This window comes from Calypte anna, chromosome 6, assembly GCF_003957555.1.
Source record: "Calypte anna isolate BGI_N300 chromosome 6, bCalAnn1_v1.p, whole genome shotgun sequence".
Lineage (NCBI taxonomy): Eukaryota > Metazoa > Chordata > Aves > Apodiformes > Trochilidae > Calypte > Calypte anna.
The window spans coordinates 19,432,739-19,494,080 of NC_044252.1; the positions used below are offsets into that span (position 1 = coordinate 19,432,739).

General features: G+C 41.5%; 2 protein-coding genes across 3 annotated transcripts; both read right to left on the minus strand.

Moving 5' to 3' along the window:
- Positions 1-16,774: 16,774 nt before the first annotated feature.
- Positions 16,775-22,197, minus strand: HHEX (hematopoietically expressed homeobox). The gene is made up of 4 exons (XM_030453455.1): positions 21,796-22,197; positions 19,956-20,134; positions 19,660-19,710; positions 16,775-18,019 (listed from the first exon to the last, which is right to left on the minus strand). The coding sequence occupies exons 1-4, from the start codon at positions 22,178-22,180 to the stop codon at positions 17,786-17,788; spliced, it is 849 nt and encodes a 282-aa protein (XP_030309315.1). The 5' UTR covers positions 22,181-22,197; the 3' UTR covers positions 16,775-17,785.
- A 19,966-nt stretch (positions 22,198-42,163) lies between these two features.
- Positions 42,164-59,497, minus strand: KIF11 (kinesin family member 11). Of its 2 annotated transcripts, XM_008502001.2 has the most exons (22): positions 59,295-59,497; positions 56,127-56,259; positions 55,897-55,994; positions 55,722-55,800; positions 55,196-55,381; positions 54,985-55,109; positions 53,525-53,615; positions 53,078-53,320; positions 52,873-52,968; positions 52,099-52,187; positions 51,508-51,595; positions 50,554-50,742; positions 49,206-49,413; positions 48,740-48,912; positions 48,327-48,449; positions 47,269-47,427; positions 46,738-46,877; positions 45,871-46,150; positions 44,682-44,904; positions 44,279-44,433; positions 43,856-43,972; positions 42,164-43,113 (listed from the first exon to the last, which is right to left on the minus strand). In XM_008502001.2, the coding sequence occupies exons 1-22, from the start codon at positions 59,372-59,374 to the stop codon at positions 42,994-42,996; spliced, it is 3,195 nt and encodes a 1,064-aa protein (XP_008500223.2). In that variant the 5' UTR covers positions 59,375-59,497; the 3' UTR covers positions 42,164-42,993. The 2 variants fall into 2 exon arrangements, with proteins under 2 accessions (XP_008500223.2, XP_030309141.1); XM_030453281.1 differs by lacking the exon at positions 55,196-55,381.
- Between the last annotated feature and the right edge of the window lie 1,845 nt (positions 59,498-61,342).

Consider the following 61,342-nt stretch of genomic DNA (forward strand, 5'->3'; position numbering starts at 1 on the left):
GCAGCAGAACAATAGTGATGGCAGTGGCAGAGGATAGAGATGCTGCTGCCAGGCAGACCCATGGGCTCTGGTGAAGCTTTGCTTCAGAGTCTCTGTGTTCAGCTCATGCAGAAGGGCTCACGGTGGACACACATCTCTGTGGTCATTCTTGTTCTACATCAGCAGAGGCCCTGGGGTGAGAGCAGTGATAACAGTGGGAACAGGAGTTTTTTGGAAGAAAAGGGTAACCTGTGCCCTGGGCAGACAGTTCAGTTCTTCACTGTTTCTCATACTCCATGGGAAAATCAGTCTAGAGATCCTAATCAAGGAAGCATCTGGATGCTTGACCTTAATGCCAGACAGTCTTTCCCAACCAGATGCCATGCCAAACGCTTCCTCCTCTCAGTTCCTACACCAGCACATGCATGAAACTGACCCTTGATATTTAGACAAAATAAGACCATAAAAGGGAGCAGAGTGATGTTAAAACCATTCACTGGGCATGGATTTCCATTGGAAGTGACGTTTGTTACAAGAGCTTTTCCAAGACAGGAACAGGAGCTGGAAATGTAGGCTCCAACATCACATCACTGCCACAGGGTGTAGCCACTGCTTTCTTTCCCTAAGCTTCCCTCTGTACATACCCCAGGCTCTAGCAAACATCATATGAGAAGTCACAATAATTAAAAGAATCTGTATTAATCATGGAAATAAAATATAAATACAGTAAGAGTAATAATCTCCTACGTGCTTTTATGATCTGAACTTTCCTGTGTTGGTTGAACTGGAATTTTTATAGGAATTTGCTACAGCATAATTTCAGATGCATTAGCACAAATTCAGGATAACTATCCTAGAAACAATGGAGGAGCTTCAAGCTTCCACTACCACAGCCAAGAGCAGAACATAACATAACCCATTGAAGAAAATCCTGAAGAAAAACTAAGCGTATCTAAGATACAACATAACCAAACTGTTTCAAGCAGGAGTGTCTCCTCCATACCATAAACAATATATTAAAGGCAACTTCCTTAAATCTTTTCTTGAAAGCAATTCATGTCATAGCGACAGGCATTTCCCTCAGCATTTTCATCTTTGTTTTTTCAATCTTTTATAGTGCGGGAAGGAAGTCAGACAACTTGTGGATAATGCTGCTACCCTTCAAGTCTACTGATAATAGTTGTGGAAACATACACATAAGAATAACTTCCTGAATGAAACAATATTTAGCACGTATTACTTTTATAGTAATATTTAGCTTTTGTTCTTGTTGCCTGGAAGATACATAGTTTTGCACACTTTTAAATGACCATAAAGAATACCATTAGGATGTATGAATGCTCTCTTTGAAATAAAAAAACCCAGTCAAATTAGGGGGCTGGAGGTTTTTTCCAGATAGAAAGGGCAAACAGATGTGAGCAAGCTCCACTTTTCTTAAGCTAGTTGTACCATAACAGGAAGCATTACTCATTCTAAATTTGATGTTGAATTATCTTACAAAAAAAACTATGATGAGCTGTGGACAGAACTTTCCCCTTTCTATTTCATAACCTCGAGCAGATTTTTCAGGAGAAAAAGCCAATGTGTAATCAGCTGAAACACATTCACCACAGGACAGAAGACACAGTGATATTTCTGCCCCCAAAATTATAGAAAATCTCTATATTTTTTTTTTAACTCAAGCATAAAAAGAAGACAAAATCTCAAGGTATATATCTGTCTCAGCAGGATGATAAAAAATAGAAAATAATTAAATTTCCGCAAGTGATCAAACTTAATACTTTTGTAAAACAGTAGCAACTTGGGAATGTAAAAATGGCCAGGTTGGGCCAGACTAGAAGACTATACGTGAGTTTCCTCCAGCATCTCCCTACTGTGCTGGATAATTAAGGAAAAGAGCAAGAACAAAATGAATGAAAACAGAGCAAGCTGAAAAAACCTCTTACAACTGTATGAACTTACCTATTTCTTTCATCAGAAATGCTAAGGGACAAGATGGACTGAACCACTGGTCCTCCCAGGTCTCCAGAAGGAAGGCAAGGGTTAGAGGGAGTAAATTAAGTGAAAACAAAGACATAACAGGTGTTTCTTATTTTGTTCATGGTAGGTGAGTAGTAGGCTTGTCCTTTTCTGAGGAAGAATTCAGACCATGTTTTCTAAGAAATCCTACTGTTTGTAACTTTATTAAACTTTTTTTTTTTTTCTATGCTGGCACACGAAAAGATTATTTGATGCTCATGCTTCATCTTCATGGTATATTTTATTTTGTAGGGTACATGCTTGTGACCTTGCCCACGTTACTTCAAAGTGCTGTCATTCTGCCTCTCTAATTTTAAATGAATAAAAAATGAGCACTTCTGATGTTACATAATGGGGTAAAAATCACAGCATTTTCCCCTTCCAATCCACCTTTTTAACATAGTTACCCAATGCATCTGAACAAGGTGCCACTTGGTGCCTCACAGTGAATGGAAACAACATGTTCATTGCTATCACTTTAATAGATACACGTAGTGTTTAATATTCAGCCTACTTTATTCACTTCAGTAGAATAGTTATTTCTGCTCTGTCTGGGAAGGCCAAGGGAAGTCTTAGGAATCTTCTACTGGACAAGAAAAATTTCAAGCACAAAGATTGCAATTCCCACCACTCTGTTCACCTTGAATAGTTATTCACCCTTACTCTAGATTTGAATTAGTAGCATATGAGACTTAAAAAAATTACATACAGCAGAAATTAGACCTCCAGATTTCAACCTACAGTGTTTTGAGGTACTTTATGCCATATTAGAGGACTACACTAACTAGATCTCACCATGGAACAAAACCAATGTGTATGGTTTATTTCATTTATTTTAGACTAACATGACAAGAACATAACCATATCTCTTCCTCACACCTTTCAGGTGTCTGTAAGCATCTGTTAGTGTGTATGTAGGGGTTTGATGTCTGGTACTGCACTTCCCCCATCTAAATGACAGTTACACTGGACAGCCAACATGCTGGCCCATCAGCTAAGAAGCGTGCCACCAGTAGCAAGGGTTGTGTGGGAAATGAAAGGGGACAAGGAGAGGGGCCACCCTGACATGTGAAAACTGCTGAGACAGTGGGATCACAGAGACCTTTGCTTTGCTGTCATCATCCTGGAAAAAGAGAAGTACTGAATCAAAGGCATCAGGTCTTTCATGTGAATAAAGTGCTGATCCCACACTCTCAGAGGCCTTTGCTGACTAACTGCTGAGCACAGAAGAGTTGCCTTCATGCCAGGTCAGCAAACAAAGGTGCTGTTCCAGTGGTCCCAGAAGCTGATGCCACCTCTGCAGGTTTCCATGAGAATGTTGATCTCTCCAGAAGCACAAGTGCTAACCTAAACCCACCATGCAAGCCACGTTGTCTTGATAATGACCCACAACTCGGGTTACATTAGAGAACTGGTACCTCCAATTGGTAGACCTGAGGCACAGGAACAAGGCAACTACCTAGACTTGACAAACATATCACATGAGTTGTGTAGGTAGGAGAGAAGCTTTTTTTATCACTTTTAGGTGCACAGAAAACTCCTTTATCTGCAGAAGCACTGCAGGACTGTTCCCTTGACCCCATCATCTTTTCCCCTCCTCCCAGGTCCTGCAGGGAGAAAGAGTTCTCTGCCACTCCCCCAGCCCCACTGCTGCCACCACATCCAGCCAGGTCAGACCCTCTGTACCCCTGGGGACAGCATGGAGGATGGAAGGGTGGGCCCAGGGAAGGAAGGAGTGGGTGGACTGCAAGTAGGCACAAATATGTATGACTCTCCTCCCACTTTCTAGTGGGTCTTACTGGGCAAATTGTTTTATTTTCCCATCTTCTACTTTCCCCAAAGGAGACAGAGACACTGTCTCTGGGTCACTGAGATTGCCACTGGCTGCAGCAAAAGATTATTGTATACTTGGACTGCTGATAACTGAACAAGGGCAGGCACAGAAACAATCATAGAATCATAGAATGGCTAGGGTTGGAAGGGACCTTAAATATCATCTAGTTCCAAGCCTCCTGCATAGGCAGGGACACCTACCACTGGACCAGGTTGCTCAAGGCCCCACCTAATCTTCCTTCCAGGGAGGGGGCAGCTACAAGTTCCTTGGGTAACCTGTTCCAGTGTCTCACCATCCTTGAATTAAAGAATTTTTTCCTAATGTCTAACCTAAACCTCCCCTCTTCAAGTTTCAAACCATTTCCCCTTGTCCTCTCACTACATACCCATGTAAAAAGCTCTACCCCACTTTCTTGTAGGCTCCCTTCAGATACTGGAAGGTTGCTATAAGGTCACCTTGGAGCCTCCTCTTCTCTAGGCTGAACAATCCCAATTTCCTCAGCCTGTCTTCATAGGTGAGGTGTGCCAGCCCTATGATCATCTCAGTGGCTCTCTTCTGGACACACCCAAGGAGCTCCATGTCCTTCTTATGTTGGGGACGCCAGAACTGGACACAGTACTCCAGGTGGGGTCTTGCAAGAACAGAGCAGAGGGGAAGAATCACACACACACCCTGCCCCGACCAGCTGTCTGTGCTTCTTTTGATGCAGCCCAGGACATGGTTGGCTTTATGGGCTGCAAGCACACATTGATGGCTCACCACCACCCCCAAGTCCTCCTCAGGCCTGTCCTCAATCCTTTCTCCTTCCAACCTGTGTTCATGCATGGGATTGCCTTCACCCAAGTACAGAACATTGCACTTGGACTTGTTGAACTTCACACAGTTTGCACAAGACCACTTCTCAAGCCTGTCAGGGTCCCTCTGGATGGTCCCATGAAATCTATATTGTTCCAGTTTAGAGATCAGAATATCACACAGGACAGTGTCAAATGCTTTGCACAGTAGATGACATCTGTTGCTCTGCCTTTGTCCACCAAGTCTGTGACCCCATCATTAAAGGTCACCAAATTAGTCAGGCAGGACTTGCCCTCAGTGAAGCCATGTTGGTGGTCAACAATCACCCCTTTGTTATCCACATGCCTTATCAGAGCCTTCAGGAGGATCTGCTCCATGATTTCACCAGGCACAGAGCTGAGACTGATTGGCCTATAGTTCCCTGGGCCGCCTTCTTTGCCATTTTTGAAAATGGGGGTTATGTTTTCCCTTTTCCAGCCAGTGGGAACTTCTCCAGATTGCCATGACTTTTCATAGCTGATGGGCAGTGGCTTTGCAACTTCATCTGCCAGTTCTTTCAGGAGGTGAATCCTGTGTGAATCCCATCAGGTCCTATGGACTTGTTCACCTTCAGGTTCTTCAGGTGGTCTCAAACCTGCTCTTTATCTGCAGTGGTGGTACCATCCTTTTGCCAGTCTCTGCCTTTGGCATCTGCAACATGGAGGGGTGACCAGAGTCTTTGATGGTGAAGACAGAGGCCAAGCAGTCAATGAGTACCTCGTCCTTCTCTACATCTTGGGTGACCAGCTCTCCTGTTACCTTCTGGAGTGGGCCCACATTTTCCCTAGTCTTCCCCTTAACACTGACATACCTGTAGGAATTATTCTTGTTGCCCTGAAATAAGAGCCAACTGAAGTTTTCAAAAGAGACTGCGTCCTCAGGTTTTAGACATCTCCATGAAGTATAAACTGCCGGTGCTGGAACTATTTTTCCTTCTGGTTTGTCTGGGGAAAAAAATTAATTTATGCCTGTAAAATAAAAAGCATAGTTGTCATAGTTTTCAATCTCCTGAGCACCTGATTTCCCCCATATAGTCCCTACCAAAAGTCAGTCACCAAAGGTAAATGCTCGTGTTACTGATGCAGATGCTGATATTGGCTTCAATGGCATCAGCCAAATAAAAAGGAAAGAGAATGGGTTTTGTCCTTGCATTTCTGGAGACAGGGCAATGTTCAGGTTTGACTTGAAATTCTGCAATTCATTTTATTTAGATAACAGTAAAAATGCTCCAGATGCCCTAAATAGACACACATTCATTATTTCTAATGGAGGTGCTACACTGAACATGGTAACTGTTGTGCTACTTGCTCCCTAATGACCCAGCAGATCTTCAACCAGCCCTGCAGGAAACCACTCAGGGACCAAACACCACACGTGAGGGCACTTCCTGCTGGGACTGCATTTATCTTTTTATTACTATTTTACCAGGTTTGGTAAAGCTAGTAAAGCTCTCAGGCTGCAAGCAGAGCCTGATGAAGTGAAATGTGTCACAGGAGAAACAGAAACCCCCAGCTTTTTTTCCTCCTCAGGTCATCACAGCTAAACCAGCATCACTGCAGCCCCATCAGTAGATCCCTGATACACTATCCACTACTAAAGCCAAGAAGAAAGGAGAGAGGGAGTTAGAAAATAATGCTAAGCCTTTTTTCTTAATTTGTATATAATGTGGACTTCACTAGAGGAATGTAGTGCAGCAGTTGTAAAGCTTGAGAATCTGCCCTGAGCCAGATCGATCTGAGCCATTTCGTACCTGGGCTTTACGCTGTGTCAGACAAAGTAGGTGTCTATTATCAGCTGAACACATCTATAGCTGGGCCTCTGAGTTTATCACCCTGTCCCAGTGGAAATGGCCAGTTATACAGTAGGAGTAAATGAAGCCAGTAGGACTGATTATACTCCCAGTGCAGATTTTCTGGGGCCAGGATTCTTGGCACTGGCATATCCACATTGTAAGAGCTGGAGTACAGGGTAACAAGTTGCTCATTCCCACAACCCCATCTGGGTAATAGCACATGCCTGGAGAGGGTTTTAGAGCTGCTGGATTGTCTTATTAGTAGAGACCCTAAAGTTCAGTCCAGTTCAGCTTTGCCATTTTGTGTGGAAAACTTTTTTTTTTTTTTTTGCTGCTTGTTCACACGCAACAAAATATGCCCAAGCCACAGAAAATTAAATATATCTATGCAGACAATAAACCAAACATAAGGGAAGAAATGGAAGTTCAGCAGTAATTTTAACTCCACCTTCAGCTACTTGGACAGCAAGTGTGCAGTATCTAGATAACTTTTGGCCACTCAGGCAATTTAAGCTATTTTTGTACCATCAAAACCTGATTTATAGTCTGAAACTTATCTACTGTAACACAGCCAGATGAACTTTAAAGACCAACCCGTTATAAAATGACCAAAACCAAAGGTTTTAAGGAAATTACAACTGACTCCTCTCCATAGCAGCACAGTGCTTCAGGAGGCAGCTGTAACAGCAAAACTGGCCAAAGCATTTATCAGTTTTCTGACAGGGACTGACAAAATCATGTCAAATGAGGCATTAAAGTCCTAGTTTTGAAAACTGTGATAAATACCAGGTAATCTACTGACATAATATATACTGAGTCAAATATTTAGTTTTGCATTAAATCTAGATCCAACATTAGAGCATTTCCTCTTGATTTAAAAGGATAAAATGTAGACGTTGTTTTATGCTCCAGTTCCCCCATCTAATTAATGCCCAACATTCAAAGCCATTTCTGACATTACAAATGTATTAGCAAACATGCCAAGGAAAGGGGGGGAGGCAGAAAGGAAACAAGTGCAAATTCTATATGCTTAATTCGTATTTCTCCGTTTGCAGTGGCTAATATGTTATTGCAGAGACTATTTACAGACACTTGCCCTGCCAGTGAACAGCTAACTTCCCTGATTGCTTATATAAACAGTCTTCTAGATGTGGAAAGAGATGTTGTAAGAGAACACACAGATAATTTAATTTTAGTATCATTAAAAATTGAAAGCAGGACACCAATAGATGCACAGCAAATGTTGGCTAGGTAATATAAGCATTGAACTGTATTACTATTAAAAGCCATACTACTGAGGTTGATCATATGAAAAGTTTTGTCAGAAGGTTTATTATATTGGGAATAAGATGTACCTAATAGAGAAAAGATTAGTACTGAGATAAAATGAAACACTTCCATGGTTTTGTATCATATGTTACTGATTTTAATGGGCATGAGGAAATTCTGCTTTCAAATGTGGATATGTGTATAGGTTGGCTAATTACCTGTGCATATCCAGAATAAAACACAAAATAAATTATCACCTACCACCTTCATTTTAGGAAATGCATTGATTTACTGATTAGAAAAAAGGTCTCTTTAGGCTGCCATATAAGTCAATACTAAGTGCAACCTGCAGGCTTTGGTATAGTTCATGGCACCAGAGACAGTTCTTCTTTACTCTAGGAATAAAATTAAAATCTCTGAAAGGAAACACAGAAGGAGAAAAAAACAAAAATAAACAAACAAAAACAACAACAAAAAAAACCAAAACCCAAAAACCACACCACAACACACACACACAAAAACTCAAAACAAACAAAAAAATCAAGCCAATTCAAAACTAAGAAGAGCCTAAAAAAAACCCAGAATTCAGAACTAAATACTTATTATATGCCAGAAAATTACACCCAGATTTTTCCCCACCACTCTGTTCTATGAAGAATTCCTGTAAATGTATAGCCACGTACAGCCTGTGTCCTTAAGGCTACAGATTTGGAGCTTTTTGGTTTTTAAGAAGTTGTATGAATTTTAAGGCCAGTGAAATACCTTAGAAGTTGTTTACCAAGAGCAGCGAGGCAGCCTCCTCCAGTGCATGGGTCAGTGAGGGGGAGGAGATTGCACATAGAAATGATTCTCTGATCCAGCTCTCTCTTTTGGTGGGGAGTTGCTTTTGTTCAGGTTCCTCATTTTCTTGCCTCAAAACTCCAAAGACCTTAAGAAGAATGATAGTGTCAAACAGTTCTGCAAATACTTGGTCCTGGGCACTTTTCTGAGCTGCCTATTCCCTGAGCTTCTCTATGTGTGACTTCCTATCATCCAGGGCTCTGCTCAGAGGAGAGATCTCTGGCTTTGATTTCCACTGGGATGGCTCTCCTGGACCACGTACCAAGTAGGAAGTCACCCTATTGTTGATAGCAGCTATCACCAAGAAATAACCTTTGAATTAGCATTAGTTTAATTCTTCCTGTAAACAAATCAGAGCCAAATTAGCTATAATTCCAGAAAGTACAGAGCTAAACCAAGTTATACTGGCTCTACTCTTTCCAAAAATAGGTTTGTGCTATTTAAACCTGAGAAAGGTTACAGTACCATTTTGGAGAGACAAGTTGATCACAATAATATCTGGCTCTACACAGCTCGCAATCTTTCTGCCCAATTCCATAGTCAATAGAGAGCAGAGCAGCAGGACAGAGCCATCCCTGTCCCCACACTCTATAAAGGCAATAGTCAGACTTAAAAAAAAAAAAAAAGCCCTTTCCAGACCTCAAATAGTTTTGCAGTCTGAAAGACTGAATCTATGTTGTCTTAATGAAAGTGAGGTTTGCCTTTCTCATGCCATTATTTGTGTTACAACACAAAATACCTTCTGGCACCTACAGTAATATTAAGGGATACTCCCTGTGAATGCTAAAATTTGGGGTTGGTCTCTTAATTTATACCAGTGCCCTGTGCAGAATCCAGCTGCCAGTTTACATAACCTCAAACTGCAACACTAGTGGTTTCATTTGCCTTGCTTACACTTCAATTCTGGTACTTAAAATCCTAAGTAACAAGCATGCAGGTAGTTTGGGATCTACTGATTTATGGCAACTTAAAGTTATATTTAGCTAACTACTGGTAGATAAAAATTACATTTCCTGAGGAGTTTGGAGGTATGTGCTCTATGGCAGGGGGACTGGCACCTTTCCTCATCAGTTCTATGTGCTTTTCTTCCTTCTTCCCATTTTGACAGTCATGTTTGACTCCAAAGAGGCTGTAAGTGGTATGTGAACTGGCACAGACCCAGAAACAGCCATCAGTGGGAATAACCTCAAAATCTGGAATTTGGTCTATATTATTTCTCAGCTTCTGGTATCTACCATCACCTCTTTGTGAAAAACAAAACAAAACAATTCTCCCTTTACCTCTCATTCTGGAACTTGCTTCATAACCTCTTGTTACATCTTTACACGCAGAGAAAGACACATCTAGATCCTTTTGAGAGTTCTGTGACTGAAGTAATATTGCTTGCAGGAATAAAGAAATTCATCCCAGACTCCTTCTTCTGCAAGGAAACCAGCTGTCTTTCTATGAATTGGTCTAAAACCAAACCAACCAAACAGTCAAAAGTACTCAAGGAAGCAGAATTCTTGACACATGGGTTTTGGAAAGGGCTTCTTATGTTACTATATAACAGTGCACTGCTCACCTCCCTTTTCTGGGACAGTCATCCTGCAAAATGAAATTTGTTAAGCTATATAAACATGTTTGTGTAATGCTTAGAAATATACAAATTGCCCCACATTACTAGCAGTGCTTATGTCCATACCACACACACTGTTGCATTAGCATCTGGGAGGTGTTGTGTAAAACCTTTTATCAGCAACTTCCAAAGTAAGGAGACCAGGCACAGGACAAGTCATCCTTACTGCTTGGGAGTCTCCAGGGCACCATTACCTTGTGCTGTCATGGTGCCATCAATAATCTTCACAGCACAGGGCTTCTTTCTCCACAGGGTTGACAAATGCTGTTTTAGCTTACATTTGTCCTTATAACTACCTCTGTTTTGCATCCAGCACTGGACAACTTCTTACATTTACATTTGAAACAGCATTAATGTCAAGAAATCTTTTTTTTCCTTCCATCTTCCACTCTATTGATAAAGTTTGAATATTTAGACAAAACCGTAAAATAATTAGAAGTTTACAGCTCACTTTAGCAAAAGTAAAAACATGTTTCATATCCTTTTGTGTCTTACACACCTGGTAGATAGTAGTCATTCAAGACCCCTCACAGGGAAAAAGCTTATTCAGATGGTAAAAATATCACATGTTTACACTTTTAAATCACCATTAGCAAATGATTTTCCTAATGCTTTAGACAATAAAGTAGCAAAGTGCAGCTGCTTCAGCCAGAGTGGTATTATAGTGATTTTTAAGAACTTAATGAGATCAGGTAATTGACTAGTGAGGCTAAAAATTTTACCTTCAATTAAACAATCCACAGCTCTGTACATCAACATAATCATCTTCACCCCTCCACCTCTCTCTTATCAAATCAATATGTGGGTAGCAGTTGTCTAAGAAACCACTTCCTCTGTGCTTCTAAACCAGTGTTCTAAACCATTTAAAGCATTTATTCAATCAGTCTGGTGTAATTTGCAAATAATGGAAAGTATGTAGTAATGCAGATTCCATAAGCAGCTAAGGAAAAATAAAGCCTTAATTAATTGTTGTTAAATGGCATTATTTATCCTACATTTGTTCTGGTGCAACCAACAAATAACTTAATGCCCTACTTTTTATAATAACGTGTGCTTCAGTTGGCAGTGCTGTTAGATGTATTGATTGCATATAGAAGAAATTAGACTGGTCATGTTAATGAATCATGCAATTGATAGTTCAGGAGAGAGTTGTGAGGCACAAGTATCATATGTTAAAAAAAAAATCCAAAATAAAATAAAATAATGTTGTCAGAAAACCTCTTCCAAGGGCCATATTACAACACAGCAATCTCATTTTGGATTCACTGGTAATGAATCAATATCAGCTGCCCTTCCCAACCACGACTATGAGTATAAGGTATTTATTTTTTGAAGAACAGGGAACTTTTGCTGTCTTGCAAAAGATTCTGAAATCAAGCAATTGTATCCCACAGTCAGTCACATTCAGAGGAGTTGTGGTGTTGTGTCACCTCCAGGCATCTGTAGCATAATTCTTTAGCAAAATCATCTGTTTCCATCTTCAGGTAGCACGTGTTTTGTTACTGCAAAAATATCAGGCAATGTTTAAAAAGGGAGAAAAAATGCAGCACAATGTGGAGATCTTAACAGGTAAATTAGTGACTCTCCAATGTAAGTGGTGTTTTGTTTCTAATTAAAGCATAAAAATATACTAAAATATGCTGATATTCACTTCCTACAAGTACAGCCTGACCTCCCAGACACTCCCAAAGGTTGTGAGGGGAGAGGATGTAGCAGGTGGAACAAACCAGTGCCAAGCATGACCTCTATTCATTATGAGAGCAGCACTGGCAGAAAATGCCAGTAAGACATGGAGATACAAGTACATGGTAGTGGACAGTCCTGAGTGGTTTTAAACAGCTGAACCCTCCTATGGATGTGTCCCAGTACAAGTACTCTCTTTCAGTATGTCTAGACTAGGACAAAAGTTGTGTTTTAAAGATATTAGCTAACACAGCTTGACTAACACATTTTGAAACCTTGCATAGATAGGACAAGTCAGATGCTAAAAGGTGTTAAAATGTGTTTGCTAAGTCATTCTAAAACTACAACTTTTATACCCGTCTAGACAATGACAGAATACTTTTTAAAACAAAACAACATGCGCATGGGAAGTCTCACAGCAAAAGTTTAGGAGAATTATAGCATAGGAAATTATTAATAACAAGTTTCTCCACATAGGTCTTTGAAGCAATGGCACAGACTAACGTGGCAACATGAGAAAAAGATCCTTCTTTTCCCAGTAGATTTAGTTCAGTCAGGCTGTCTTTTTTCAAAAGCAAAACCTACTAAGTCTACTAAGATACATTTCTGCTCAGTTTTAGCAAGTAATAGTCTGGGCTTCTGGCTGACTGTAACTTACCCTTCTACGACTATACTAAAGGTATTGAAGTCAATGTGTTTTATCAGATGGGATTTTTAGACCATAAATAAGCTTGATCTAATTAGGTCCCCTGGGAATGGCCCTTTCCCTAAGGCTGATGAGATAACCATTTATTTTCTATGTTCATTCAATCTTTTAATGCAACTCATTTGCCTAAATTGTATACCAACAAACACAAATTTTAAATTGTCTTTAGCATTTGTATTTGTAACTCACTCTGAGCACTGCCTCTTTTTCTACAAGACCACCAGAAAGCAACTGGTTTTGGCTTTGACTTAATTTTTGCTGAAATGTTTCAGCAGAAAAAACCTTGATCTAATCTAAACAGCTACTTGAAAATGTGTAGCCCACATGCATGCTCAACTACACTTTGCAGTAATTATTGTCTTCTACAAAATCAGCACATAAATTCTTAGTCATTGATAGATATTCTTACACCATTTTGCTTCTAGCAAGCTAACCTGAGAGTGAACAAGTTAGATTTTTTTCTCAGATTATAGAAGCATCTTTGCTTCTTCCATGACATGGGAAAAAAAAAAAAAAAGTCACTATCACAGTTGAAAAACAAGTATGAGCCCAGCCTCTCTGATCATTTAATGTCAGGCCCTTTTTTATAGAATAATAAAAAAATACTATTAGCTTTATGTTATTAAGGCCTAATGACATGGGTGTGTACCAGTCTTATAGGAAAACATCTACATCTCAATTAGTCCCATTAGAGATGATGTCTTTATGACATGAGTGGATATCTCACATTCCAGGGAAAATTCACAAGTCATCAAGTAAATTGAAAGAGTTTGCCAGATAATCTGCTGGTATAACTCTCAAGTGACCAAAATAGCACAGTCTAAGCTTGGTTGAGATTCCCTGGTTTTAGTAGTCATTTGTCAGTAACTCTCTAAGAATGAAGCTGTGAAATGAAGCCACTTAAATTATTATGAGGAAATTTTTCATGAATTTGTCAAGCTTTTTTGGCTTTGGTGTGCACCACCTGAAATATTTTTGCAATACACATCTATTTCCTATTTTGGATAAATAGGAAGAAAACAAATCTCCCACACTCTAATGCCTCCAGCTAACAAAGTTCATGATTCAGAATAAGACAGAAACTTCAGATTTGGCAAAGGCTTTTGGTTTAGCAGTTGTCACCTACAGACCTGGACAATACCTTTCTGTCTTCACTAAGCCCCTACCACCATTAAACATTAATAAGAAGTTGATCTGAGCCATCAGCATGTTCTGACCTGCTGTCAATGCTTTTTCAGGTTTTCAGCATTATCTATCTTTCAAATTTTAGCACAGTAGAAACTGCTAAACTAACATCTTCAAAATCTAACTTGTATATATATATTTATAAATATATATACTAAACTACCAAAACTATACAAACTATACTACTAAGCTACCAAACTGCTAATTTATCTGTTTAATACTTTTGTTCTCTGAGAAGACATTCAAGAGCATATTTGGTTGGGGCCTAATGTAATTTGTTGTTGTCCACTAAACTGAGTGGTAAGCTCTCCATTTATCGGATATGACCAGAGGGAGGCCCGTTTTAGTGAAAGCAAACAATTAGGAGCTGTAAGTTATTATTTCCTATTATTGTGCAATAAAAGAGGCTCTGGCCATATCAGTGTAAAGGATTAAAGTGTCCAGGATTGCAAACATCATGCAACCACTTTCCTCCTCCCTCCACCCCCACGCACCGCGGAAGCACCCAAAGCGTGGACAAGCTTCCCCACGCGTGTTGCGGCCGCAGAGCTGAACTTGCCCTGCCTCACGCCTGGAGACCGAGAGGGCGCCCGCCCACTCCCACGGGTGGCTCTGGCCTTTGCCCTGGGAATGGGCCTTCACCCGACCCCTGCCCGGACCAGCCCGGGCATCTTGTGGTGCCGGCGGCTGGGCGCGCTCCGCGCCACGGCGGCCCGGGGGAACCGCGCTGTGTGAGGAGTCAAAGTACATAGGCAGCTGGGTCGATACCCTATTAGGCTAGAAACAGTTATGCGTATCAAAGGCCGATGAACCTAATGAGTAAAAATATAAGTACCTGACCCGGCGGATTAATCACACACTGTCAAGCTGAAATTGGTGCAATTCTTCAAATCATTAACGTTTTGCTTACAAAAATGTGCTTTTCTGTTTGTTTTTCTGCTAAATGATAACCATTTTCAAGTTGAATCGGCTGATAAAAAAGTCGAAAACAAGACGGGAATTGTGCTGGAAAGGTCATATGTGCTAGATCTGCATGAAATAGCCAACAGGCAAACAAACAGGAAAACGCAGGGTGGCACGGAAGGGGCTCGAAGCTTTTACCGAAGGGTGTAAAGTGCTTTGGCTGGTTTTCTCCTGTCGAGAATGTTCGGGGAGAGCTCCGGTCCCGCTCCGCCGTGGACATCCCCAGGCGGGTCTCCCCTGTGGGGCATGGGCCATAGGGACAGCTGCTGGGGGTATTTCTGGGCTGCAGCTCAGCCCGTTCCCACCAGTATGTTTAGCCTAGTTCCCGCGAAGCCTTGAGCCCCTCTCCTCGGGTGGATGGGTGAGCAACAGTACTCCCTGAGCCGAGTCGGGGTGACAGAGCTTATCACCTGTACCGACGCCCTGGAAATCCACATCCCCGGCCCGACGGCTGCAGGAGATGCAGCTGCGCTCCTTACCTGCAGGGAGCCGCCATATTCCCTGCCACCGCTGAGAAACCGCCTGGATTTAAGGAGCCCGACTGCCCGGGGCCGCGTTGCCCCGGCTGTTCCCCACCCCTGCCACCACAGCCAGCCGTGCAAATCTAAGCGCGGCTGGTTCCAGGTTTGGCTCGGCAACGGAATGCCAGCATCGCCTGTCTTGGAAATGGAGTTTACTGGAGTTCACCCCGCACTCCGGGGTCGCCGCCCGTCACCCACCCGTCACATCAGCTCTGTCCCACGCGTGTTCCTATACCCGCGTGAAAGCACACCCGTAACAGCAATCTGTCCTGAAGAGGTAATGCCCCTCAGAGAGGTCCTCCCTTATCTCGGGAGGGACAAATAGACACGAGAAGGAAAAAATAGACCGCACGAAAAAAAGGGCCGTGACGCCCCTTACTTGAGAGTCTCTGCTCTGCTCCCATCACCCCCCACAGCTCCCGTGGCTGAGACAAGCAGCGAGCTGTTCCCGTCCCTGCCGGGTCCCGTAATGAGACCGTCAACATAAACGGAACGAGGTTGCGAAGGATGGAAAGGTGCTTTCAGCGGAGCCCGCCACACGCTTTCTGCTGCCGAGAGCGGTTTCCTCGCCTTGCGCTCTCCGGCCGGGGCTTGCGGGCCGGAGGCTTCTCCCTTTTCCCAGCGTGCACGAACAGGTGGAGACGGAACCTCCCCTTTTATTTCATGTTTTCGGGCTCGGTTCACGAATGCGGCTTTAGAGGAATAAGCCAAAGCTAAAACCACTCTATTATTGAGCAAAAAAAAAAAAAAAGGCTGCTGTTTCTCGAAGCATTAACCCACTTAGTCGGCATGCACCGGCTGCCCTAAGGGCCGTCCTCCCTGGCCAGTCAAAGGAATAATTTTTTGCTGCCTAAAATCCTTTCCTGGCGCTAAAAGTCTCAGTAGAACCCGCATGGGGGCAGGTCCCTGTTCCCTGGCGTTCGCTGAGGCGCCCGAAGAGCCCTGCAAACGGCGGGGTGACCCAGGCGGGTGCCCACCCCTGAGATGCCTGCTGCGGGGCATTTCCCCACAGCCCCACGTTCCGTGTTCCTTCCCCTCGCCCTCGGGGCGGCATCATTTCGGAGAAAGGCCGATGAATAACCACTGTTGACTCAGGCGGGTCAGCGGCTGCCCCGGCTGCGGTCGATGCCCAGCCCCGAACAGGCACTGGAGGCTCCGCTTCTCCTCCAGCCTGCGGCCCCTCGCCCCCTCTCAGGGTCGGGGCGGCTTGGGGGTAAACACCTACGCTTCCAGCCGGGGCTCGCACACCAGGTTTTCTTCTTCCTGCCGCAGAGACCTTTCCCGAGGGGGCATGGAGTGCGGGCAAAACAAAAACGTGGGGTTGCAGGCTGAAAGATAGCAAAAAAATAAGCAATGAGCGCACGAGAGATCCCCACTGAACGAGGGCGTCCAGAGGGCTGAAGAATTCCCTGTGACCAGCACCGGCCAGTACCAGAGGGAAAAGCCAGATTACAACACACCTGAGACACTTCTAGAGGAACTGGGGGCAGGTTTGGGATTTCTCCTGCCAGTAACTGGATGGCCATTGTGGTGGGTGGTGCAGAGTTTAGTTTTATTTCACAGACAAATCCATCAAAAATTAAATACCAGGTTTTCCTTGTTTGGTTGTTTTTTGTTTTTTTCCTAACATCGAACAAATATGTACAAAGTATGAACAATGTGAGGTATAAAACCACAAGACTTTAAGAAAACTAGTATGTACAGAAGAAAATATGTATACAAAATAGGCATTATCTTCCCAAGACTGTGTGCCTCACTTAGCCCTCACAGCTAATGCCAGTTTCTCTCCTGCAGCAGGGCCCTATCACTCCCTGCATTTTCTTCTCAAATACAAAATCTGTAAAAAACAGCACTAGGAGAAAAATATGTATTTTGTTTTCCTGCAAATAGAACCATCCAGATTGCAAGACAAAGTCCTCAAAAATCTGAGAAGGCACATTTCATTTTATGCAAGAAGAAAAGTTAATCTGTCCAAAAATGGATGAACAATGGGATATCTCAGTAGAGAGCATCACAGCAGGTAAAAGGGTGCAAGCATAAGGCACTTGTTGGGATAGTCAAATCGCTCCCCATTTCACAGAACATGTTTCTCTGCTTGCAAAGGGCATTTAAATTAATCTATTTAAACTACATTTGTTTACACATACAAAGGGCTTAGTCCTGCAATCCATACTCACTTCTACACTACCTAGAGAGGAGTTTTGCCTCTTGATAACTACCAGCAGCTGATTCAGACCCCCCTGTGAGTAAGGACAGGGTGTAGTATTGTATTCCAGTTAGAACATTGATTGATGTACAAATATATCTTACAAATAATTAAATACAAACCACGTTCCTTTAACAAAATCAGAGATCTGCAAAAAATGGACTGTTGCAGAAAACATATCTTTCTTCCTCTGCTTATTACAGAATGAGTCTATTTGGTGTAACTTTTTTTCTTTCAGTGGAACGGTGAAAGTTTTCTCTTGTAGCATAATATTCTTCCAAATCAGCCCTTGGTAAAGTGCAAGCTGAGTTAGGGTCCACTCTCTGCATGGAGCTGTTAGTGGGTAGGATTGTAATAGCCTTTATCACCTTCAATGTCCACTTCTTGATCAGAGTCATCGGAGACATCTGACTCCATGTCCTCCTGTGAGGCTGGCGAAGGGGTGTACTGCAAGCCATCCAGGGAGACCTCCTTACCCTTCTGCTCAGGCGTTGGGCAGCTCTCTGGCCTTTGGTCACTGTGACTATCAGAACCTTCTACTTCTTCTTTTTTGGTGGCCTGGGGGTTCTCCTGCAACAAAAGAAGAATGCTTTATGCAGAAATATGGGCCACAGAGACAGAAGGCCTGAGAATTCCAGCTTTGTTAGGTGGGAAAACCACCTTGGGTTTCCTGCAGGGAAAGGCAGGTGTCCCACTACCTCCCTGGGTCCTCCTGCCTATAAACCTGCCTGGGTGAGATGGAGCCAGGTGAGGGCTCAACCTCATGCAGGGTCTCGCTCTGATCCCACTCCACTGCAGTCACAGGGGCTGCTGTAGTAAATAAGGCTCTTTGGTGATGGTTATCACAGCCACTTCAAAAAAGTCAGGAGCTGCCAGAGCCCAGGAACCTCTGAAATTTTGTCTTAAGCAAAGCAAATGTTTATTATGAGTCTACAAACACCAACACACAGCTTCCTCCTGCCCTGATCTTTCTTTAATTACACTCAATGGGAAAAGGAGGGAGGCCAAATCCATCAGGCATCCAAAAGCAAATGAGAAAAAATTACCAATTAAGCTAAAACTGAAAATTAAAAACCTCAACATTAAAACTAAACCAAAACAAAACCCCATTTCTGCAGGCAGGAGTAGCCCTGCGTCAGCAGCTGTCTGGGGAGCACAGTCCCCTAAGGGGGCATGAAATGATACTCTTAAGAGAAAGCAGGCAGAGACATGTACCCGTGATATAAACATGAGGGCTCAGAGAAATGGATGCGACTGAATGAAAAGGAGGAAATGACTTAAAATGGCCGAGATCCCAAGTGAACTCTCCGGACACTGTGGCGTGGGTTGCGGCCCAGCAAGGAGGCACCACCGGGGACCCAGCCCACCTCTTGCCAGAGTAAAGATGTGTTACTAAAAAAATCAAAATCAATTGGAATATGAGTTAAACCTAGGGAAAGGCCACAGAACAATTACACCCAGAGCATGGCATTGTGATTAGTTTTCTCACTAAATGCAGATTAACCAGTAAAACTCAGCCATCGCTCTCATGCTTACTGAAGCCGGACTCAGCCACAATGCAGACATTTTGCACAAATCTTTGAGCTAAGGGGCCTTGATCTGGTCCAACCAGGCAGTATTGGTCCCCCTCAACCATAAAAAAAAAAGAAAAAAAAATTATTTTCTTGGACATGATGTTTAAGTGAAAGGAAGCTGCTTCAACTGCTCAGTCTCTAACTATCTGTAAACAAAAAGTAAAAACTACTAAATATTCCACAGAAGCCCTCAAAACAAAGCATTTGTACCTACATCTCCCAGAGTTTGTAGACTAAATCAACTCATGTTTATTAATAGAGCGAGTTTTTAAAAGGCCAGTAAATATTCTTCCTCAAAGCAACTGCCTAAGTAATTTACTGACAATTACCTGTCTTCTCCACACTAGTTGGCTAAACAACATATGGGTTTACAAAACGATTAGTGTGGAGTTTTAATAGGCTGTGTGTGAAAGCTGGGCATAATGGATATAGGAACTACATTAGGAGCTTTTAACATTAGTGCTGCCTGAACAAGCCTTCATAGATTCCAGCATGACTATTTGTCTTTTTAATCAAGGTGAAGAGGTTAAACAGCCTTTTAGATGACTTCTGCATACAACCTGGAATAGGCGAGCACAGCGTAAGATAAAACAATTAAAATGCTTATTTCTATAGAAACGGAAACATCCCCCGTACCTGCTTTAGACGCCTCCATTTGGCTCTGCGATTCTGAAACCACGTTTTGACCTGAGCAACGACAACGAGAGAAGGTACTGGGTAGTCCTGGAGCCGGTAAGCGCCACCAGCATTACCCGAGACACAAAGAGCCAGCCCTCATCCCCAGCCCCGAACCGGTCGGGTCCCCGGAGCGGTTCACGGCAGCAGCTGCAGCTGCACGGCAGGAGCCAGGGCGGGGCCGGAGCCGCCGGCCCCGGGGGCTGCCCAGGAATGGGGTTGAGGTACTCGGGGCGCGGGTACGGCCACAGCCTTACCTGCCTCTCGCTGAGTTGCAGCATCTTGGCCAAACGCTTTCTCTCCGGCGGAGAGAGGTATTTCTGCGTCTCGAACTTCTTCTCCAGCTCAATGGTTTGGTCGTTGGAGAAGCGGACCTGCCCGCCTTTCCTCTTGTGCAACGGCCGCTGGATGAAGGGGCTCCAGAGTAGCGGCTTCCCTTCAAAGAGAGGCACAGCGCCGGGGGTCACCGCCGGCTGCGGACACGGGTGCCCGGGGAACACCGGCCTCTACCAAAGCCTGGGCCCGAAGGCTCTCCGGGTTCAGGGCCCACCAATTTCCTTCACCTGAGTTTATTTCTCCCCCCCCCCTCCCCTTCTTAGTCTGATCTTTCGCCTTCTCTGATTTTTCACCCCCGCTGAACAGAGAGACCAGTTAAAGCCACTCTACAGGCTTTGGCAACATTTCCGTCAATGTGTTTTCCTGTTGGTCTGTCTCGCAAAGAGAAGGAAAAAAAAAAAAAAAAAAAAAAAAAAAAGAAAGAAAGAAAAGAGACCTTTGCTTCCTTCTGCTCTTTCACTGAGATGCCCCACATAAACCTTCTCCCTCTCTGCACCAGTGCCCAGCTCCCCACGGAGAGCGGGGCCGGGGGGGAGGGATGCGCCAGTACAAGGGAACCGGCAGCCCATCCACCTTCTCTGGCAATAAGCGCCCCAAGCCCCCTACTCCCGGCTGGTGGCTGGCCCGCCGGTGGCCGCAGGCAGTCCCTAGGCTCAGCTTCCCCCTTGGGGCAGCGGTGCGGGGCGATGCAAGGCAGTGCAGGCAGCGACACGTCGGGGAATCAGCCCCGCTCCGGAGCGGCAGCCGCGTCCGGGGGCCAGAGGCTCTGGCCAGTGCCACTGAGTCACTGTGTTTGTCATTCTGTCTTGCTGCCTGAACCCTTTGAAATTTGCTGCATTGTTTTTCAAGATTTTGCTTGCGTCAGGCTTTAGTAATTCTGGTGCAAAACAGACTCAAAAAATAGGAAGCAACTGGTTATTTTAGCTGTCATAAAGTCACATCCCACACAGAGGAAATGAACAATATCAGAAAAACGGATCCCGGCTATCAGAAGTCGAGTGTTTCCTGAATTTGTCTGTATTGAGGATGTCGATAAAGTAATCAGCAATGTGCACGACTCCCGGGGAAGAGCCTGCTTCAGGCGGCCAGGAAAACACTTAACAGCTTCTGAAACCAGATTTACTCCTATCGAGAGCTCAAGGTTTCCTGTATAAACGGAAAGGGTCAGCCTATTTCACTGCACAAATGTGGTGAGTCAGGTCCAGTTTTGCAATCACTAAGAACAAGTGCTGCAGACCGGGCGCGGGGCTCAGCCCCCGCAGAGGGGACGCTGCCCACGTCCGCTGGAGAGAAGGAGACACGGGGGCGCCGGTCCGACCCAGCTCGGTCCGATCCGACCCGACACGACAGGGAGACGCGGGGACCCCGGCGAGCGGCGCTGGCCTCCCGACTGTTTTTCAAGTCATCCGCAGGAAAAGGCTGCGATCTGCCATGCGATCTCCCAGCACAATTAAAACTCCCCACCAAAACCACACGCGACATTACTAAGGACACTCTCAGAGTCACTGGGTTGAAGGAAAACAAATCTGAGTCACCGCGGCCGCGCACTGTGGTCTCTGTCAGCGCCGGAGCGCGGCCCGTCTTAAATTTACTGTAAATCAGACGGGGCCCGGAGGGAGCGCGCAGAGGCGGCAGGGCAGTCGGGGAAGCGAGGCAGATTCCAGTCACTTCCCATTCCCCCCCAGCTCCCTACGGCGGTACGGGGTCGGAATGGAAGCGGCACGGCGGTAGTCGGGGAAGGTGGGGGAGGACATGGCTTACCCAAGGGGTCCTGCCGGATCAGGGCGTGAGCGTAGTCGCCGACGGCGCGGGGAAAAGAGTAGACGGGCCCGGTGTAGGCGCCGGTGCCGTAGGTGGCAGTGAGGGGGTGGGAGAAGGCCGGGTGGATGGGGGTCGGCTCGTAGATGGGGGTCCGGTACGGGGACACCAGGCTGGTGAAAGAGGAGTTGGGCGACGGCAGCGGCGGCGGCGGTGGGGCGGGCAGGGAGTGGGGGGCCGGGGCGGCGGTGGGGCCACGGCCCAGGATGTCCTCGATGTAGAAGGGCGTGGGGTGCGCGGGCTGGAGTAGCGGCGTGGGAGCGTACAGCGGGACGCCGACGCCCAGGGCCGCGGCCGCCGGCGCCGCGGCTGCCGGCTGGTACTGCATGGCGCGGCCACCGCCCGCGCACCCCCACGCCCCCGGCCGCCCCTACGGAAAGCCGGCCCAGACCGCGTCGGCTGGGTGCTGGCACCGCTGCCGCGGGTTTCTCTGGGCTCGGGTTACCCTTCGATAGGTTTCTATTGGCGCGGGGCGGAGCCCGCGTGGTCTCTGTCCCCTTCCTGCCACGGCTCCGTCTAGCCAATGAGCCCGGCCAGGGAAGGGGGAAACCACCCCCAGCCGGCAAACACTCCCCCCGCCTCTCCGAGCAAACTCCCCGCGGCGCCAATCAACCATCCCTGAGGCCCTGGGGAGCCTGGACAGCGGGCTGCGAACCGTAGCCCTCCCGGGCCCCGACGGCGCCGCGCGGGGGTTTGAGAGTGCTGAGCGGGGGTCCGACGGCACCAGGCAGGGGGGGCCGACGCTGCCCCTATCGGTTCCCGCTCCTTTACCCGGATTCGGCACGGCGTCACCCGGATTTCGGGCTTTCCCCTCGGGGGAAAGCGGTGACCCTCCGCCCCGGACCGAGGGAGGAAGTTAATAAGAGGGTGCGCGGGCTTTCTCGCTGGAGCTCGTTGTGCTCCGCGGGCCTTTGGGAAGGTCCCCGTGGGCGCTCCGTCTGGCTGAGCGTGGGCGGAGGGCGGCGAGGATGCGCCCTTCCCTCTACCCCAGAACAAGGCCGAGAGCCCAGTGGGGCTCGGAGCAGTGCAGCACTATTTCCCCTTCCTCACCTTGCCGGTCACGGCCGGCCGGGCACTGACCGGTACACAGAGGGACGGCGCGGGAGGTGCGCGGCGCTGGGGACCTCTGCTCCCGGCAGCTCCTCGGGGGCGGGTGGTGCGGCGGCCCGAGCAGCGCCACCTGGGCACCGTGGGTTTGATACTTAAAACCCCTCCAGGTATTACTCTTGCCCCGCCGGCCCCAGGGGGAACGTGAGCTCCGCCCGGGCACCGGCGGCTCCCGGCCCCGCGGCTGGACTGCCCCTCAGCGAGCGCCGCTGCCGATCGGAATGACGGTGCAGGGGTCGACGGCAGACCCCCTTTGCTCCCCGTCGCCACCCCGGGGATTTGCCCCGACGAGGGAGTGGTGGCAGGTGCCCCCTGTGTGCCCGCGGACCCCGCCGGGCAACCCGTCCCCCTTCTCACACGCCTCTGAGCTGACAGCGAGCACAGAAAGCTGTTAAGGAATAGCAGGTGCTGTATTAATTTACTTTATTTTTAAAAGAAAGGGTTTCCAGTTCAAACCCACGAAGATCTTAATAAATGGGAGTCTCAGAGCAAGACGAAAGGGTGTTGGTGAAATGGAAATATATTTACATTAATAATATAGGGAGGTTGGGGTTTTTTTTCACTTTACATTCTTAACAAATGCCAAAACTCACCCTTAAAGCGTGGTCTTGTGTCTTGTAAATATCAGGTACACGTAAAGCAAGCTGACAGTTTTGATTATTTTTTCTCTCTCTGCTCAGTCTCACAGGCATTGCTCTTTCCAAGGGGTTTAGCTAATGTTTTCATCTGGAAGTGTTGGATTTGCAGCTTGATTTACTTAATAAATGTACAATAAACCGATGACCCGTTGCCCTTTAGAATAACGACGTGCATGATACGAGGCAGCAGTATGGAGGGCCCCCACAATATTTTACAAGCTGTCGATTCAAAATCTTGAGAACAAGTTTAAGCAAAAAGAAAAAAAAAAACCCAACCGTGTTTTTCTGTATTATTGAAAAACAAATAAATAGAGGAAGAGACTATTCTTTTCTGACTTTTATACCAGCAACAGGCCTTGTTAAAAGGAAGTTTTAATGGCACAGTTATTACATTCCACTACCACTGCATAATCCTTAACAAGAAAAATGAAGCACTTAATTTTGCAGTTCTACAGCACCGCCCCTTTCAAATTCAATTGTTAGACCTTAACCTTCCTCCTTCCACGGATTGGAGACTATTAAATCCGCATTCATGAAATGTCACATTTATTGAACTACATAATTTTTTTAATATCACTAGTGCAGGTTTTATAGTTGATTTTATTGGTTTTATGGCCATTCGGGACTCTAAAACCAGTATTTTTTTAGTGTTGTCCTTATAATTTTTTCACACAGTCAGAACTAATAAAATTGAACAGTTGTGACTTTTTAATGCAAGAGGTCTCGGAGTTTCAATATTTTCACTCTGCTGGATACTAAAACCAATAAAAATACATGAGATTTTAATTATTTTCTGGATTAAATAAAACCTTTTCCCTTTCTTTTGGAACATACGTTTTGTTTGTAGTTTCTGTTGTGAGGGAGATAATGAGGCTTCGGTGAAAATACATTACCAATATTGCTGCGATGAATAAGTTTTGACTGGCTTTTACAATCTAACGGGCATTTAAAGTAACGTGCTGTAGACACCACAAGATCAGTGCAACAAAGGCAGTGCTCTAACACTTGCATTATTTCTTGTCCAGGTTCCCTCTGGAAAGCACTCCAATTAATCTAAAAAACCGCAGGAGAGAGAAAATACACTCCTTTCCCGACTAAAATAAAAAAAAAGCTAACAAAAAAACCCAAACCGCAAACAAATTTTTAAAAAAAGCCCACCCACAACAACTTTTGCATTATTTTTCTTACAATGTCATTGAAAAAAAAATTTCTTACTAATCTGAGGATTTCTGGAGGGCGGCGTGGCAGGATGTGTGCATCCCCGTATTGCCACAAGCTCAGCCCGAAGGGATCAGATGGAGAACTCATTATTTTGTGTTATAACTTCGGGGCCCTGTCCTCCCGTTCGCTTTCTGTGAAATCTCTCGCCTTCGAGGAGTTCGAGGGAAAAAAAAAATAAAAAAAAAATCAAGGACCCAACTTGTTCGAGGTCGTCCTGCTGCCAGCCCCGGCGGCGGTGCCTGAGAATGCTCCCGACTCCTCCTGCCGCCGCCCTGGACGCGCTGCCCACGGGGCGGACAGAAAAAGCAGCTCAGGTTGGGGAAGGCCGGTGCAAATACTTTGTGCGTCCCCCAGACCAGGGACTGGAGTGAACGGGGTCGGATAGGCTCGCTCCCCCGCGGGAAGCAGCGGGGGTATGGCTGCCAGCGGCCGCTGCCTGCCGCTTCCTAAATGACCCTCGAGTGATGTTGCTACTGCGGCCTCGCTGCCCACTGCCCCGACGCTGCTCTATAAGCCTGGCGCAGTCACGCCCATCGGCTGCTTTGAGCTTTCTTCCCTCCTCTTCCAGCCTCCGTCCTGCATGGAGCCCGGAGCAGCTTTCCCCCAGGACGGGGCCCCGCAGGTGCCTCGGATGGGGAGGGGGAAGCCGCTACTGAAGGAATTCGGTAGCCCACGGGCTCCGGAGCCTCCCGCCGGACGCCCCTGTAACCCAGCCGGTGCTGCGGGAAGCCGAGAGATGCGCGGAGGCGGTGTCGGGGCCCTGGTCCACGGCCTGGCTGCGGGTGGCCTTGTCTCCCTCGCCCTCAGCCCCGAGGCGGGGAAGCAGCTTGACTCTAATTCAGCGTTTATGTGTCACCGTGTTCGTGAGCGGGGTTTACAGCGCGGCGCTAACGTGAAACACCTGGACGGTTGCACCGCGGGTGCGAACGGCAGGGCGGGTGTCGTGGGGCAGAGAGACGGAGGGGTGTTCGGCTATGCCGGTCTGTCGTCAGGCAAATGCGTTAAAATAAAATAAAATTTAAAAAAATATTAAAAAATCAATCAAACAAAATCCCCCAATGTCGGAAAATCAGTAAATGAACACTTTCAAAACTAGCAACGAATGCCAGGTGGTATTTCCACTGCATGTCCAATTAATGTGATTAAACGTCCCACTAAAGATTTCTGATTCTTGGGGTGCTTATTCCTGGCTATACATAAACTAGGGCATGATTTATGAGTGAAATGAGTCTCGAAGAATAGAACTTTTCCCTTGCCTCGAAAGTTCTGTTACCACTAGCATGTATTTTGTTGGCATGGTACCTGCCTGGTTTCTTCTCTCAAAAATGGGACTGCAGACTTCAGGAGAGTTACACTAGAGATGACTCATTCTAGTTGCAATAACTGTGTTTGGCTGTACAGAATTAGTGAGCAATCCAACACAGTCTGTCTTTTAACAACCAGAGAGCGCTACCAGCAGCGTCATCCCCTTAATGCTACAGGGAGCTTTCCAAGAGGATCCAGCCTGCAGCCATTCCATCTCTTCCCATTATTGAAAATATTTCAAAACTCTTCCAAGAGAGGTGAGGCCACAGCCTTGAACACCTTCCAAGAAGGAAATAGGAGGGAGTTCGTCTCTGATTTTTCTAGTGCTATGGAAGCCAGACTGCTGCAGACAGAGGCACTGCACATTGCAGAGTGATGTCAGTTGGTGCTGCTGTCTTCCAGATAACTCATCTCTTAGATACTTCTCACATCTTCCTCCTCCTCACTGTTGTGATTTGATTTACTAAATTAGTTACAACCATAATAAACATTAAGGCGGGTCAGTCTTAAAGGCATTTATTAGATGTAGCAGAACAAGACAAATCTTGGTCTAAAAAAGGGTGGACAACATAGGACCTATTATTCTAGGCAGAGCTGGCAGGAACTTACCATTTTCCATCCTACATCCCTATTCTAATCTGATCATGATTTTGCCAAATCTAAATTATCCAGGTGGAAAAACTATTTTCTGGGGAAACCTACCTCATGCTGAGCATGTTTAAGTTTTCAACAAAACTGGTTGGTTCAGCTTTTTCTGAGCATTGGGTTAGAAGAAAGCAGATTTTTTTTTTCCTTGCATTTATACATCCTTGCCTGGTACTGAAAACCTTCAGTACCCACTACAAAGGAAAATGTAGGAGATGAAAATGTTCAGCAAAAAGTCAGCCAAGGTTTGTCTTTTTGTTTCTTCATTTCCTCATCCACCTGGGGTTGTGGCTTACAGTCAGAAAAAATAAAGATACCAAACCTCTGTGGGGAGACATAGACACCTGGGGAATGTTTAGGTCACTCAGGGGACTGACTTGGCTCCAATGATTTGAAGAATACTTCTTTATTGACACTGAATATTTGTGGGCATGAGATACATGCTGCTACCAGCAAGACCCCTTTTCCTGTATGCTGTCACCAGCTCTGAGAAGAAAAAAAAAAAAAAAAGCAAAAATCCCACAGAAAAGCTTTAGTGCTGCTTTTGAGCCTTGTCAAGGACTTCTAAGGCAACACATGCCAGACCCTCAGGGGAGCACACTTGTAAGGTGCCTCCATTTCCTTTAGCCCACACTGCTGTTAATATCTCTTCTGGGACACCTTGACTTGCAAAGCGGGATGTGCAACATTTATGATTCTGTGGGAAAAGGAGGAAACACATGGCCCCATATTATAAACTCAGCTTCATACCACTTGCTTGTTGGACTGGGTTATCCTAGTGATTACTGTGATACCAGCTTCTTTCTAACAATTTTAATCTAATTCAGCTGAAGTGTGACATAATGCACCAGAGTTTTCTTCTGAAATGCAGAGAGGCGTACTATGAAACTATGTAGGTTTTAATGCTTTTTGGAATGTACTTTCCTAACCCTTCCTTGGCCTGAAGAGTTTCTTATCTGACTATTAAAAATATGTGGTGAACAACTCTATGAAAAACAAAGCAATATATTTTTCCTTACAGGCTCACATTTCCTATATATCTGCCACCACAAACCATGAGCTATTTTGAATCCTGCCTGTAAGTTCAATTGAAAGCTGCTTGGTTAATTATATTTATTTGGGGTGATAGCAGCTGTAACATGTTAAAACTTCTCTATATCCTTATGTGTTGGCTACAAGTATAAAGATTACACCCAAAACTACATATAATTCCCAGGGGCTAGATTGTCTCTCACATCTTGCACAATCATTTACGTAAGTGCAAACTAAATACAAAATAGTGCTAACACAGACTGCTGGCTACCATACACCCACTCTGTGTTGATATAAATTACTACAAAAAGATATCAGACAATGGAAGATCTGCCTAAACTTCAGTGATGAAAAAAAACATTTTTTTCACAGAGTTTTCAGAATACAGAATATTGTATGCTTCAAAGAGGACTTGTGCAGCAAGATTCTTTAGTGTAACAGTTCCAAAGGGTTCAAAGTACACACAGCTAAATTTGATGTCACTAGGAATTAGGTATGAATAGGGAGAGCTACTTAGTTATTTTTGTTAATGTTTTCCAGAGCTTACACATTCACTCTACATTTTTAGCAAACTTTATCATTTTGGCATCATAAAATCAATCCCTAGGTAGGTTTGTTTTATCTGGAGCTGATACACATATGCAGTTGCTGTTAATAGTCAAATACAGAAGCTTACATTAACAATCTAGCTAACTATTAATGGCTGTTTAACAGCAGAGTTAGAGGATCTGAAATCTGTCCTCATTTGAAAAATAGATTGCTAGACTCTCAGGTGCAGAAGTCCTTCAAAGGCTTAATTCCCATGGGTAGGAACCAAAACACTTGGGTAGAGTTGGCAATAAAAGGCTGGTGGAGGAATTGCATTGGAGACCAATTCAGAACTTGTGTTACGGGTTTTGAGTCCATTAAAGCCGATGATTTTCATAGGTAAATAATGTTGTTGTTTTTTTGTAACAGACAGAATATAGCTTGACTGTTGCTGACAGAAATATCATGCAAAATACACTATTAAATGGCATAAATGAAACGGAGAATAGTTTATCCCTTTAGGCAGGTACCTCCCTCTCTTTCTTGTGCCCCTGAGCTGAGGTCATTCCATTACCAGTAATGGAAACTGCATAGCCCAGAACTGACCAGTGAAACAGGGCAGCATCAGTCACAGACAGTACCCAGACTTTTGAGTCCAGAAGATGTTACTGTGCCAATTACACCCTGACGGTTTACACTCAAGGTGGTGGAAGAGTTCCTGTAAGGTCTGATGACACTACGAAGTTACCTGATAGTGGAAAATCTGTGTCACAGCATTCCAGTGCCACACTTAGCCACATGGAGAATATCTGGCACCCACTGATGAGGACTTCTGCTTCATGATGGGGACTCAGGAGGATGGAAGAGAAGGTCATCTGGGCTTTGCACAGAATTTGCCCCTCTCCAGGTGCAGAATCAGGAAGATTGACTTACACAGTCACTGAAGCACTGAACTGCCCAGCTCTGCTGACAGCTCTAGTTTGGCCCCTGGCAATGTTACCGCACAGCAGAGTCGAAACCTGACTGATTTTGGGAGATAAAGCAAACAAAGGATACTTTTACAGTCAAAGTGATGGGTAACGATTTAATTCAATTTGTGGAATACAGAAGCAATTGACATGCAACCTGGGAAGTTATTTTATTAGTGTTCTGAAAGTACACATAATTTAATTAGCAGAGCCTTGCTTCATCTCTGTATTCATTGCTGGCTACGTAAAATGATGTGAGCTCAAGACATCTCAGACTAAGGTGTAAGTGAGAAACCTGAGTTGGTCTTTGCCAGTCTGGTTTCACTCACCCTCTCCAGCAATAATCACATGTTAGACAAGTCACTGTTCAAGTCCCTTCAGAGTATGAAAATGTGGGGAATACTTTTGCAAAGCTGCAGGCTTTCCCAGGTTCTACAAGCTTATTTCCTACCCTGTGGGGCTTTTAAAATTTTTCTTCCCCAAAGTTTGATTTTGAAATTTGTCTTTGCTGATCTGCCGTGTTTCTACACATTGCAATGCTGGCCATGAAAACCTCTTGAAATGCTTGTGCAGCTGACAGTATGGCTCTTCTGGTCGGAATGAAGTCAGGGTGATAGTGAGGTGCTTTATACCAAATGTCATTACTCCCAAAAAGAAACTCAGATGAAAATATATGCTGGGATAGCAACGTCCAACTTGTACTCATTATAGTACTTTTGGTAAAAACAAAAAATAAATAATGCTTAACATTAAAATAAACATGCCAATGTAAAATCTGTAAACATCTGTAATCTGTACTGAAAACATTACAGTTCTTTCTAATAGTTTAAGGATTGGGTTTGACTAACTTTTCAGAATGGTTGCCCTCCTCAATGCTTCCTTAGTGGGACCATCCTATAACTTAATCTCTACCCAGTAATAGGGTCTGAAATTATAAGTGCAGACACAGGAGTTTTAGTGTTGCAGAGTCTGAAGCATATCCCAAATGTTTCCTTGAAATCAAACCATGTCATCAGAGCCAAATCTGATGTGGATGCTAATCCAAATCTTGATCTCTAACCGTACTTCATTTATTTTAAAATTATTTCTTTTAAACATTACAGCAAAGTTACTACACAAAGATGTAAATAACTATCAATAGAATGCTCAGCAGACAAGCATATCTGCTTAGAAGAGGCAGTATAACCGCAGTCCAGAGCTTAATGCATCCTCATAGATGCTTGCACATTGTTCAGTTCAGTTGCTGAATTAGTAATTTGGAGGCAGATCTACAGTCTATGCTTCTGCACCTACATCTGCTGGAACAGGCACATGCAGCAAATGCCTAGAGAAAGGAGCACCATATTGGAGTTCCACATCCTCTCCCCTTCCCCAGCACTTGCAACAAATGCCCACTGCCCCAGAGCGTGTTGACTTCCATGGGCTTCAAGGCAGTGACAGGCAGTGCCACTTGTGGGAGTCATTCACATCTCAATCCATGCATTTCTTCACATGTCCAGATACAGACAAACATGCAACCGGCATGTGAACAAACATGGGATTTTAAAAATCTGTTCAGACTCAGTGGATACATAGAGCATCTGGGGAACAGGTGCAGAAAGCAGGCCAGAGGACAGAGACTTCAGAGACATTGTAGATTGTGGCAGAGATTCACTAATTATGAACTCATAATAGACCAAAATGGTTTCTTGTGTAATATTACCAACATGTACTAGAAATTAACTTGAGAAAATACACCTTTCTTCTAGAAGAACAGCTTCTACACTGCCTCTGTACAGTTGCATGTTGTAAAATTGTGTTATCTAACTTTAGGAAATACATATAATTTCTGTATTTTTTTTTTAAAGATAGTGCAAACTATAGTTTCGGGAATCATTAACATGAGCCAGCCAAATTGAACTGGAGGTAGAGGTAGCTTATGTGTATTCTCTGAAAAACATCTGTCAGTATGGGAGGAACTGGGTGAACCCTGCCTGACTTTTGCCTTTAGATTATCTTCTAGGGTATATGTTCTTGAAGAAAGAGAGGTCTTTTTCTACAGTCCCAGATTAACTGAAAATCTGACCGGAAGTTAAGGCAAGTTTAGTTGTATCATGATTAGAGAATCAAGTTAGAACAGTCTGCTGCTAAAGGTAAGGAAGCAAATTAATTTTAGGATGTGCCTAAACTAAACCCTCAGTGCATCACTTCATTTCTGTAGCTTCCCAAGCTGTTTTTCTATTGTTTTGTCTCTTTAATGCTGCATTTCACTTCAGGACTAAATACACGGGGAGACATGACCTTGCTCTTTACGTAGTCTTCATAGCACCCATCTGACACCTGTAAAATATTAAACTGTTAGGAAGTATGTTAATGTCAGTTAGCCTGGATAAGAGTGTTCTACAGATAAACGGGTTTGTTTGGGAGAGAGCACCACAGACTGTAAAAGCCTCTGTCTGTATCACTGAAGAGTGAATTCCTACAGAGTCAGGATGCTCCAGATAACCATAAAATCACAGAGTGTAGCAGAAGCAAGTCTTGTTGGCAAGGTCTGCCACACAGTGTGTACTTCTCAAAACCCTGCTGTAGTTAGATCTATTGCAACCCAATGCCCTTCAATTTTCTGCCTGTTGCATTTTCATTCTATGTTGCAGATGTGTTTTTTTCATATTTAGTTTACCTTTGGGCTTGGGAGACATCAGTCTCCCTGTCTGTGGGTTTCAGGGCATGAATAGCTTTCTAGGAGTTCGCAGAGACCTATGGATAAAGGCCAAACAGGATTAGTCGGGCCTATGCCCCAACTTAGATCCACACAGCACAGGGATGTGCTTTCTCCAAAAAAGGTCTAAACAAAGGTCAAGGTCCTGCTGGCATGACCACAGGCAGGAGTACAAATGGGACACAAGCAGTGCTTTTATCTGCTTTTGTGACCTGCAGAGCAATGATGCTTATGGCACCAACTGGATCTTTCTGCTGGGACACAAGTACGTGGCTTAAGTGGATCTTCATAGTGCAGGCAATGGCCCTTATGACTTTGTGCCTACACTTCTCTCTGCTAGGCAAAAAGCATCATAACCTGTACTCCTGGCAAACAATGAGACCTGAAATGCCCAGGTCAAACCCAGACATGGGGTAAGGCCAGGGATGATGAAGTACGGTTATTACATTAAGATTCTGCTAAATTTGTTATTACTTGTGTTACTCTCTTGCACCACACTAACTCAGTCCCTCTTATTCCTGCAAGTTTACACTTAAAACATTAGATAACAGTTCTTATGTCATCTTACTCCCTAAGTGTTGGTTAGCAATCTACACTGTCATCTTTTTGAACTTTTTTTCATCATCCAGTTCTCCCAAGCATGTAGCTACTGTTGGCTCTTCTCTGAACTTCCTCCAGATTGTCTTTCTGGTAACAAGGTGCAGAAAACTGCCCTCACCTTTTCCAGATGCTATTGTGCATCAGTTCCAAGAGGAGAAGTTGGCTCACTTTTTCCCTCTGTGTGCCTCCACAAGAGCCCCACATCATACTGGCATTTTTAACCATTGCATCACCTAGCAAGCTCAAATGTAAATTCAGAGGCCCTCCTTACCCACTGCATCAGTCAGCACATCTTTTCCACCGTTAGAGAAGAGGAAGACAGCAGATCACAGTTTTCTGACAAACATTGCCATTTTTGTAGAGAGCATATTGTTTTCTAACTCTTCACACTAATCAGGTAAATTGGTTTATTTATGACAGGGAGAGGAATGATAGGAAGTACTAACTAATCCTGTACTGGTGGTAAGAGTAAAGCAAAAACAAAGCCAGTTTCCAGTTTTCTGTGCTGAGACTGATTTTCCATTGTCGTTCCACATTATCTTCCCATTTAATTCTGCCCATACAATCCTGTTGTGCATCCTGTAATTCTGTTTTAGCAGGTTTAAAACAAACAAAAGGAAGTACTTTTCACACAGCACATAATTAAATTGTGGAACTTGTTGCCATGGGAAGCATTGGATGCCAAAAGTACAAATGAGTTCAGAAAGGAAGAAGACAGATTAATGGTGGATAGGTACATTGATGAGTATTAAACATAGTAGCTTGCTCACATTGTTTGGCTCAGAAAGACCTTACACTGCTGTTTGATGAAAGCAGGAAAGGATCTCTCTATCTGTGCTGTTTTTTTCACACAGTTCCCCTCAGTAGCTTCTTCTGGTCACTGGCAGGATGAAGAAGGTGTTTGAGTTAATGCTGTGTCTTAGTACAGCAGCTCTAATGTTACCCTCCGGACGAGAGACATAGATATCAATAGATGCCTGTAAGTTTAAAGAATTAATCTTTAAGTTGATCATTTGATGTCACACTTTTGAGTTCTTTGGACATTTTTATCAGATATGGTCCAGCTGACATGAAGTTTACAGCAAAGTGTATGACTGATACGGAATATTTTAAGGCTACAGGATGGCTAGGCTTGCTGACCCAGTCAAAAGATTGATTTTGCAGATATTGCAGGCTCAACCAGCTTTACTGGGGACTGATGTCAAGAGGAAACCTCTTATCTGTGCCATGAAAATTGTATCTGCTGTTGGAGCTCTCTCCCCTCCCTGAACAAAAGCTCCCATCGGCCAACGTGGTGCCATCTCTTCTTGTTGACTTTGCTCTGTAATTGCTGGTTTATCAGTCTCTCCTCAGACTCCTCAAATTGTCTTGAGTGAAGAGCAAAATGAGCAGAGCTGTACACACACACACACACAGAGTCAGAAAGGAGAGGATGGCAGGCTGACAAGGTGGGGAGCCTCACCCCACAGGCTGCACCAGTCACTCCAGTATGGGAGAGAAGGAGGGGATGGAAAACTGGCCCAAAATCCTGATAGCATCATGAGGTACTTTTGTTTCTCATTCAGTATGGTTGGCTGCAAAACACGTAGTCTGATTTCATTGGTATTGCTTTGTTATTGAGGTTTCATTCTGCACCATTCAGAACAACAGAATTTAATTTTGTTCATTTTGCTCCTCACTTCTCTTGCATTATCTCAGGCTGTCTTAGTTACTGCAGATAAATTCACCCAGGCAAAGTAGGTGTTTAAGGAAAAGGTGTTTAAGGAAAGGTTGGATTTGGCATTTAGTGCCATGGTCTAGCCAATGTGGTAGTGTTAGGTCATTGGCTGGATTTTATGATCTCAGAGGTCTTTGCCAGCCCCAATAATTCTGTGATTTGTTTTCTTTTTGTTGCCAGAAGTCCAAAGTACAGGACATTTCCTTGGATTTCAAACAATTTTTCAGATTCTTTGGTTGCAGGAGAGAGAAGCTCAGACTGAACAATCTGACCTTTATCTTCACTGTTAATAAACTCAGATTTCCTAAATGTTGCTATAGTTCCCTGTTTTGTACAACAAGGATCCTCCATGGAAAGAAAGTTTAAAGTCAAGTCAAGTGTTAGGAGCAACACTAGTTCTTTTTTTTGGGGTTGTTTTAGTTTTTTATTTTTTGAGCACTACTGGGATGGAGAGCATGCATTCCTAAAGAGGGAAGCAGCAGTGACTGCAGCAGCACTGTGCTGTCAGTCAGGGGAAGATCATGGTCCAGTGACTCTGGACTGGAAACTGGGAACTGTGTACTCACCTTTGCCATGGTGGGCTGCTACTGGTGCTGAGGTCACTGCATCCTTGCCTGTTTGTGCTTGTTCACCTGCTCCCTGTCAGGTCTTTTAGACTAAATTCTTCTACAGGTACGAACTGCACAATGCCCCCTTCAGTGTATCTTGGCAGGGAGCTTTTGGAATGTCCATAATTGACATATTAGTTATGACAAAAAGAAGGAATCCAAATGTTCGAGCCATAGTCTTGAAAGGAGCTATAAAAGGCCACTTTATAAACCCTGTCTGACTAGCAAGTTAAGAAGATCCCAAGAAAAACTATGATCAAGCCTTTTTTCTGTCAATCAATTATTAACAAACCAATCCTCTGTTTTTCCAGTGCCAATTATTCTGGGGCACACTAATCATGATGCAGTATATTCCCTAGAAATAACAGGTTAAAATAAACAGCCAACCAAAGCCCAAAGGCAAGGAACTAGTCCTGGACACCAGGCAAGATAATCAGGGAATAACTAACACAGATAATCAGCAAATCATTAAAATGAATTGATTTGACTCTGGCTGGCGTCCCTGTTTCTGCCTGAAAGCTTCAGTGAAATCCAAATAAGTGGCAGTTATCTTATTGTCTCTTCCTGTTATCTGACTCTAATGACAGCAGGGGAGAGAGGGGGAAATCATGTCTTTGAACAGGATCACAGCCTTTCATTTAAAGTAAATACTACATGAAAATGGAAACTGCCTGAAGAATGAGTCTGCTTTGGCTTAGTCCTAAACAGATTAACTAATGTATTAACACCAGACAATATCAGATTTGTGCAACGGCTTCAACACCTTTACTTACAATTACATACACACAGAATCAGAGAGGGATATTTATTAAGACCTGAAGGTGGGTAACAGTACAGTGTGAGGTAGCTGTGATGCATCAAAATTCATCCAAAGTATTTTGGTTTGATAAATGTCTTTAATATTAAAAAAAACATAATAGGAACATTCTAAATGACTGATGCTTATCCCAGATTCATCTATGCACTCATAGTATCCAAGTTAAAATCATTGCATTCTTAGGTTCCCACCTAACTTACTGGGATAAAAAAGCAGGGCAGCTACTAACAGTTAGTACACCAAAGCTTCTGTCTCTCTCCCCTGACTTTGGCAGAGCATGACAGGGTTCTAACTTAAAATACCTCCATTTAGGTGCCTGAGCAAACAGCTAGGATGAATGCATGGCTGCTGCTTCAGTATGGCTGCTGAAGAGGTGGTGAGGGCTGAAATCGCATCTCTGCCACACTGACCTCCAGATGGGGCTGAGATTGGAAATTAATTGCAGCTCCATGAATAGACAAGAGCCAAACTGTGGAGGTGTAGGAAGAGATCCGTGGGCTGTGCTTTGACTGCAGCATTTTTGGCAGGGCGTGTAGGCTGTGGTGGTAGTCAGCCCTCAAAGCACATCAGCATCAACTCCCAGCAACCATGTGTTAGCACCCCCTGTTTTCACTCAGAGCAGGGATCCTGGCAGTGAGAGATCCACACTCACCCACCCCTGGATCAAGAAGCACAAAGCTCCAAGGTCAGAACATCAGGAATGTTCACACGAGAACAAAAAGCATCAAAAATACAGCGAGATTGAAGTGGTTTATAGCCCTCCTGTTAAAGCAAGCTGAATCAGTAACAATAGCATAAGCAAACTCACCATTAATTTGTGAAGAACTTCAGTGCTTTGTGCTCTGAGCACCAAGCTGTGTTAGGAACTGAGTGTAACAGACAGGATGGGTTGGCATCAATGTCGCAGCCCAGCAACCAGCAGCCTGGCATCTCTGGTAAACTACTTGTGATGTCTGGCTCCTCTGTACTCTGCCATTTAGCTAACTCTTCTTTACACAAACTGCAAAACCATAAAAGAACTAATTGCATTTAGATTTAATAACACAAAGATCCTGCAGCCAAGTGCACTTCGTTTGGAAAAAAAAAAAAAAAAAAAAAAAAAAAGGAAAATCCAAATGTACCAAATACTCAGTTTTACACCTCAGTTTAAAACAGTCTTTCTAAAGGACTCCCTCTTTGCTTTTATTACCAGTCCAAAATGCTGAGGCAGAAATAACAAGTTAATGTAATGTTACACGCCTGTAACATTAAGGCAAATTAGAACTAGAAGCCAAAGATTAATATAAAATAAAAATATATAGTGTGAGCATTCTGACAGAATTTACTTTCATACTGGATAGTTCCCATGTTGTCAAAGCTCAGGAATGTCCTGTTACTAGGTTTGAAGATACTACTTCAAGTGCTCTTACAAGGTCTCTAACATTTTCTGTATTCCTCCACATTTTCTGAAGATCATATGTAAGAAATATTTCATTAGGAAATATGATTAAAAGAATACAAATAAAGAAGATTAAATAAGTTCCACATACTCTTAATTTTCGGATGATCCAAATTAACTTTCCCAGTAATTACACTTTTTAATACTTACAAATTTTTTTGTAGATCTAACATCTTTCTCAACATACTTTTTTCACAAAATCAGTGACAAATACAAGAAACAACAGGACAAAACTCCATTGCATAATACATTTGTACTTAGAGCTTTGGTTTACTCCTGTAACATTAGGAATACTTTAGTTCTGTTTTATTGGAAATAAACTTAAAGTAAAGATTCAGCCCAAACAGTTTTTCACACCAGTGAATTCTGATAAATAAAGTGAAAGCTAAAAATGTTCAGGGAGTATTTAATGTAATGGAAAGAAAGTACCTACCACTGAATTTTCACTACTAAAGCAGTTTTATGTTTGCTATTCACAGCAAACTAACATACTAACATTTATGATAGTAACCTTTATAAAGTCAATTTAATTATCTTTATCTTATTACAAATAATAAATTTAGTTGTCCTACAATGAAAATCAATTGTCAACATAAGCTATAGTTAACATCTAATAAAACATCCCTCTGTAAATCCATGATTAATAACATTGGCTTCTGTATTAACTAACAGACATCATAAAATTTCCTTCCTTACATTAATCTGTATATTCAAGGTTCATCCTGCTGAACTGAGTTTCCTAAAATAAACTGTCAGAGCGACTGAGCAAAATTTTGATGCTTATCATTATTATGTTATGACCATTTGAAAATCTTTCTATAGCTGGATGGATTTGAAATGAATGTCATATTTTAATTAAGTCATAGAAGATGGCTATAACAATGATAAGTGATTTACATCTTTATTTCCTTTGCTTTCTGAACATAATGATAATGCTGTTTATGATTTGGTTTGGGTGTTAGGGGAAGTGAACTGAAATGTGCAAACCCAATTTCACAGAACAATCTTTACATGTGATAGGGGTTACACAAGATCTTCTGTATCAAAAAAAATACTGGAATTTACTCCCTCAGAAACATGTTAGCAAGTTTCTGTTCCCAAAGTGGGAGTAGTAGTGCTCAGATTCAGCATGGAGTTATGCTCTGGAAGACAGGGAATACCTGTGCAATCATTTGTCGGTGTAAAAGTTTCCTTATTCCTGTGCTGCAAGGTGCCTAGGGACAGTGGCACGACCCAGAGGCCACCAGAGGTCTGTGCTAGCTTCAGTAGACATTTGGTCTAGTCTTTTAAGAGGAGAACAGCATCATACACATCCTGAAAGATCCCAAGGTTATTTTATGAAGGAGAAGTAGGTATGCTTCAACTACCCATGAAAGAACATACTGAATCAGGGATAAAAACAACTTGCAGGCTTGCCTAGACAAACCCTTCTAAATACTATGAAATCTTAAGGCTATAGAGATCAAACAGGGCCTTAGATTTTGAGTCTCGTTATCAGCTTTGTATGTGCATTGGAAAATAGAAAATCTCATCTTTCATCTTCCTGGTTTAGTATAAATCAAGTGACTGCAGCAGAATTAGCCTTGTGTGAGGGGAGACCTGGGCAGTGGGGAAATCAATCCTCTGAGAACCAGCATGCATTGTGATTTCTTGAATGAATGGGGAGAAGGTAAGTAACTTTGCAGGTAAATAATCTGCTTAATGTTTTTCATAGATGCTAAAAGACAATATGTTCTTATATTTTCAATATTTTCTTTGCTGCTAATGTTAATTTTGCAAAATTTGTGTGTTGTACTTTTAGGTCATATTTGTATTTATTTCATTCTTGCATTTTGGGTAATTTTTTAATAAAGCAAATGCACTAATCAAGTTCAAAGTTTTAGTTATTGTGCCTCATTTTTTGAATTACAACACTTAGGTTATAAAAAGACTTAGAGTCACAGAATCATTTCAAGTATAACTAAGTATAACTAAGGAAGTCAAAGGAACATTTATATAGGTTTAATATTTTGGAGGAAAAGGAAGCAATCCAGTAAATCACCATTATTTTACAAAATCAAACTTCATGCTACCTGAAAGCCAACAGCCTTCTCAAAGGTTTAGAAATATGGAACAATTTTCAGACCATGTATAAAAATGGTAGCTTGTTTCTAACTTCTTCCCTGATTTGAGACTGCTGAACCAAGAATTTGCTTTTTATCTGTCCAAAGAGCATTTGCCTAGCTATAACATGCCCTCCTTTTGGCAGACAAACAGCTTATTAGAGAACCAAAGATTATTGTAGAAGTATTCTGAACACAGGGATTTAAACATTCACTTAGCTGAACTGTGTTCATACCTTAAACATTTTGATTGAGCTTAGCAATGCTGCTGCCAATTTTGTGTTCAATGGCCTACTTTGCTTGGTGGTCTACATCTCACCTATAATATTATGTCCCAAAAAAACTACTTAATACAAAGAATAGCATGATTTATTGTTACTTAACTTTATAAAGTAAGTGTGTGGGTGGGCTTGCAGTTTATACAGCATTGCCCTCTATCATTAAAGTTTCTAACAGAGAAAGGAAAAAAAAGTCAAACACTTATACAAACTTAATAGTATATCTTTGTCAATATATAATATTTTCAATATTTCTATTTATTTTTTTCCCAATTTTCGATCCTCTGGAATATTACAACTCTTTTTTCCCCCTTCAATCTATTTTTGGTGGAAAAGGAATTTTAAACCTCCAGCTTTTTTTGTTTGTTTATCATCCTAGAGAGGCTGCTTCTTGTTTCCTCTACCCCTTTAACAGATGGTTACAATGGTGACTGACACCTACACAGAAAAAAGAAAGGCAGAATCCAGCAGCTGCGCACCTCCTCACTCCTCTTTCCAGGCATCTTTCCTCATGGAAAGTGAATATTGCATCCCCACAACAACTACAATGCAGGAAGTGTGGCAGTCTTCTGTTTCCTCAAAGTAGGATGTTTCCTTTCCTCCTTTTCCTTATAACAGCTCATTTTTCACTTGAAAAGCAAGCCCTTGGCTCTGATTATCTGTGCTTCTAATAGCCCTCTTATCACTCTTTGCAGTCCCACTTTACACACGTATAAATTACTATTTTTAATTTCCTCATTCCCACATCACCTTCATCCAACCTGAGTTTTTTGTTAAATCAAGAGCTGTCCCACTTGGCCACTAATCCAGAAACTGAAAAAAACAAACCCCAGCAAACTCCTCATCAGGTTAATTAGAACATGACCATATACTATGGGACTAGTCACAGTAACTCTCCCTTATGCTCAGCTGGACAGGGTATGATCAGGTATGCTATTTATTCTGTGGAATTGGTTTTCCTACTCTTATAAAGGATGTCTTATAACAAGACAAATTCCAACCACCATTTAAGCCAGCCTGGACCCTGCCATTTCTTCTGCTATCAAACATCATACAATATACCAAACCAAATAGTCATAGCTTCTACTTTGTGCAGTGCCCACATGGGGGGGAACCCAGCAAGCAAGTTAGGACAGGAATTTAGTTACTGATAAGGTCTGTCTTTAATGCATCTCTTCATGAAACAGCTCCCCACCCACACTTGAATACAGAATTATCCTCATGAAAACATAAATGATGTTTGGTTTTGCAACCTACTCTTTAGCTGCTTGGCACAATGCTCGTTTTTACATTCTTGTTAGTGACCAGTACCTGAGCTTTGGGCTACCACTTCACTGTTAGAGCCATCTTGTGGGAGAATTTCATCCTGTTCAGCATTCTGGTGTAACCTCTGGATATCAGGACCGATAACACAATGAGCTGCCATAGCAGTATTGCAAACAAAACCTGACTCTGAGGGGTACTTCAGAAAAAGAGGAAGCATGCAAGTCATCCATGAATTCATAGAGCTGTTAAGGCTCCCAGTTACCAGTAAAGCAGCTTGTGCCTATAACAGGGGAAACCATATATTGCATAGAGACAGTTTTCTTCAGGTACTTGATGCTCCAGTTTGTTTGTTCATACTGATCCTGTGTGCTTCATAAAGAAAATGAAGTAGCAGGGTGAAAAGTCTTGCACAAACACCTCACATTTGGCTTAGACCATTTGAACATTCCAGTACAGCTGTGGGATCAACTTCTGATTGAAGTTTATTTAGTAAAAGATTTCTCAAACAGTCTTGGAAGATTATGCTATTATCTAGACAGAATTAACAGTCATGTGGCACCAAAAAAACAAAAAAAAACAAACAAAAAAAACCAACCACAAAAACCAAACAACAACAAAAAAAACCACCTAGGCCCTGTAGACTTCTTAAGTCCGTTAGAAGTTTGTGGTGCCAGAATTTGACTACATCATAAACACTCACTCCTAAAGCTTTGTGTTTCAAGTCTTTTTAATCATAGAAAAAAATGGTATAAAAGCTAAGTACCAATATATATTAAACTTATGAAAAAGCAATTAGCTTTGCCCAGAGAGACAGAAGGGATATATAAGAGGCAAGATACATGTTTCAGGCAAACAAAACCCATTGATGGTCTATCTCACAGTAGAGTTCAGAGTCAGTGCAATGGGCACACCTCAAATTATATCTGTCTCTGTTCATCAGCAGGACTGCATTGTGCTGTCTGAATGGTGTCCAAAGTACATGTAGGTGGCATAGGTGCTCAAAAATAGACATATAGACCATCCTGTTGAATAAAGATCAACTGAAGCCTGCAAGCTAAATACACAAAAATGAACAATCTCTCAAATCATGATTTGACAGTAACCTAACAATAGTGCTTCAGTGTAAATTAAGGCTGCCTTCCAGTGTCTCTCTCCACTCTCATAATCCTATTAATCTACTTTTTAGCAAATCATAGCTTGAAATTTTCTTCAAGTTCTCAGGTAAGCAGCAGGCAAAGAGCAGCTGGTCAAATGCTACTGTCAATTATTCAGTAATTCACTTATTATACAACATAGGAGCTGCATTCATAAGAAAGTTTGCATGTTTTAATGTTAAACATTATCAACATCTTAAAACAAATGCTGCCAGTTTACAATATATAAAATGTGGCTGACATCATATCCAAAACAAAACATTGAGAAAGATAACATGGGGTTGAAAACAAATGAAAAATAAAAAAACCCAAGCCCCATCAATTGAGATGCATCAATTTCATAAACTGAAGACATGCTGAAATAAAGCTATTGTTTATTATGAAACAAAAGGAGGGAACTATCCTTTTTTGACAGTACAGGACTGACAACATAGTTGCTGGTGTTTACCTAAATTAAACCTGATAACACAATATCAAAGCCATGTAAACTTATTTTACTCTGAGAGGGATGCTTTTGCATTTATTTTCCATATATCAGTGATTTGGGGTAACCCAGTCTAAAGATACCTACTTAATAAAACAAGGAATCAGACTAAAAAGCAGAAGCAAAACGAGAACACTTACAGTTAATTATAAAAAAAAAAAATTATAGCTGGCAACGCTGACAAAGCATTTTTCCACGTTCCATTTCTGCTTTGTTCTACATTATTGAGAAACAGAAAAGGATCTCTTATTTGACAACATACAAGTCTATTCAGCACACAGCACCATAATCTGCAGGTTTTGGTTGGTTTTTGTTTTGTTTTTTTGTTGTTTTTTTTTAAAGTCCGTTAATACAATACATACAATATGCAAGCTACATCATATACAAAAGGGACAGAGACAGGATATCTGGCAGGCCAATCTTTCGATCCTAGCTTGTATCAATAGATCACTCTATACAAAAACTGAAAATAACCAAAGCTAAGGCTCAGTTGACAGACAAAGTACTTAAAGATGGGATCTGCAGATGATACATCTTAGTTCAGTGATCTTAACGGAGGCTTAGATTTGGGAAGAAACTGTTCCGTCATATCCTCTATTTTGTTCTTCTCCACCATAGCTTTGTTTTCTTTATCCTTTTTGTGACTCCTTTTGTGCTGGGATTTAAAGAAAATGCCCAATAAATTATCCATGTTAAGAGAATATGAAAAAATTAGACTACTTGCTCTTGTATAACACAATATATAGTGTTCTAAGAGAAAAAAAAAAGAGGTAGAACTTCTGAAAAAAGGTTATTAATATTGCATTTACTAAAGAGATTCATTATAGACATCTGGAAGTTCAGCTACTTTGAAGGGATCCATGACAAGTAAATACCTTTCCTCTACCTCTGTCCCAAGCCAAACCCAAGCCTAATACACCAGGGTTTTACACAGATACATTGGTAGAGCAAAAGGGCCAAAAGTTAAAAAAAACAAACAACAAAACAAACCACTCACCAGAAAATAGCAAGCAGGGAAGATGCAAGAATGCTAATATTTCTGTCTATTCTCAAATAAACTCTATATGTAATTTCAACTTTTCAATTAAAACGTGTTTACATTAAGGAAATTAGGAAATTATGACAATATTTTTCATTCAGAATTATTTGCTGAGGGAGTTTTCTACTGCCTGTCCAGCTTGTCAGAAATTTGCATTATATTGTCTGGTGTTAACTGTTACCATAACCTGCTGTTATTTTAGCTCAGGTTTAACAAAGCATACTGTACAATATTTAAAGAATGTGTTAGTCTACACCAAATGACAGTAGGCAAGACTTTAGGCTACAACACTGTTACAGAGCAATAATTTTTCTTCGCTCTTAAATACTCAGCTTTTTGAGCCAACTTTAATAGTTACCTGGAAAAAGGGAATGCCACCATTTGAGTGGCAACATATGTTTGTATCCAGTAAGGATATGTCACTAGCAAAGCTTTCACTGGATTCTTGCAATCCTTCTTCCTCTTCTAACGCATCCTAAAAGAGAAGTTTTCAGAAAAGCCTATTTAATGCCTGAATTCCCTAGGTGGATATACTAAGCATGATCAGATCTACAGAGGCATATGACAAACAGAAATTCAAGTCTCTAAATTATTAACATCTTCCTTTATCTATCAAGATACTATTTTTGGTCAAAAGCTCAGTACACATGACTCCAACTACCCTATAAAACACAAAGGTTGAAACTGCTCTGGGGTTCTAGTCAGCTCTCCACAGTGGCATGAAAAAATTTCTGAAGATGTGGAATCTTCAAAGAGCCTCATTTGCCATTAATAGACATACCTGATCTGCATCATCCTCCATCTCCTTTCTCATACTCTTTAGCACAGCATCAAGCTTTGATTGCTTCTGTCTTAATTGCTCCAGTAGAAGTTCCCGTGGTTCTGTTCTCACAAGAGTGACTGGATAAAGGTAGTCTCTTCTCTGTGGAGTTGTCCCTTTAATGAAAATTGTATGTGAATGAAAGGCACTACCAAACAATTTCAGCAGCTGCTCTAACTACAGACCATTTTTTTCATTAACTCAGTACAGAAACCATGATTTGTTCAGTGATCATTCTTTGCATGCACCTTAAAAAAGGTATAAGGCTGCTAATTATATAATGTTCCCATTAACTTCCACTTATGAATTCTGCAACTCACATTGCTTTCTGTAAATAATTCTGTCCCCAACCTAATTTAAATACCTGTTGGAATATCCACTTTAAGTTCCTCTTGCAGGAAATCATTAACCTGAGTCAGTCCATGCTGTGCTTCCTCATTAAGTGCCCGCTTCTGCTCCAGAAGTAGCTCCTGATCAATCTTTATCTGATCAAGAAGGTCAAAATGTACCTTCTCTTCAGCAGCCTTCTGTCTACCAATATGATCAGCAATTTCAGCTATTGCTTTATCACAGTTTTCTTCATTTTTCTGAAAAAAAAAAACAACCCAAAAAACCGAACATAAGTTACTTAAGTAACTCACCAAAAACCTTTGAGTTAGCAGGAAAAATAAGGTTATGGCTTCTTTTCTAAGATGTGGTGCATAACTAGTGATATGACCCAAAACGAAACAACTGAGAGACCTCAAACCAAGATGTTTCAGTGCCATTTTTAGACACACTCATTTTGAGAACTCTCTTCAGAAAAAGGTAAGTTTCTTAGAAAGTATCATTTCAGAAAGTGTAAAGATGATGCCACCTGGTTCAGATGAGACTCCCTGCAAAGAATTAGGATAATCAACTTAAAGTGAAAAATCCTACAAATGCAAGGAGTGTTACACATTTGTAGAAAAGAAAACTGGAGTGAAGCTCCTGAAGTGTTTCGTAGTTTTATCAGATACAGGGAACTCAAGATTGCAAATGACTTAAACACAGCTTTTCTTTCTGAAAGTTGGCAAAATGTTGGATTTGCCCAATTCATTAGGTATTAAAACAATAAAACAAGGGTGGAAATAAAAACAAAATTAGAGATAACAATTCTCAGATCAGAGGCCAGAACTAATAAATACCTAAAAGGAATGATTTATTCAATAATGCTAATCCATCTGACCAATAAAGTAATTTGCACCCTCCAGAGCATAGTCTGTATTTGACTGTTGTGTGAATCTCCTAGAGAGCTTTAGAATTAGAGATACATGCTACCAAAAAGATGTAAAAAACTCAAATTACAAATACTTGGCTGCATGGGATTAATAATTTTTCAAGATTAATTGTACAACAGTCTTCCTCTTAAATTAAGCTTTTGATTTCCTGTATGTAATCTGCACAAGACAAGCTTGCTCTGATCAAAGAACAACAATTTAGTTCTGTCTATAAGTGAGAACTTTTTTGCCCTACAAATTCTACTCTACAAGTTTGTCTTAATACTACATTAGACTACAAACTACTATAGGTACCTTTTGTAAAACCTGAAGTTGCTGTTTTTCATCACTTAAGGACAAGAGCTGCTGATTGGTAAAGTCGACTATCTGAGCAGTCGTAAATTCACCCCATTTACCAGTATTCTGAGACACATTTTTGAGATTGCTGATAAGCTGGTGACAGTGGTCAGTGGATTCTTCCAGGATCCTCTTGTTTTCAGCATTTATGATCCTGAGCTCTTGAGAGAAGTTATCCAGAGATGTAATATATCCGTTGTGATTGGAAGTTGTACTGCTGACTAGGTCTGTAGTTTTCCTGCAACAACGTAATTGTAACTCAGAAATTTTGAAGGACTGATTTTAGTACATTCTACATTTAGAAATGAGGCCAGAACCAGTTAGGCAGTGCAGTTCTATCAAACCAATGAATTATTATGTTGCTCTATTTAGTAAATCTACAAATTGCAGCACTACAAAGAGTGGGTTTAATAAATCCCTTAAAAGAAACAAACAAGAAGCCAACAACTTTGGCAAGGACTTAGTTACTCAACCTGCAGCTGAATGAAGCATGATACACCACTACTTCAAACTAAGCCTTTGTGGTATTAAGTCCTGAAGTGCAGCCATAATGAGGGCCATTCATCAGTATACTGGCCCCAAAACCCTGGTCACTTACCTGCAATGTGGTCAAGAAACTCTGAGGAAAAGCCCTGTAGAGCCACATTTCACTCTGAGGAAGGTGAACTATGATCTACATTATGTAAGAGCACTCAGGTCTAACATACAGGTCTTGTACAGAAGACTTTGTAAGTATATAAAAAAGAAAAGCATATAATTTTGCTGATATCTTTATATATGGTTTTATCTTGCATTAGAATACACTAAAAGTAAACTCCTCCTTACAGGTGAACATCCTCTTGCACAGCAGTGATGGTGGTCTTCAAGCTTCTATTTTTTGATAATACATTAGTTAAGTTGTTTTGTGTCTCCTGAGCAAACAGATCAAGCTGGCTTTGCAGTGAGGACATTAATTCGGCTGCACTCTATTAAGAAAAACATCATATATTTCACTGTTACTTTGCACTTTAACATTCTTAAAGGGTACTTGAATAACTTTATTTAAAATATGCCAATAAAACTTTCAACATACTAAAGCTGAAGGTATATTTTTTTGTTTAAAGATATAGGCACTTTGCTTTTGGAGATAATTACATACACTGAACATGCTCAGAGCAAAGGTAAATTTTTTTGTTACCTTCCTACATAAGCTTCCTAAAGTAGTACAAAGGCTGAAAATAATTAGGATCAAATTACTGTTCTTACATTTCTTCAGAAGCAAGTAAAACAGTTTAAGGACTGTTAAACATCTACAAAGAATTTAAATCACAGCAAGCAAATCACACTCTTAAGGATTTCTTCTTCCTCTAAGGATACCTTTGTATGTGCCAGCCTTGTCATTTCCACTTCCTCTTTTAAATTCTCACAATCATTCTGAAGCTGAGTAAAACCACTGGCTGTTTCTTCCTGTAATTTTTTCAGAGCAAGAGAAAGATCTCCAAAGAAGGTATCCATTTCCTTTTTATGATGCTCCATCTTTGAAAAAAGTTTTATTTCAAGTTAGATATTTGTCTTTAGCATTGTTTACATAGAAACAAACTCTGCCCCAAGGAAATTTTCAAAAGCACTGATGAAGTTTTGCATATAAAAGGTGCAAAGTAACATCTACATAAATCTGAAGTTACAGAGCAGTTACTTGGCATGGTCTTTTGCAAGCATGCAAAGTGGAAAAAACAGGAAGAAAGACAAAGGACTTGGTTAAGACAAAAGGAAGAAGCAAGAGTTGGCAAGCCATTTGCTGTCCAAGTCTGAAAAGCAATAGAAACTCTCTAGACAAGGAGCATTGCTTTAACTTGAGCTGTAATTGACAGAAGAGGCAAATTTTTCAGTCAGAACACGTCACCTGGAACAAAGATTTTCCTTTTGTCAAAAAGGAATAAGTGAAGCTTGCACTTCTACATAAACATTGAGGTAAGACTAGAACTAAAAATAGAAGGAAATTATTTTGTAAGTTTAGTGTTGTCTGCTCATATGGTTATTGTTAACAAGATACAGCACACCACTAATCAAAGTAACTATGGAGAAAATTTATTACAGTACAAAAGCAGGAGAAAGTGAGTGATAGACTTGTCTAAGCTGGTTAAATTAGGTATTGAAATACAGGAAAGAGTATATTAAGGGTATTATCAAATATTTGTTACATATAGCTTTAAGCACCTACTTCTTATCACTGTTGCATTTAGGTTAGAAGCTGTGACAGTACACACTCTGGAGCAGAAAAGAAATATGAAAGAAAGAGCTGAAAGGTAGAACTTGAGACAGAATAAAGGAGAAAAGTTCAAAACAGAAATGGAAACACTGACACACTGCAGAAAACCCTAAGTGTTAGCTATAAATCAAATAAAACAGAGAACAAGAGAAGTTGTGTGCATTACCTTGTCAGCCACAGCAGAATATTTCTTCATGTTACTCTGAAAGTCATAATTCAGCCCCAAGACAAATTCTGCCATGGGTGTCAAGCTATTTATTGCTCTTCCTAATCCAGAGGCATGCTCCTCCTAGGGAAAGTAGTAAAAAAGAAAAAAAAAACCAGAATGACTGTTCCTTCATTTACATTGGTATGAAGATACCCATATACACATCATCTACTCTGCTATTACAATATTTGGACACTCATTATACCTTGTACTTCTAACATACATGGGAGGGGAAGCAGGGAGGGGCATAATCACAGCTAGGTGCTGAAGCAGAGACAGAGTCAGAACTAAACAAAATCTATAGAACCCCTTTGTTTTGATCAAGAACAGTTTCATATATGAATATTTCAAGAACATGTAAATTTACTAACAATTAATCTCAGCAGCTCAGCTTTACAATCGAGTGACAGATTCTCATGTTGTGTTATTTTTTCAGACATGTGAGAAACCTCGGTAAACACCAATTCTTTAACAGTGGCAAAAGATGCAGATACAAGTGATGCAAGAATATTAGCTGCTGAAGAACTGGTAGACAGCAGGTCATCTAGGAAAGAAATCAAAAAGAGTTAGAAATTTTTTTTTAAAGTTACAATATAAGATGTGAACTCTATTGATCATCACCTTATTGCCTCTTATGGCACAGGAAGGCTGTTGATCATCCCAGATACATTATTGGTGCAACTTCAATCATGACATTAGTTAAAACAAAGCTTCTTCCACTTCATAAAACAGATCAATTTTAGGAAATTGTCTTTGGCGCTACTCTTGGGAAATACATCTTTGGCACTACTATTGTGAAAATTAAGGATGATACACTGATACCGGTACTGCACTTACCTATAAAATTTGTGTAAGAAGTTAACATCTGTTGCTGCTTCAAACTGTTTTCACTAACTGAATCTTGTATTTTGTTGAACAAAGCATTCATTTGTCCTGCAAATGTATTTTGGACAATAGCATTGTGTTGATCAACCGCCTTTTTACGGTCCAGTTTCGCATGGAGACCAGATACATCTTTTGTAGTTTCTTCAACTGTACTGAGTAACTACAATTTTTTAAAGTTAGTCAATCTTTAAATAAGAAGTCAAGCATATATAAAACAACAGAAAGCAACGGTAGTTTTTAAAAATGTAGGGGTTTTGTATCCTTTTTAACTACAGTTATGTTACTTCCCTAAAAAGATAGGATCTTCCCTTTACATCATCAAACTGTAACTGTTCTTAATCCTGATTTTGTAATTTCTAATCATAGAACTAAGGAAAAAGTTACCTACTGGAGACCATTTGTTCTGATTTTAAAGTCAAAGCATTAACAAAGGACATCCTCAGTACCTAAGGAATTAAGATATCATTTATCACAGAAAAACAACTGAAAAAATTCCTGACCACTTCAACATTTTCTGAAATATTTGCCAATACATATATCTAACAGTATTCAAGCAAGGGCATTTCAGTACTAGTTCTATAATAACTAATCTAGGATTCAAACATATATTGAATTTTTGGTTTTGTAGTCAGTGTGCATAACTTCTGTACCCATTTTTCTCACACAAATACTACACAACCCCCCCACAAAAAACTAGGCACCCCCTCCCTCCCAACCTTACAGGAATGCAAGCAGAAAGAAACATTCATGCTAAATTAAGATAAAGTTTCACCCCTTAGTTTAAAGGGCAGGAAACTCACTTTCTCTCCCCACATCAGGGATACCACACCCTAACACAGAGGTGACAGGGCAATAGATCCCATTATTCACGCAGTTGAGTGTAAGTTATTGCACACATCTCTGCAAAGTTTTTTGCACAAAAAAAAAAAAACCACTTTTGTAGGGCTGTCCATAACTTTCTGGTAAAGAAAACTACTAATTCTGCAAAATAATTAATGGCAATAGATATTGCAAAGCTTGTATCTATTATATCATGACAAACTGGCCTGGAAGGAAAGGTAGCTCCAGAACAATCAGTTTAGCAGTCAACTGTTAATGTTACCACAGAGGAAGTCCTGCAGTCCTTAAGAAGATTTCATTATACTATAATACATAGGGAGATGATCCTAGTTTTCAGTCTTAAATTCAGGTTTTGTCATGCTTGCATCATGCTTTAACAGCAATTATTTCCTTGAACAGCACGTGAAACTCCTAAAGATGTAAAGCTACTTCTACAGTTAGGTGCAAGAATTGTGACAACCTTGCTAGCTGTGCCATGAAGCTTTTGTTCCGTGTTTTCCAAAACTGAAACCATATATTCTTCTTCAACCAGATGAACCTTGGTTTCTTGCAGATCTTTTTGTGTTTCTTCCAGTTCTTTCTCCTTGATTTGAAGATCTGTTTTACATTGTTCAAGTTCATTTTTACTAACTGTGAACAGTTCAGTGATCTACAGTGGAAGACAAATATCAATTGAGCAACACTTTTTTTTTTGTCATTTCACAGTCTTGTTTCACAGCTCTCAAATTATGCCACAAAACCAGAAAGCAAACTGTCACCTGCAAATGTAGTTTTTTCCTGAGCTGCAAGGCTCAGAGGTCTTACAACTAGATTATAGCTTTACACAGCCTCTGTGTTTACTGAAAATATCAAACTAACACCATTTTCACTGTAATAATCCCTTACTTCCTCACTCAAACCACAAGACCAACACAACAATTCTTACAGCACAAGAAAAAAATTTACACTAAACAAACTTAAGTAGACAGAATAAGAGAGTCAGTAAAGCTGATTACACAGAAAATATAATTAAGCAATTTAACATCTGCAATTCTGTTAAAGACGATGCTCCCATTTTCTGTGTAATTCATCAATGGGAGCTCGTCACCTTCTCTTTCTCCTTATTCTTTGTTTCTAAGCAGATAACCTCTCAACTGAGATGCTACCATTTTACAAGCAGATTTTTGCTAAAAACAAAAGAAATTAAAAGTAAAGTGGTAGACAATAAACAGCTTTTAACTAAATAATTATTGCACCCTGCCATTCCATGTATGATATTTCAACTAATTTAAAGAATCAGGAAGTTTACACTCTTGACTAACTGGGAAACTGTAAGAACAAAAATTCTTTAGACTGTTTTTTTGCTCAAGTTTTTCCTCCTTCCCCAAATACCTTTTTTTTCAAATTGAAGCCATAGTTGAGAAATGTCACTTACTCTTTTCACTTCTTCTTCCATTACACTGATTTTGTCAATATACTCTGCAATTTGTTCTTCCTGAACTGTCAGCTTTCCATTTAGGGCTCTCAAGCGAGGATTAAAAGAAACAAATTAGTCAAGTAAGACCTGATTTCAAGACTATCTACTCTTTTTATACTATATACTTAGTAATTTTGAAAAATAAGTACTGCTAACTTCTGTGTGAAAGCAGGTGATTTTCACTTAATGCAGAAAGGATTTAAAACAATTTTCCATTGAAAACTTGATGTGTAAACTAGCCCTCTTACAAAGTGAAATAAGCTACTTCAAATGTGCTCTCCTTTAACAGCTTCTAGTTAAAGAAAGGCTGCATGGTGGTAAATCAGCATTCTGGCTATACTCAGGGTAAATTTGACGTAAAGTCTTCAATGCTAACCTACTCCTTACACCTCTGTCTAACAATTAATTTCTTAGTAACAAGTTGACCAGTCAGTTCAATTCTCTTAAATTTTCTGGTGTGAAAAGAGATCTGAAAGTATTTCTGTATAGGAACAGGTACCAGTATCTGAGATGTGCTGTTAAGTCTTTTTATAGAAATTTGAGACATACTCATAATTTTCAAGGGAAATATAGACTCCATTTTTTTCTCGTGCAGCAGCAAGGTCTCGCTTCAAACGCTCAATCTCTTCAGTATATTCCTGCAGAGAGAAACAATCACATGTAAACCTGAAAATTTCTACTTTGTCTTCAAGATTTAGCTTAATAGATACTTCACAAAGACAGTGCACTATGGAAGTTTTTCATAAGCACAGGAGCAAAGCACTTCACTTCTGTTTCAAGTAAGTTCAGTACAACAAAATTTCAATTCATACTGTTTCAATGCAGATGATTGAATCCTCCCATTTGAATTGTACTTGGTTGCATATAACAGCTTAAAATGGAAACTGCAGCTTCTTCAGTATCTGTCAGCTACTTTATATTGGTTCTTTATTCATATTTATTGACAAGTTGACTTTAATTCAGGCAGTTTCTAGTCAAGTTAGCTGCTAATACAGCAAGCTGAGGAAAAAAAAAAACATTCAGTGCCATTTAGTGGCTCTCCACTAACTTGGAAACAGGTAACTCCCACACTCCTGGCTGGTGGCAGTAGCCCTCTGTGGCCAGCTTAAGTCTTAGCAACAGTTAGAGTATCTGTAAAGTGCCTAATGCTGTACAAGCAGAGTAGCTTTGAAAGTATCAGTTCAGTGAGTAAAATCACTTCAGAAAAGCACAGCTTCTACCTATAGCTTCTCCACAACTTCATTATTCTTGCACGACAAAAAATGTTAATAAGAATCAAACCTAACCTGTAACTTAATCTGTGAAAGTAAATGTCTAGCTTACCTTAATAAGAGCTTTTTTTGTTAGCTTCTGATTAACTTCAGGCTTGTTCATTATGTTCTTTGCTCTGTGGGCATATTCCAGTGTACTTAGTGTTTCCTGTGAAAAACAGATGTAATACAAGGTCAACTTGAGTTAACAACTATTTTTGTAACATTAACAAAATATAGTATCTGTTTTAGGTATAGATTTTCAGACTTAAATTTACCTCAAGATTTATAGATGCAGGAGAAACTGTGGCAATTATTGAAGTTTTTGTTCGACCTCCAAGAGAGTCCTGAAGGATTCTTGTGAGTTTAGATTCCCTGTATGGAATATGTGGGGCTCTTTCTACTAGAGCAGTAATAACTCTTCCTAGTGTCAGGAGAGACTGATTGATATTTCCAGCTTCACGAGCTCTTTTGTCAACTGCCCCAGATCGACCAATATTTTCACTTCCTGCAAGATCAACCTGAAAGACAAGAGGAAGGAAATATTCCTGTCTCAAATGGGACAGACATTTCTCAGAGTGCCAGACACAGTTTATATCACTTCATGAAAGAATTAATTTTCCCCTTATAGGGAAAAAGCCCGCCTTTCTCAAGAGAATGAAGTCAGATTATTTTAGTTCCTTACTTTAAGAATTAAATCTATGAAATTTAGTTCAAATACTTACCAAGTTTAACTTTCCAATTTTAACAAGTTCTTCTCCATCTATTGTTGTTTCTTTCATATGGATGGTAATTGAAAACACAGAGTGGGAACGGCTATAAAAGAATTCAGTTTCAGACAGATATCCCATTAACACCAAATGAACTCCTTGCTACATGACACTGCAGTGAGTTAGGCATCTGTGCTCTTTTGAAGGACATTTGCCCCACTAATTGGAACATACACATTTTAATACAAAGTCATTATACCAACTATATTTTTGTGTGTATATATATGAATACAGCATTTAAAATTGGTGATGAAGCAACTGAATTATGTTTGACTCATTCAATCTCAGTAAATTTTATCTTCTTTAAATCAAAACCAAGAGAAACGTGCTTTTGTTTACATTTGTGTGTTCTCAACTCAGACATGTCAAGAAAATTGGCTTGTCAATTTTTTAGCTAGAAACAGTTTAATAGAATGTGGGATGAAGAAATTTAGTTTTCTTTATTCAGGCTAAGAAAATCAGAAATTAGCCAAATCATATATTTAAAAAAATCAGAAGTTCAATTCAGTTTTCATTCAAAATAGCAGTACAGTTTAAGATGATTTTAGCTTTAGTTTATTTCTTCAATAAGTTCTTACAATAGAAAGATTACATATATAGAAAATCATAGGCATCAAATTTCATGGGTTTGACAGGCATAAACCAACAGTTCAGACAGAATAAATTCTCTAACCCATGGTAATTTCAGATTAAATTAATTGTGTTCTAATCTACACTAGCCAAATATTCAGTCCCTTGCACCAGCAGACAGATGTGCACAATATATCTTTAATTTAAAACATGGCATCATAGCATGGTTTCATCTGGAAGGGACCTTAAAACATCATCAAGTTCCAACCCCCCCACCATAGGCAGGGACACCTCCCACTAGACCAAGTTGCTCAAAGCCCCATGCAGTCTGGTGTTGAACATTTCTAGGGATGAGGCATCCACAACTTCCCTGAACAACCTGTTCACCACCCTCACACATGGGCAGGGTGTTCCTTGCTTATTGCAACACTGTGGATCACTACTTTTTCACAGGGACATCTAGAGTGCATCTAGAATTCAAGAATGAGAACTCAGTAAAACTAGATTCTGACTACAAGTGGCAATCAGAGGAAGTAGTCTGCATTGACATACAAAAAAAAAAAAAAAAAAAAAACCACCTCAGCCTTAACCCCAGCTTCCACAATCCAGTTAGCAAGTGTTCAGAAGCTGGGGTTTGAAGAGGGTCTTGTGTTGAGCTGGAAAAAACATCTTAGCAGTATTTTGAAGTTCTAGCTTCAGTAACAAATCCTAACACACCATTTTCTACCACTGGTGAGGAGAGAAAAAGATACTTGAGACTCTTACATCATCTTTTACTTCTTCAAAAGATCCTGTTTTAATAAAACAAGAACAAAACAAAATTTCTGAATTGGAAATATTTGTACCTGGAATATGCATTCATGTACGTAGCTGCAGTTGTTCTTTTTGCTGCACCCCTTTCTAGGATTTGGTAGACTTCATTTTTGTTGTGTACAGTTACTTCTTCCAAGCCTTTAATAATTACACCCCTCTGTCAGAAAATAATGCATGCTTATTATACATCTCTCAACAATCCTGAAAGCCTTAACATAATAAATTTTGGAAGACAGCACTAACCTTGTTTCGAGGGTCATCAAACATCTGCAGTCTTTCTCCAACATCAGGAGTAGGATTCAGAAGATCAAAAAGCTCCTCATTATAGATTTCCAAAAGAGAGACTTTGACAGAAAATTCAGTACCATTCTCTGTGAGTTTTTCAAATATTTGATGCAATGTACGGGGTATTATACCTGCTAGTGGATCCTATAGGTTAAAGGAAAGTATTTGATACAAAAATAAAATGAAAGATTTGCAGGTGGTGGGGTAGAATTTCAGCCAAATAGTCTAATTTGATATAAGCAAAAATACCTTGGAAAAAGATCATCTTCCATATAATACCACAAAGACTTGTATGAATGCATTAAAAATGTAAAGCTTTGATTTTTTGTATAAGTGAATGAGACTATTTGTCAATTTACAAACATTTAAGGAAAGCCAGCTTCAGGATTTGAAAGGCATCAACTTCTAAATTTGCAGAAGGCCAAAGAAAACCTTATTTTAAACTATAGCACAAACAAGTAAAACCTCAGGAACGAAAATATACCTCTTCCCATGTATAGGCCTCATTTGGTGATCGCTCCCCTTCCATTGTGAAGGTCTTACCAGTACCGGTTTGGCCATAACTATGAGAATTAAAAAAAGAAAGAAAAACCTGAAAAGTAAATAAGAAACTAAAACGCAAATAAAAAATTCCTAATAATAATTATTAGCTTACTTACGCAAATATTGTACAGTTGTAGCCCATAATAACTTCATCCAAAATGGGACACACAACACTCCGGTATACATCAATCTGCTTTGCCTGAGCTCCAAAAACCTGTCAGGGCAAATACAACACACCCCATTTAGCCATAAAGTAACATACAGCATCACAGAGCACAGTGAACAGGCCATCTAGGAGAACTGTTCTAGCTTGTTTCTAAAAGTCCCCAATTTGACAAGCAGTTACCATATCAAACGTGTAAGTCTTTCTTGATGTTTTATCTGTCACTCCTCCAGTGCGGACACTGACTTCCTTTCTTGCTTGGTCACAGTCTACAACTGCGTAGGAGCTTGCTTTACGTTCTGAAACATTAAAAGGCCTAAAAACACAGAAGTTCAGAATATCAGATTAATATAATTGCTAACAAGAACATAAATTGACAAAGCAGTAGTATCACTCAAGTTTAAGGGTCCAGGGTCAGGTAAAAGCAAATTCAGGTTTTTAACCTGATTAATAATTGTTTAAGGGAAACTGGCTAGAATTCGGCATTCTCCAGACCTTGTTGATCCTTCCATCCACTGTGGGACAAAACAAGTTTTTAGTTTTTATATATGCATTTTTTTTAAAAGTCTATAAACACTTTAAAGACTATTTAAATGTGCACCTAGGCAGCTAACTTGCATCAGAAAATGTTCAACTGCAGTGGGGTGGAAAAGTAAATATCTAATTAATAAGACCCTTCAAATAGGGCAAATTTTAATGAATAAATTAAAGCAATAGTGAATCAATCTGACTTTAAAAATTTTTTTTTTCATTTACACAAGCATACATCTCATACTGATGACACAACACACTAAAGGACCAGAAATTCTATTAACATAACAGTTGACAGCAATACCAGAACCTTTCTAATGCTGATGTATTTTAACTGTATTAGCAAAATGTGAATATAATTTAATAAGACAAAATACTGTATTTGGGAGGAAAATAAGGCCACATTCCTTCTAATCTGAGTTTTAAGTAAAGTTTAACAGAGAGGTATAACTAAAGTTTAGAAATTTGAATGATTTTTTTGCTCACTACTTTAAATCTGGTGCACACGATTTTCCTTGAAGAGGCATTTGCAACAATTTGTCACAACAGGAATAAAAATCAAGCTCAAAGCTAAAAGCATGAAATGCTATTTTATCACTCATTTAGTATTGCTATTGTACTGAATATCTATGATACCTATGTAGCTGACCTGAATGAACAACTTGAAAATACAACTGTTTCAACTTTAGTAATCTTTAAAATATTTTGACAGCAGAACCACTTCAGATGCTGTATCTTTAAATTGTGTTAAAAAAATTAAAATTGCAACAAGCATACAGCATCTTGAGTTTCCTGGCTCTTGTGGCTAATGTTTCTTCCTCAACACAGCACTGAGGCTGAAGTGTTATATTCTAGCCAAGCCACTAGACATTTTGGTGCAAAACTGACTCACAGGACTCTGACAATAAATGATCACTAACATCATCTTCACAGGGGCGAGTTAAAGGTTTGGCTTTGTGACTTTTAAAACAGTAGGAGGCTGAACAATCACTATATTCTGCTCTGTCATGATATCACACTGAACTAGTGAAATGAAGGAGCCTAACGGTATGATAGCTCACAAATGTGAGATTTAAGGAACAAGTCCTCTAGGCGGGAGCAGATCGCAACCATGCACTACCAGGCAAGCAGCAGCCTGGGATGCCATGGTGGCATTTCATCACAGCGTCATTCCCTTAGTACCAAGCATATTAACATACACATTAAATCTGCCAATTTATGCATTCTGAGTTTCAAAATTAACATTTTACCAAAGCATAGTGAATATGTTGCTTGAAAATGCTTTTATATAAGCTCAGACATGTCAGGTTTTGGAAGTAAGTTAAGACTATTGCATCCATCTACCAATCTGTAAGATGAAGTAGAACCTGACTGATGAGCAGAAGAAAAAGGAAAGGGAAAGGAACATTTACTAGCTCAAACACACTGAAGCTCTATGAAGAAGAAAAGCTGTACAAGAGGAAAGAGTAAGGCTGGGCTAGAAAGTTTTCAGGGGTTAGAGAGTAAAACTTGACGTAGGACTTAGCCTGAGCAGGAAAAAAATGAAAACACAAAACTATTGACAATACTGATGTTATCAAGATACTGAAAATTATATTTAATTAAAATATACACTGATTCTTAGGAGGCTCCTGTTCATGAACAATTGAGACTAATCAGATGAACACAAAAATTGCTTGACAGCGTTTCACAATCAGGTGCTTCCAAAAAGGTTTTATACCATAACGTTTGTTCCAGCAACTTTAGTTATTTTGCAAAAATAAGAGAAAATAGCTTTTAATTCTATTTTCATTCTGCATTTGTAGAAGTGAGGATACACTGACTGCAAAACAATATGCAAGCTAACATTTACAACTCTACCTCAAAAAAAGCTGCCACAGGCATTTCTGAAAACAATTCTTAACCCATTAGCAATATTGGAGTTTTAGCAAGCAACATTTTAATAGCATTTAAGGTCCAGTAGTGGTGTGTACCACTTCAAAGTGGTCTTTAAAGTTACCTCAGAATTCAAAAAGAACCTAACTTTATGGTACATTAAATCTGTCATTTCATACTAAACACTAAATTCATCCCATCGACCAAGGCAGTTGATGATTATTATTTAAGAAGTTGATTCTCATAGCTTTTTATCGGAATTCTTGGAGTCTGCATTACTGAGGTTACACAGAAGGTAGGTAAGTGGGCTTATTAGCTGTTAAAACAGTAGTGGCATCTTACAGAAGCTTATAGAGAATACAAATTAATTTTTTTTGTGTGTCTTGAATATCGTTGATACTAACAACCTTTCTACACAACTTCACACTGAGTGTGCAGTGAATCAAGTCAGGAAATAGCAACTTTGGCCTTTTAAAGTTGTAACTATTACTGATTATTAATAATAACTATTATTGTATTGATTATTCGATTCTGCACAGCAGCGTTAATTTTTTGGAAGTGCCGATTAACTGTGTTGGCTACACGGTTCGGCACCACAGCACATAACACGTCTCAGACAGGTGTTTTAAAACGGAGGAACGAGCTCCGTTTGGATTTAACAGCGGGCTCTTTACTAACAATACACTCGGAGAAACACCACGCAGCTGAGCGGCCCTCGGCACAGCCCGGGGTGCACGGCGCCCCACCAGCCCCTCTCACACGACGGCGGTCCGGGCTCATCGGGCATCCCGGGACCACCGAGAAACAGCGCAACAAACGTTTCAGATCGAAGTCCCAGACGGACTAACGATGAAAGACCTCATCGGGTCCCCCCGGGCCTATGCTGCCGGTCAACCTCCAACGCTCGCCGGGAATAGGGGATGACGGCGAGGACGCCGCACCTACCTGCACCGCACTACCACCTGGATGTTCTTGCCCTTCTCCTCCTTCTTAGCGCCGCCGCCCTGGAAGCTGAGGGAAGCCATAGCGAGCCTGAGCGCGAAACCTGCCGGGGGGAGAGAAGAGAAGAGAAGAGACGAGACGAGACGAGACCGCCTTGCTCCGGAGCTCCAGCCGACCGCCCGCCTCAGCCGCCGCGATCCTGCCGGGGGCGCGCGCTCCGCCGCCGAGGTTTGAAGAACGCACCCGCCCGCGGCCCGGCCAATCAGGGGGAGCCCGCGGGGCAACATGGGACCGCGGTTCAAATTCTGCCGGTGACGCGCATGCTTGGCGGAAGTGACGCTACGCCCGATCCGGCCGTGAGTACACTGCATGCTGGAGGCTGTAGTGCCCGATCGCTACCACGTGACCAAGTGAGGGCGGGGATGGTGCCGGGGGTGCCGGTGCCAAGCCCGGTGGCAGAGCAGGCGGCAAGGTGAAGAGAATCGGACCGGAGGGGTCGCGGGGTGGCGGAGAAAGGCGGATCCCGCGGTCCGGGACCGGCGGATTTTCGTTACGGCGCCTGGCCCGGTCCCCCACACCGCTTTGAATAGGAACTTGCCGTGCAGCCACCACTACTCAGGGCGCTCATGAGGGGGCAGCAGACACACACTGAGGCTGCCGCTGCACGTCCGTGCATTTGAGAGCTTCCAAACTTCTCTGACTCACATCATCCGTGAAATCTTTCATCACAAGTCACGCTCTCTGGCCACCCTTTCTTCTCTCCCCACTGGCTCTCCAGTCAGTCCACGTTGTCTTGAACATCACATTTAAAATGAAATAAGGAAGGCAGGCAGGAGTGCCAGGATGCTTCTGTGGATAAGCAAGGAATGCCTGGGGAAAATTAGGGGTAAAAACAAAGTTTACAGAGGATGGAAGCAAGGACAGATACCCTGGGAGAAGTACAAAGAAGCAAGAGAGTAGGTTAGGAAAGCAAAAGAACAGAGAGAATTGGATCTGCCAAGGGAGTCTATAGGCAACAAGAATAATTCCTATAGGTATGTCAATGATAAGAGGAAGACTAGGGAAAATGTGGGCCCACTCCAGAAGGTAACAGGAGAGCTGGTCACCCAAAATGTAGAGAAGGACGAGGTACTCATTGACTACTTGGCCTCTGTCTTCACCATCAAAGACTCTGGTCACCCCTCCATGTTGCATATGCCAAAGGCAGGGACTGGCAAAAGGATGGTCCCACCACTGCAGATAAAGAGCAGGTTTGAGACCACCTGAAGGTGAACAAATCCATAGGACCTGATGGGATTCACACAGGATTCACCTCCTGAAAGAACTGGCAGATGAAGTTGCAAAGCCACTGCCCATCAGCTATGAAAAGTCATGGCAATCTGGAGAAGTTCCCACTGGCTGGAAAAGGGAAAACATGACCCCCATTTTCAAAAATGGCAAAGAAGGCGGCCCAGGGAACTATAGGCCAATCAGTCTCAGCTCTGTGCCTGGTGACATCATGGAGCAGATCCTCCTGAAGGCTCTGATGAGGCATGAGGAAGCTGGTGTTGTTCAGCCTGGAGAAGAGGAAGCTCTGAGGTGACCTTATAGTGGTTTTCCAGTATCTAAAGGAGGGTCTACAAGAAAGTTGAATTAGGGCTTTTTACATGGGTAGCAAGACGACAAGTGAAAATTGTTTAAAACTTGAAGAGGGGAGATTTAAGTTAGACATTAGGAAAAAATTCTTTCCTGTGAGGGTGGTGAGATGTTGGAACAAGATGCACAAGGAAGCTGTGGCTGCCCCCTCCATGGAAGCGGCCAAGGCCAGTTTGGATGGGGCCCTGAGCAACCTGGTCTAGTGGGAGGTGTCCCTGCCCATGCAGGGGTGTTGGAACTAGATGATCATTAAGGTCCCTTCCAACCCAAACCATTCCATGATTCAAGAAGACCTGGCCAATGTCTGATGTAGTGGAAACATGATTTTGCCTGTTTAGAAATAATAAATCATCTTTGTATTTACACAGCATTCTCCTCAGCAGGGCACCCTTTTGTCCCATCAGTCAGTGGTGGCT

What these genes read in the sequence shown, in the direction of transcription:
- HHEX (XM_030453455.1), bottom strand. Translation starts at nt 22,180, where the DNA reads ATGCAGTACCAGCCGGCAGCCGCGGCGCCGGCGGCCGCGGCCCTGGGC. An exon ending in GATCCGGCAGGACCCCTTGG is followed by an intron (nt 20,135 to 21,795) that starts GTAAGCCATGTC and finishes CTCTCTTTGAAG; the next exon opens with GGAAGCCGCTACTCTGGAGC. An exon ending in TGCAACTCAGCGAGAGGCAG is followed by an intron (nt 19,711 to 19,955) that starts GTAAGGCTGTGG and finishes GTCGTTGCTCAG; the next exon opens with GTCAAAACGTGGTTTCAGAA.
- KIF11 (XM_008502001.2), bottom strand. Translation starts at nt 59,374, where the DNA reads ATGGCTTCCCTCAGCTTCCAGGGCGGCGGCGCTAAGAAGGAGGAGAAG. An exon ending in AAATTGGAAAGTTAAACTTG is followed by an intron (nt 53,321 to 53,524) that starts GTAAGTATTTGA and finishes CTTGTCTTTCAG; the next exon opens with GTTGATCTTGCAGGAAGTGA. An exon ending in CAAGGCTGGCACATACAAAG is followed by an intron (nt 46,878 to 47,268) that starts GTATCCTTAGAG and finishes TTTTCTTAATAG; the next exon opens with AGTGCAGCCGAATTAATGTC.